This window comes from Physella acuta, unplaced genomic scaffold (assembly GCF_028476545.2).
Source record: "Physella acuta isolate Inbredline_101_S28 unplaced genomic scaffold, ASM2847654v3 ptg001494l, whole genome shotgun sequence".
Taxonomy (NCBI): domain Eukaryota; kingdom Metazoa; phylum Mollusca; class Gastropoda; family Physidae; genus Physella; species Physella acuta.
Window position 1 is genome coordinate 45,318 of NW_026733009.1, and position 67,999 is coordinate 113,316.

The 67,999-nt window shown below is 42.7% G+C and overlaps 1 protein-coding gene across 1 annotated transcript; it reads right to left on the reverse strand.

The window, feature by feature from the left end:
* Positions 1-751: 751 nt before the first annotated feature.
* LOC131928376 (transient-receptor-potential-like protein) lies at positions 752-50,556 on the reverse strand. The gene is made up of 18 exons (XM_059284381.1): positions 50,412-50,556; positions 49,272-49,478; positions 48,793-48,951; positions 46,090-46,219; positions 44,149-44,311; positions 43,831-43,998; positions 33,588-33,799; positions 27,968-28,101; positions 27,613-27,752; positions 27,257-27,391; positions 26,906-27,078; positions 26,417-26,612; positions 25,456-25,662; positions 22,996-23,037; positions 22,815-22,853; positions 10,230-10,310; positions 2,876-2,991; positions 752-2,092 (listed from the first exon to the last, which is right to left on the reverse strand). Exons 1-18 carry the CDS (start codon positions 50,497-50,499, stop codon positions 1,513-1,515), a joined length of 2,970 nt encoding a protein of 989 aa, XP_059140364.1. The 5' UTR covers positions 50,500-50,556; the 3' UTR covers positions 752-1,512.
* Between the last annotated feature and the right edge of the window lie 17,443 nt (positions 50,557-67,999).

The window sequence follows — 67,999 nt, forward strand, 5'->3', positions numbered from 1 at the left end:
TTAAGTTAAAGAAAACGTGGGAAAAATAGGACTTTATAAGACTTAAGCAAACGAGTCGTAGAATCTAGATAACTTCAGACCTTATATAATATAAATCTTTGTTTGTTTAGCTATGTAATTGGCTAATTTAAGATAAAATTTAATTTGAAAGTTACTACTACTAGACTTAGATCTAGATCTATGCGCGTAAATCAAGTTGCATAAGGAGACTCAAAGTATTAAACTATACTATAAAAACATCAATGGTGTCACGAGTTAAATAGCTAAGTTGTTAGTGTAACCGGCTTTATGCTGGTGGCACGGGTTCGAGACACGACAATGGTATGTTTTAGTTTTTCAATTTTCTTTATTTTTGAGATGTAAATGATAAAGTTGCCTATCTGAACTTGGCGGGATACAGGGAAGGTGAAGTAGAGTTCATCTGTTTCTTTGTCCAAAGCATATGAAGGGATAGTGTGGTCAGAGACATGCTCGGCTTGAATCGTTTTTTTAAACGATAAAAACATGTCTGAGACTTGGCGGGACACTGGGCAGGTGAAGTAGAGTAGGTCATCTGAAGGGATAGTCCGAAATCGGTGTTTTTAAAAGATAAAAAACATCTTTTTGAATATGGGTTCTGGTTTTTTTGTGACGATAAGTGACAGACGTGATGTTTTTTTATGGATGACCCCCGAAACCCAGTTATCCAAGGTAAGTACGTTAATAGAAATTAACATGTTTTAAAAAAGTCAAGAACGATATTTTAGTCTCCACATAAAGGTTGGTGCTAGGCCTCATAGATTTATTTGAACGATAAATGGAATACAAATAATGCGACATATAGCAAGTTTCACAAATAAATAATGTAGATGTACTTGAAAATACATATAGAAAGAATAAAAAAAATTATAAAAATCTTGCCAAAGAAGAAATACTTAAAATGGTTAACGAAATGACAGATGTGCTATAGCACGCAAATATGTCAGTACATCTGTTTGACCATATGTCTGGACAGCACGTTGTACTTTTTCGTGCAGCATCTTGTATCGCTTCTCAGCTGAGTAGCTTGCTCCCGCGACACCTTGTCATCTAAACCCCTCTATCTCAAAACCATGAAGAATCTTGAAGAGTATAGCACGCCAAAAAAGCTATAAGAACTTTGTTTTATCGTGGCCATGAATTTTGGTTTCACAGAGAACGCCAGGACGGGTCACGCGTTTGGCGGTGTACGAATTCCTCAGGTGATAGCCGTACCCATTAGAGCCGGATTTAAGAATTTCAAGATGTTCATCCTAGATGTTATTAAACACAATTAAAAGAAAAAGTATTCTCCTATATAAAGATTGTCGGTTTTTAGTTTTAGATGATTAATAATGTAATAATAATATAATGATTAATAATGTAATCAAAATGTCTTTTTAAAGAGGTACACACATCTTTCAAGGAGACAGAACTGTTGGGAGGGGGAGAGGGTCACTCAACTGCTTGAGGTAGGACATCACGTGACAAGATTCAAGAGTTTTGATTGGCTGCTCACAGCTGTGTGTACAGGTGGGTGTGGTACAGGTCACTGCTGGATGACACTGGATTGGCCACGGATGCTATTTGTGGATGGGACGAAGACAACGCTGGATATTTCCGCTCGACTGGCGCCGTATGCTGAAGTAAGTCTTTCAGCTCTTGCCTGACGCCTGCCAAAATCTCCGACTTCAGCCAGTCAAGGTCAACCAAGGTCAGTCCGCCAGGCCTGTCGGGCGCTTCGTATGAGCTATTTATAGAACGTGTTTCTTGCGAGAACTGCGGCATGTAAAGTGTTCTTCCACAGTGTGTGGTCAGGGTGTGGTTGGGTGCGGTCAGGGTGTGGTTGGGTGCGGTCAGGGTGTGGTTGGGTGCGGTCAGGGTGTGGTTGGGTGCGGTCAGGGTGTGGTTGGGTGCGGTCAGGGTGTGGTTGGGTGCGGTCAGGGTGTGGTTGGGTGAGAGCCCGTTAACCAGCGTGGTGGTGGGTGGGATGGGCGAGAGCCGACCCAGCGTGTGGTGAAGGTCACGTCTTAGGCTGTCCATGTGAGAAGTTGTTCGAATCATTTCACGTCTCCGATCCTCGCGAAGCTCAAATCTGGACAAGTGTCAGAGACAGGTTAGACAACTGGTAGCTAGAGACTAACAGAGACAGGTTAGACAACTGATAGCTTGAGACTAACCAGTGGCGTAGCGAGGTCGGGTGTCACCCGGTGCGGCACTTAATGGTGTCACCCCCCCCCCAGAGGCATAGAGACCCTTCCCAGGGACATACTTTCAAATTTTCGATTTGCACCCCCCCCTCAAACTTTCGATTTGCACCCCCCCTCAAGTTTTCGATTTGCACCCCCCCCTCAAACTTTCGATTTGCACCCCCCCCTCGAGTTTTTCTCTATATATTTTGCTATTTTTTGCCTTGGTGTCACCCCCCTAAATGGTGTCACCCGGTGCGGTCCGCACCCCCCGCCCCCCTCCTCGCTACGCCCCTGAGACTAACAGAGACAGGTTAGACAACTGGTAGCTAGAGACTAACAGAGACAGGTTAGACAACTGGTAGCTAGAGACTAACAGAGACAGGTTAGACAACTGGTAGCTAGAGACTAACAGAGACAGGTTAGACAACTGATAGCTAGAGACTAACAGAGACAGGTTAGACAACTGGTAGCTACAGACTAACAGAGACAGGTTAGACAACTGGTAGCTAGAGACTAACAGAGACAGGTTAGACAACTGGTAGCTAGAGACTAACAGAGACAGGTTAGACAACTGGTAGCTAGAGACTAACAGAGACAGGTTAGACAACTGGTAGCTAGAGACTAACAGAGACAGGTTAGACAACTGATAGCTAGAGACTAACAGAGAGCGACAAGACAAGACCAACCTGAGACTAGAAATATCTTGTTTGATCTCCAAAAGATCGTCCTCGCTGACGCCATCTTGTCTCGACATCTTCTTGCTCTGGTGGATGTAGCGACAGATCAACCTCCTCATCACGTCCTGGGGTCAAACACATGGGTCAAACACATGGGTCAAACACATGGGTCGAACATATGGGTCAAACACATGGGTCAAACACATGGGTCAAACACATGGCTCAAACACATGGCTCAAACACATGGCTCAAACACATGGCTCAAACATATGGGTCAAACACATGGCTCAAACACATGGCTCAAACACATGGCTCAAACACATGGCTCAAACACATGGCTCAAACACATGGGTCAAACACATGGGTCAAACTTTCAAAGTCTGGTAGTGCTTGCCCAACACACCTGGTACTGCTGCCCCACACACCTGGTACTGCTGCCCCACACACCTGGTACTGCTGCCCCACACACCTGGTACTGCTGCCCCACACACCTGATACTGCTGCCCCACACACCTGGTACTGCTGCCCCACACACCTGGTACTGCTGCCCCACACACCTGGTACTGCTGCCCCACACACCTGGTACTGCTGCCCCACACACCTGGTACTGCTGCCCCACACACCTGGTACTGCTGCCCCACACACCTGGTACTGCTGCCCCACACACCTGGTACTGCTGCCCCACACACCTGGTACTGCTGCCCCACACACCTCACCTGGTACTGCTGCCCCACACACCTCACCTGGTACTGCTGCCCCACACACCTCACCTGGTACTGCTGCCCCACACACCTCACCTGGTACTGCTGCCCCACACACCTGGTACTGCTGCCCCACACACCTCACCTGGTACTGCTGCCCCACACACCTGGTACTGCTGCCCCACACACCTCACCTGGTACTGCTGCCCCACACACCTCACCTGGTACTGCTGCCCCACACACCTCACCTGGTACTGCTGCCCCACACACCTCACCTGGTACTGCTGCCCCACACACCTCACCTGGTACTGCTGACCCACACACCTCACCTGGTACTGCTGACCCACACACCTCACCTGGTACTGCTGACCCACACACCTCACCTGGTACTGCTGACCCACACACCTCACCTGGTACTGCTGACCCACACACCTCACCTGGTACTGCTGACCCACACACCTCACCTGGTACTGCTGACCCACACACCTCACTTGGTACTGCTGACCCACACACCTCACCTGGTACTGCTGACCCACACACCTCACCTGGTACTGCTGACCCACACACCTCACTTGGTACTGCTGCCCCACACACCTCACTTGGTACTGCTGCCCCACACACCTCACTTGGTACTGCTGCCCCACACACCTGGTACTGCTGCCCCACACACCTGGTACTGCTGCCCCACACACCTGGTACTGCTGCCCCACACACCTGGTACTGCTGCCCCACACACCTGGTACTGCTGCCCCACACACCTGGTACTGCTGCCCCACACACCTGGTACTGCTGCCCCACACACCTGGTACTGCTGCCCCACACACCTGGTACTGCTGCCCCACACACCTGGTACTGCTGACCCACACACCTCACTTGGTACTGCTGCCCCACACACCTGGTACTGCTGCCCCACACACCTGGTACTGCTGCCCCACACACCTGGTACTGCTGCCCCACACACCTGGTACTGCTGCCCCACACACCTGGTACTGCTGCCCCACACACCTGGTACTGCTGCCCCACACACCTGGTACTGCTGCCCCACACACCTGGTACTGCTGCCCCACACACCTGGTACTGCTGCCCCACACACCTGGTACTGCTGCCCCACACACCTGGTACTGCTGACCCACACACCTGGTACTGCTGCCCACACACCTGGTACTGCTGACCCACACACCTGGTACTGCTGACCCACACACCTGGTACTGCTGACCCACACAACTGGTACTGCTGACCCACACACCTGGTACTGCTGACCCACACACCTGGTACTGCTGACCCACACACCTGGTACTGCTGACCCACACACCTGGTACTGCTGACCCACACACCTCATTTGGTACTGCTGACCCACACACCTCATTTGGTACTGCTGACCCACACACCTGGTACTGCTGACCCACACACCTGGTACTGCTGCCCCACACACCTGGTACTGCTGCCCCACACACCTGGTACTGCTGCCCCACACACCTGGTACTGCTGCCCCACACACCTGGTACTGCTGCCCCACACACCTGGTACTGCTGCCCCACACACCTGGTACTGCTGCCCCACACACCTGGTACTGCTGCCCCACACACCTGGTACTGCTGCCCCACACACCTGGTACTGCTGCCCCACACACCTGGTACTGCTGCCCCACACACCTGGTACTGCTGACCCACACACCTGGTACTGCTGCCCACACACCTGGTACTGCTGACCCACACACCTGGTACTGCTGCCCCACACACTTGGTACTGCTGCCCCACACACCTGGTACTGCTGACCCACACACCTGTTACTGCTGACCCACACACCTCACCTGGTACTGCTGCCCACACACCTCACCTGGTACTGCTGCCCCACACACCTCACCTGGTACTGCTGACCCACACAACACACCTGGTACTGCTGCCCCACACACCTCACCTGGTACTGCTGCCCCACACACCTCACCTGGTACTGCTGCCCACACACCTCACCTGGTACTGCTGACCCACACACCTCACCTGGTACTGCTGACCCACACACCTCACCTGGTACTGCTGACCCACACACCTCACCTGGTACTGCTGACCCACACACCTCATTTGGTACTGCTGACCCACACACCTGGTACTGCTGCCCCACACACCTGGTACTGCTGACCCACACACCTCACCTGGTACTGCTGACCCACACACCTCACCTGGTACTGCTGACCCACACACCTGGTACTGCTGACCCACACACCTCACCTGGTACTGCTGACCCACACATCTCACCTGGTACTGCTGACCCACACACCTCACCTGGTACTGCTGACCCACACACCTCACCTGGTACTGTTGACCCACACACCTCACCTGGTACTGCTGACCCACACACCTCACCTGGTACTGCTGACCCACACACCTCACCTGGTACTGCTGACCCACACACCTCACCTGGTACTGCTGACCCACACACCTCACCTGGTACTGCTGACCCACACACCTGGTACTGCTGACCCACACACCTGGTACTGCTGACCCACACAACACACCTGGTACTGCTGACCCACACACCTCACCTGGTACTGCTGACCCATACACCTCACCTGGTACTGCTGACCCACACACCTCACCTGGTACTGCTGACCCACACACCTCACCTGGTACTGCTGACCCACACACCTCACCTGGTACTGCTGACCCACACACCTCACCTGGTACTGCTGACCCACACACCTCACCTGGTACTGCTGACCCACACACCTCACCTGGTACTGCTGACCCACACAACACACCTGGTACTGCTGACCCACACACCTCACCTGGTACTGCTGACCCACACACCTCACCTGGTACTGCTGACCCACACACCTCACCTGGTACTGCTGACCCACACACCTCACCTGGTACTGCTGACCCACACACCTCACCTGGTACTGCTGACCCACACACCTCACCTGGTACTGCTGACCCACACACTTCACCTGGTACTGCTGACCCACACACCTCACCTGGTACTGCTGACCCACACAGCTGGTACTGCTGACCCACACACCTGGTACTGCTGACCCACACACCTCACCTGGTACTGCTGACCCACACACCTCACCTGGTACTGCTGACCCACACATCTCACCTGGTACTGCTGACCCACACACCTGGTACTGCTGACCCACACACCACACCTGGTACTGCTGACCCACACACCTCACCTGGTACTGCTGACCCACACACCTCACCTGGTACTGCTGACCCACACACCTCACCTGGTACTGCTGACCCACACACCTCACCTGGTACTGCTGACCCACACACCTCACCTGGTACTGCTGACCCACACACCTGGTACAGCTGACCCACAAACCTGGTACTGCTGACCCACACACCTGGTACTGCTGCCCCACACACCTGGTACTGCTGCCCCACACACCTGGTACTGCTGACCCACACACCTGGTACTGCTGACCCACACACCTCACCTGGTACTGCTGACCCACACACCTCACCTGGTACTGCTGACCCACACACCTCACCTGGTACTGCTGACCCACACACCTGGTACTGCTGACCCACACACCTGGTACTGCTGACCCACACACCTCACCTGGTACTGCTGACCCACACACCTCACCTGGTACTGCTGACCCACACACCTCACCTGGTACTGCTGACCCACACACCTCACCTGGTACTGCTGACCCACACACCTCACCTGGTACTGCTGACCCACACACCTCACCTGGTACTGCTGACCCACACACCTCACCTGGTACTGCTGACCCACACACCTCACCTGGTACTGCTGACCCACACACCTCACCTGGTACTGCTGACCCACACACCTCACCTGGTACTGCTGACCCACACACCTGGTACTGCTGACCCACACAACACACCTGGTACTGCTGACCCACACACCTGGTACTGCTGACCCACACAACACACCTGGTACTGCTGACCCACACACCTCACCTGGTACTGCTGACCCACACACCTCACCTGGTACTGCTGACCCACACAACTCACCTGGTACTGCTGACCCACACACCTCACCTGGTACTGCTGACCCACACACCTCACCTGGTACTGCTGACCCACACAACACACCTGGTACTGCTGCCCCACACACCTGGTACTGCTGACCCACACACCTGGTACTGCTGACCCACACAACTCACCTGGTACTGCTGACCCACACACCTCACCTGGTACTGCTGACCCACACACCTGGTACTGCTGACCCACACAGCTCACCTGGTACTGCTGACCCACACACCTGGTACTGCTGACCCACACACCTCACCTGGTACTGCTGACCCACACACCTGGTACTGCTGACCCACACACCTGGTACTGCTGACCCACACAGCTCACCTGGTACTGCTGACCCACACACCTGGTACTGCTGACCCACACAACACACCTGGTACTGCTGACCCACACAACACACCTGGTACTGCTGACCGACACAACACACCTGGTACTGCTGCCCCACACACCTCACCTGGTACTGCTGACCCACACGCCTGGCACTGATGCCCCACACACCTCACCTGGTACTGCTGACCCACACACCTGGTACTGCTGACCCACACAACTCACCTGGTACTGCTGACCCACACACCTGGTACTGCTGACCCACACAACTCACCTGGTACTGCTGACCCACACACCTGGTACTGCTGACCCACACAACACACCTGGTACTGCTGACCCACACACCTGGTACTGCTGACCCACACAACTCACCTGGTACTGCTGACCCACACAACACACCTGGTACTGCTGCCCCACACACCTCACCTGGTACTGCTGACCCACACACCTGGTACTGCTGACCCACACACCTGGTACTGCTGACCCACACAACTCACCTGGTACTGCTGCCCCACACACCTCACCTGGTACTGCTGACCCACACACCTGGTACTGCTGACCCACACACCTGGTACTGCTGACCGACACAACACACCTGGTACTGCTGCCCCACACACCTCACCTGGTACTGCTGACCCACACGCCTGGCACTGATGCCCCACACAACTCACCTGGTACTGCTGACCCACACACCTCACCTGGTACTGCTGACCCACACACCTCACCTGGTACTGCTGACCCACACACCTGGTACTGCTGACCCACACACCTCACTTTGTACTGCTGACCCACACACCTCACCTGGTACTGCTGACCCACACACCTGGCACTGATGCCCCACACAACTCACCTGGTACTGCTGACCCACACACCTCACCTGGTACTGCTGACCCACACACCTGGTACTGCTGACCCACACACCTCACTTGGTACTGCTGACCCACACACCTGGTACTGCTGACCCACACAACTCACCTGGTACTGCTGACCCACACACCTCACCTGGTACTGCTGACCCACACACCTGGTACTGCTGACCCACACACCTGGTACTGCTGACCCACACAACTCACTTGGTACTGCTGACTTACACACCTGGTACTGCAGCCCCACACACCTGGTACTGCTGACCCACACAACTCACCTGGTACTGCTGCCCCACACACCTGGTACTGCTGACCCACACACCTGGTACTGCTGACCCACACACCTGGTACTGCTGACTTACACACCTGGTACTGCTGACCCACACACCTCACCTGGTACTGCTGACCCACACACCTCACCTGGTACTGCTGACCCACACACCTCACTTGGTACTGCTGACCCACACACCTCACCTGGTACTGCTGACTTACACACCTGGTACTGCTGACCCACACACCTCACCTGGTACTGCTGACCCACACACCTCACCTGGTACTGCTGACCCACACACCTCACCTGGTACTGCTGACCCACACAACACACCTGGTACTGCTGACCCACACACCTCACCTGGTACTGCTGACCCACACACCTCACCTGGTACTGCTGACCCACACACCTCACTTGGTACTGCTGACCCACACACCTGGTACTGCTGACCCACACACCTCACCTGGTACTGCTGACCCACACACCTGGTACTGCTGACCCACACAACACACCTGGTACTGCTGACCCACACAACTCACCTGGTACTGCTGACCCACACACCTCACCTGGTACTGCTGACCCACACAACTCACCTGGTACTGCTGACCCACACACCTCACCTGGTACTGCTGACCCACACACCTGGTACTGCTGACCCACACACCTGGTACTGCTGACCCACACACCTCACCTGGTACTGCTGACTTACACACCTGGTACTGCAGCCCCACACACCTGGTACTGCTGACCCACACAACTCACCTGGTACTGCTGCCCCACACACCTGGTACTGCTGACCCACACACCTGGTACTGCTGACCCACACACCTGGTACTGCTGACTTACACACCTGGTACTGCAGCCCCACACACCTGGTACTGCTGACCCACACACCTCACCTGGTACTGCTGACCCACACACCTCACCTGGTACTGCTGACCCACACAACTCACCTGGTACTGCTGACCCACACACCTGGTACTGCTGACCCACACACCTCACCTGGTACTGCTGACCCACACACCTGGTACTGCAGCCCCACACACCTGGTACTGCTGACCCACACACCTGGTACTGCTGACCCACACAACTCACCTGGTACTGCTGACCCACACACCTGGTACTGCTGACCCACACACCTGGTACTGATGCCCCACACACCTGGTACTGCTGACCCACACACCTCACCTGGTACTGCTGACCACTGTCTATCTTGGCTGACGCGGGTTCTACTTGCGGAATGTTGACAAGGCCGGCACTGGAAGGTCTCTGGAGATGATATGGAGGTCAAACTACTGTGTGGGACAAAACTACTGTGTGGGACAAAACTACTGTGTGGGATAAAACTAGCTAAACATCAAACATTTGGGTCAAACTACTTTTTGGGATAAAACTTAACTAGCTAAACATCAAACATTTGGGTCAAAATAGTTTAATTCAAATAACAAAAAGTAAAACTGCCCCATCTAGAACTAAACAAAAATTCAAAACGAAATTTTTAATTCAAATACAATCAAAGAGAAATTAGTCATTAAATAATTCAATAATACAATACAGCTCACTCCCCTGAATGATTTCTATCCACGATAAAACCGTGTTTTTAACCAAATGAACCAAATGAAAAAGTGCAGATGAATCCTGGGTAAGGTGGCAAACAGATAACTGCGAAACGAAAAACTGCGCAACCAGAGAAATGCGCTAATACAAACTTCTTATACTAGATCTAATACACTTTATTTTTGTCCTTTTTTTTTGTCATTATTTTTTTGGAAAAGTGTTTTATTATGCACTTTTTGTTTGCGTAGTTTTCCGTTGCGCAGTTTTCCGTGGGGGGGGGGGGGGGGGGGGGATCGCACCGGGTAACAAAATAAATATAAAAAAAAAACCCCGATCATATCAGTTAAATAAATGATTAATTAGAGTTAAAAAGTCTTTTAATTAAGAGAAAAATTGACAAACCCCCACAAGGATTTGGCGAGGGGGGGGGGGGGGGGGAAGGGGGGGATGTCACACCATGGTTTAAACCTGCAAACGATATAGAAAATGTCACACTGCCTCAATGGGGATGCCTATTTATTACCCACTGGAGGTGTTGTGTTTAAAAGGGCTGACCCTGAGATATAGCACACAATGGAACGACGTTGTTGTTTTCAACTACTGGATTTATTGACATTAACATCCAAGCCAACCGGCTATGTAGACAGTAGAAACTTAGAACACAGTAGAAAGATTGTAGAAAACACTGTAGAAAGATTGTAGAAAACACCGTAGAAAGATTGTAGAAAACACTGTAGAAAGATTGTAGAAAACACTGTAGAAAGATTGTAGAAAACACTGTAGAAAGATTGTAGAAAACACTGTAGAAAGATTGTAGAAAACACTGTAGAAAGATTGTAGAAAACACTGTAGAAAGATTGTAGAAAACACAGTAGAAAGATTGTAGAAAACACTGTAGAAAGATTGTAGAAAACACTGTAGAAAGATTGTAGAAAACACTGTAGAAAGATTGTAGAAAACACTGTAGAAAGATTGTAGAAAACACTGTAGAAAGATTGTAGAAACACAGTAGAAAGATTGTAGAAAACACAGTAGAAAGATTGTAGAAAACACTGTAGAAAGATTGTAGAAAACACAGTAGAAAGATTGTAGAAAACACTGTAGAAAGATTGTAGAAAACACAGTAGAAAGATTGTAGAAAACACTGTAGAAAGATTGTAGAAAACACAGTAGAAAGATTGTAGAAAACACTGTAGAAAACACTGTAGAAAACACTGTAGAAAGATTGTAGAAAACACTGTAGAAAGATTGTAGAAAACACTGTAGAAAGATTGTAGAAAACAGTGTAGAAAGATTGTAGAAAACACTGTAGAAAGATTGTAGAAAACACTGTAGAAAGATTGTAGAAAACAGTGTAGAAAGATTGTAGAAAACAGTGTAGAAAGATTGTAGAAAACACTGTAGAAAGATTGTAGAAAACACTGTAGAAAGATTGTAGAAAACACTGTAGAAAGATTGTAGAAAACAGTGTAGAAAGATTGTAGAAAACAGTGTAGAAAGATTGTAGAAAACACTGTAGAAAGATTGTAGAAAACACTGTAGAAAGATTGTAGAAAACAGTGTAGAAAGATTGTAGAAAACAGTGTAGAAAGATTGTAGAAAACAGTAGCCCTAAAACAAATGTAAACAATAGATTACATCACTGAAAATACTACCACGAGCAGGCTACACAAATACACGGGTGTAATACAATAGGTTACAGTACACAATATTGCCAACAAGTACCAATAAGTATTATAATAATAAATACTTAACTAAATACTTAACCTAACTAGTGAGCAACATGCAGCACTAGCAGGAATACACAAATAATTACATTAAGATACTTCATACCTAGTCTGCAACATGCAGCACTAGCAGGAATAGTACAGTAATATAAAACATAATTTACATTACTTTCATTAGGTCTACATGATCTACTTATCATAGACAACGGCACTGTCCGTGTCCACAGCAGCCTTGGGTCTGAATGACACGGACACAGGCACGAACCACCCAGAGTCACATGACACGGACACAGGCACGAACCACCCAGAGTCACATGACACGGACACAGGCACGAACCACCCAGAGTTCCATGACATGGGACACGGGTAAAAATCGCTCACAGAAGAACAATAAAAAAACTAGGCCCTTCATCAACAGTTGCGGTCCCACAGGGGTCGAAACCCAATAAATTATAATTTATAATTTATCCCCCTTGACTGGTAACAATGATATGTGTTACAAAAACAATATTACAGTTTAAAGCTATCACCGGGCGAGTAGAAGGGGGGGGGGGGGGGTTGACACCAACTAAACGTTGCAAAAGAATTTCTTGAGCTAAGTGTTTTCTAATTGTAATAACTGAACCGTCAATCCACGTCTGGGGTGGGTTGAGGGGGGGGGGGGCGTTTTACCAAAGCTAATAATTTACTACAAATATAATGATTTTTCCCACTTTAATTAATTAATAACTGTTAGAGTTAGGTCCCTCTATGCCATTTCTTGGTGGATTAAAATGTTTGCACAGATTAAGGCCTTTCGACAGAAAGTTCGGGGAATGACACCAAATACAACGTCCATCGAAGTGGATTAGGGTGAAACCACATGGGAAATTTACAAATCTACAAATCATTCTTTTTCACGGATTTTTGTCTTTGTCACAAATATTTTTCAATAGGATAAATGGCCCGTTGAGGAAGAAATACTACAGGCACTAGGTTGATAGTGTTGTCTTTTTCTCTAAGGGGGTCATCCATAAATGACGTCACACTCGTAGGGGGGAGGGGGCGTCCGTAATTTTGTGACGATGTGTGATGATGGGGGAGGGGGTTCAGATGTTGCGACGTCACACTTTTGCATTATAAAAAAGCAATGTTAGAAAACGAATTTTGGACGTTATTTCGCGTTTTAGATAACTGTTTTAATAAATTGTAATAGTTTAGACAAGATTTTGGAAAAATATCGATGTTTAAAAAAAATTCAACTGCAATTTTGAGGGGGGTTGTAGGTTGAGGTGTGACGTCATTTTAGGGGGGGGGTCTGGCTTTTTGTGACGACGTGTGACGGAGGGGAGGGGGGAGGTAAAAATCGTCAAAAAAGCGTGACGTCATTTATGGATGACCCCTAAACCCAAACCAATTTTTTATTTTGCTTGGGTTTCCTCTATAGTTAGCGTTCCCAACAGTTAGTGTGACAGAACAGTGAAACTATTATTATAAGTTAGCGTTCCCAACAGAAAGTGTGACAGAACAGTGAAACTATTATTATAGATAAGTAATAAGTTAAATATAAACATGTCGTTTTCAATCTATATACTACTAAAAGTCAAGTTTGTTTACATGTTTGAATATTTATTTTTTTGTTTTTTTGTTTGTTTGTTTGTTTGCCTGATTGACTATCTCGCATGGTTGCACTCATCGTGGAAAGCTGTAAAATAGTATGTAGGTAGAGAAAAATTTTTGTTTTAAGACAGACTGTTAATCACAAATTTATTTAAAGACGTTAATTAATTTATTGATTTATTCATTGTTAAATTAACCGTATTTTTTAAAAAATGTTAATACTTTGAATAAACTTTGTGGGGATAGTGACGTCCCTTGATGTGTTTACTTTTTTGGTACAATAAAAATGGCGGACTCCATCATAGACTTTGTGGCCCATTCAAAAGTTTAACGCGTTACAAAGCTAATTTTCTGCCGGCTATAACTTAAACAATACGTCCGTTTGCTGTATTTATTACGTTCCAACACTTATATCAATTTTCAACTGTCTTTTTCATTTAGTTTTACGATAAAATTCTCTAGATCTAAAGATCAGCTGTCGAAGGAAAGTTATGAAGCTAGCCTAGATCTAGATCTATCTAGATCTAGCCTAGATGTAGGTCACTAGACTCAATGTAAATTCTAGATCTAGACTTAATGTAAATTCTACATCTAGAATCTATTTCAGGCCTTAATCATTTTATATAAATCTTTGTTTGGCTAATTTAAGATAAAATTTAATTTGAAAGTTACTACTACTAGACTTAGATCTAGATCTATGCGCGGAGACTCAAAAGTATAGTATAAAAATTCACTTGTGACGTCACGAGTAAATAGCTAAGTTGGTAGCGTAGTCCGCTCTCATGGGGGTGGCACAGGTTCTAGACCAATATGTCAATGATATTTTTTTTTTCAATTTTTTTTTTTTTTAGATGTGAATGATAAAGTTGCCTATCTGAACTTGGCAGGATACAGGGCAGGTGAAGTAGAGTTCATCTGTTTCTTTGTCCTAAGCATATGAAAGGATAGTGTGGTCAGAGACATGCTCGGCTGGAATCGTTTTTTAAACGATAAAAACATGTTGTCTGAGACTTGGCGGGACACTGGGCAGGTGAAGTAGAGTTGAGTAGGTCACATGTGACGTCAGTATATGAAGGGATACTCCGAAATCGGTGTTTTCGGTATTTTTAAAAGATAAAAAACATATTTTTGAATGTGGGGTCTGTTTTTTGTGACGATAAGTGACACTGCAGTAGCGTAGCGAGGAGGGGGGGCGGGGCGGGAGGGGAGGGGAGGCGGGGGGGGGGAAGGGGAGGCGGGAGGAGGTGGAGGGGGGAAGGGGGGGGGCGGGGGGACATATGTTGGGGCGCCAAAATGGTTTGGAGAAATAAATTGAAAGGTTGAGGGGGGTTCAAATCGAAAGTTTGAGTGGGGGGGGGGGGGGGGGGGGGGGACGCACATCAAAAGTTTGAGGGGGTGGGGGGGGTTGAAAATCGAAATCTTGGGGGGGGGGGGGTTAACATCGAAAAGTTTGTCCCCGGGCGCCGGGAAGGGTCGCTATGCCTCTGAGTGACAGACGTGATGTTTTTTATGGATGACCCCCGAAACCCACAGTTATCCAACGGATGACGGGTATTCTAGTAACTATTTAAAAGTGCGTGTTACAAAAAAAAACCCACACAACTTTTGAAATGTATTAATCCATTGTAAATAAATGAAGTTAAAAAAACTTGAGAGATGAGAATGAATAATGGAAATCATTCTACATACCCACATGAGGGTATATAGAAGAACTTCTAGCGGATTCAAACGTACAAAAGTAGCCTACTTGGTCATTATGTTACTCATTTTCCAATTAGAAAAAAAAAGAGGTCGAAGTTCAGCCGGAAATTCGTAGCTTTAAAAAAATTAAATACATCCAGAAATATCTTTTTCAATACACAGATCTACAAATGTATGTGGCATAAATAAATAAATTATGTATATATATATATATATATATATATATATATATATATATATATATATATATATATATATATATATATGTATATGTATATGTATGTATATATATATATATATATATATATATATATATATATATATATATATATATATATATATATATATATATATATATATATATATGTATATGTATGTATATATATATATATGTATATATATATATATATGTATATGTATATGTATATATATATATGTATATATGTATATATATATATATATATATATATATATATATATATATATATATATATATATATATATATATATATATACACATACATACATACATACATACATACATACATATATATATACATATATATATATATATATATATATACACACATACATACATACATATATATATATATATATATATATATATATATATATATATATATATATATATTGATTTATATATATATATATTGATTTATATATATATATATATATATATATATATATATATATAATTAATATGTATATACATTCATATAAATAAATAAATCAATATAATATATATATATAAATATATATATATATATATATATATATATATATATATATATATATATATATATATATATATATATCTATAATATAAGCGGGCTGTGTCTGTCCTTCCTTCCTTCCGTCCGTCATCGCTATAGATTTTGGGACTATAAAAGTAAACGTTCGCACCATGCTGTGCTTTGCAGTGCACCGCAGTGTCTTATTATAAGTAATAGAGTAGGGTTTATTTATATAGTGGCATAGAGCTATTTTATAATTTCCACTGTTTGTACAATTTTGCATAACGTAAAGAGAATATTAAATACACGCACATTGCTAAAACATATTAAAAGGATCAATGTCAAATATCATTTTAGTTTATATTCCTAGAAAAAATGGATACATTTCCATAAAAGTAGGTCGAAAAAACTAATTAATTCAACTTTTTTTTGTGGTAATTTTTTCAAGGGAGGTAATTTGAAAATATATTTAACTCAACAATAATTTAAGTTAATCTTTTTTTTATTACTACCGCATTGATTAGTATATGTTAAGGTTCATAATTAAAAGAGAAAAATGTTAAGATTATTTATATTATTTTCTAATTAGTCTATGATTTCTCAAAATCACTATTTTTTGTTTTTGTTTTTTGGTGTTAACAGATGGTGAAATTTTATAAGTATAGTATAGAGAATGCTGGAAAGACTTTCTCTGGGCGCGGACGCCTGGGAAAAGCGTGTTTTTCGGTGGTAATTCTAATTACATTGCCAATGTGTTTTCTTAGAACCATAAAAGTAAACACCACTTGCCGTACATTCATTTGCATCGCATTGTTTTATTGTAAGTTATGGAGTAGGATCTATTTATGTGACTTAAATTTTTAATGTTGGAAAGGCTCTCTTTGGGCGCGGACGCCTAAAAAGCGTGTTGTTTGGTGGTGATTCTAATGTTGTGGTTGTGTTTTTTTTGGTTGTGTTGTGGTTGTGTTGTGGTTGTTTTTTGGTTGTGTTGTGGTTGTGTTGTGGTTGTATTGTGGTTGTTTTTTGGTTGTGTTGTGGTTGTGTTGTGGCTGTGCTGTGGTTGTGTTTTTGTTGTGGTTGTGTTGTAGTTGTGGTTGTGGTTGTGTTGTGGTTGTGTTTTGTTTGTGTTTGTGGTTGTGTTGTGGTTGTGTTGTGGTTGTGTTGTGGTTGTGTTGTGGTTGTGTTGTGTTGTGTTGTGTTGTGGTTGTGTTGTGGTTGTGTTGTGTTGTGGTTGTGTTGTGGTTGTGTTGTGGTTGTGTTGTGGTTGTGTTGTGGTTGTGGTTGTGGTTATGTTGTGTTTGTGGTTGTGTTTTTTTTGTGTTTGTGTTTGTGTTGTTTTTGTTTGTTTTGTTCTGTTCCAAAGTTGGTACATTTAAAAAAGATTTACCGTGGCGGAGCACGGGACGCAGCTAGTATAATATAAGCGGGCTGTGTCTGTCCTTCCGTCCGTCATCGCTATAGATTTTGGGACTATAAAAGTAAACTACGCACCAAGCTGTGCTTTTCAGTGCACCGCAGTGTCTTATTATAAGTAATTGAGTAGGGTTTGTTTATATAACGGCATAGAGCTATTTTATAATTTCTACTGTTTGTACAATTTTGCATAACGTAAAGAGAATATTAAATACACGCACATTGCTAAAACATATTAAAAGGATCAATGTCAAATATCGTTTTCGTTAATATTCCCAGAAAGAGTGGATACATATTAATAACATAATAACAGTAGGGTAGAAAAATCTAATTAAACTGCTTAGTAATTTTGCCAATGGAGGTAATTCAAAGATAAATTGAACTCACGCTAAAAATGTGAATGCAAAATCTGCAAGACGGAATAATTGTTGGAATAATATAATTAGCAAAATGTGAATGCAAATTATGCAGACGTGTAAGAGTACATTATTGTTGGAATATTATTATTAGCATTGATTGATAAAAGGCTATCTTTTATTTATTTTATTCACTGAATGTACTGTTTACTAATTATAATTTTTAATCAACTATTCTCCATTACTATATTAAGTCATCACGTTCATTAGGTGCGCAATGGTTTTAGTCATGAAACTTTATTGTAAATTTTAAAAAGTACTGAAAAAAATGCATGAATTTATAAAGTGCAATATGGTCGGTAAAACACGGATATTCTAAATACTGCCTTTAATTTATTTGCGGAAAAGCTAGGGGTTTTATAACAGAGGCGTAGCAAGAGGGGGGGGGGGGGGAGGGTGGAAATCGAAAGTTTGAGGGAGGTGGGAGGGTGTAAATCGAAATTTTCCGCCGGCGCTCGGAAAGGGCGCGATTTGGCGCTACGGGATAGACTGTGAGCAATATGCCTTTATGATTACATTTAAATTGAGTTTATGTTGAGTGTTGTGTTTGTTTTTTCGTTTTTGTTTTTTCTTTGCGTTCGTTTGTGTTGTATTTAGTTTTGTTCTGTTCCCAACTTGGTACATTTAAAAAAGATTTACCGTGTGTTGTGGTTGTGTTGTGGTTGTGTTGTGGTTGTGTTGTGGTTGTTTTGTGGTTGTGTTGTGGTTGTGGTTGTGTTGTGGTTGTGTTGTGATTGTGTTGTGGTTGTAATGTGGTTGTGTTGTGGTTTGTTTGTGTTTGTGTTTGTGTTGTGTTTTTGTTTGTTTTGTTCTGTTCCAAAGTTGGTATATTTTAAAAAGATTTACCGTGGCGGAGCACGGGATGCAGCTAGTATATATATATATATATATATATATATATATATATATATATATATATATATATATATATATATACTAGCCGTCCCGGCCAGGCCCTGCTCTGGCTTCTGTGAAAAACCTTTCTGTTAAAGACCATTACCTGTGTGTTTAGTAATCATCATAAACCCGGCATTGCCCACCCAAACCACAACCAACCAAAACAACAAAACGCAAACATAACGCTAACATAATTACAAATACAAACGAAAACAAAAACCTAACAACAAACCCAACCACAACCACAAACACCAATACAAACACAAAGAAAAAACAAACAAAAAAGCAAACGAAAACAAAAACCTAACAACAAACCCAACCACAAACACCAATACCAACAAAAAAAAACAAAAAAAACAACGAAAAAGCAAACGAAAACAAACCAAATCCAAACGCAAAACCAACCAAAAACACAAATACAAACCCAAACAAAAAAACACAAACAAAAACGAAAAAAGAAAGAACAAAAACGAACCAAATCAAAACGCAACCACTAACGCACGGGTTCCCAACCTGGGGGTCGCAACCCCCCTGGGGGTCGCGAAGGTCTTTCTGGGGGGTCGCCAACTGGTATACTAAACCTTAGTAATTTGAAACAAAACATAAATATTTAGAATAATTTTTGAAATTCGGCTTCATTAGCATCACTGGAAATGTAATAGAGAAGAAGCAAATCGCACTGTACAAAGTTGTTCTCAGTCACGAATCTATGAAATCTTCAAAACTAAAACGTCATTTGAGACGAGTCATTCGGAACACACCAAAAATTATATGGAGTTCTTTCGTCGGTAAGAAGCTAGTTGCAAACGCCAGAGACTTGATCGAACAGGAAGTTTTCACCAGCATTAGTGCAAGCATCAAATGAAGTCGCGATAGAAAATGGCAAGCAAAAAAAAAAAAAAAAAAGGAGAAAATCTCATCAAACGCTGCGTGTACGTAAATGTTAAATAACACATTTTTATTGAAATTAAGCTTTCACCATTGTTTGCTTTTCAAGTTGATAAATCAACAGACGTGAGTTCGTGTTCGCAGTTGTTGGTCTGTGTCTATATTCATGCGGATGATAGCAAAGAAGAGTTACTCTTTTATGAAGATAGCATGGAGAAAATAAATACCTTTTTTTTTAAACTGGATGATTAAAATGGGTTAGAGCGGCTGTGGGGTTTGTACGGATGGTGCGCCATCTTTGTTTAGCTCAAAATCGGGCTTTCAGAAAACAGAAAAGATTTAGCTCCCTAACCACTGCCCTAACCAATCGACATCAAGAGTCCATTGCTAGTACAAGTCGTTAATTATATAAAATCTGGAGCCTTCAAAGAACTGAGTAAAAACATTAATATAGATCACGAGGTTCTGCTCTTCTACACTACAGTACGCTGGCTGTCAAACGAAATGTTGTAAATTGTGTTTTTGAATTGAAATCTGGAATAAAATTGTTCTTGGAAGTGCAAAGGAAACAAGACTATTTGGTATACTTAAAACGACATAGAGTGGTTGGAGAGAGTATCATACCTAGCAGATGTGTTCGAACAGCAAGATAAGCTTAACCTGAAGCATCAGGGAAAATGAACGAATATTATAACTTTCCATGATAATCTCGGGGCATTTTTATCAAAGCTGCAAAATCGGTAAAAAAAATAAATCTTGGAAATATTGTAAATTTCAAGAAACTCTGCGGTGTGGTAGATGAATCTGATTGTGAGTAACTTAAAATTTTGAAAGAAGCAATTTCTGGGCATCTTGAATCTTGAATTACAAGATGAATTCTTTGATTTGCAGAATTATTCCGAGTAAAATGAAAAACTGCAGACACAACTTTGGTGTGGTATTCACCATTCATACCCAAACGTAAAATTGATTGACTTTTCGAGAATATATTTTCAACACTATTCTTCGATTAAAACCAAAATTAAGATGATTATAATGACATAGGTTGGCGTTAACAATTTTTTAAAATTAAAAACTTAACCACGAAGGTTTAGTGAATAGTATGCAATTTCACTCATGCTATTAAAACAGTTATCAAGAGTAGTTCATATTGAAAGTCTACCAGAAAATCTTATTTTAGTGCTTATTAATTTCCATACTAATTTCGGCTTTTTATTTCTATAGGGGTCGTGGGTCACTTACTTTTTATAAAAGGGGGTCGCCACTCAAAAAAGGTTGGGAACCACTGCACTAACGCAAACCCACCTAAACACAAAGAAAACACTAACGCGAACATAAACGCCCGGGACGGAATCACCTGTTTTAGCTTAAGGGGGTAGGCTCCAGAAAAAACCAACTTCTTAAGTAAAACCTTTTATTGATTCATTTGTGTATATCCAACTTAGGGTACTTGAAGGAAAATATTTCCATGCATCAGGGACTTTTTTGAAAATATGGTTGCCATGGCAACGGCGGCCATCTTGAAAAAAACATCATTTTCTGGAGTTCTAAAATTTCATAAACTAACATAAATATCGGCTATATAACCATTGATCCTTCTTGTACTAACGCTAATAGAGTCAGCTGGCTAGTTTTTGTAACAGAAATCACTCTAGAAATATTTTTTTTTAATTTTCAAAGTTTGGTGTGACGAAATTCCAATGAAAATAATGCTAAATTCAATGGAATTTCACTACATATTTTTTTGAAAATTTGAAAAAAATATTTCTAGCTGTTTTTTGGTTACAGAAATTAGCCAGCTGACTCTATTGGTGTTAGTACAATAAAGATCAATGATTATATGGGCGGTTTATATGTTACTTTAGGAAATTTTAGAACTCCACAAAAGGTAGTTTTTCCAAGATGGCCGCCGTTTCCATGGCAACCATATTTTCAGAAGAGTCCCTGGTACATCCAAATATTTTTCCTTAAGTACCCTAACTTATACATACACAAATAAATGAAAAAGGCGTATTACTTAAAAAGTTTTTTTCTCCGTTTTTTTCGGGAGCCTATCCCCTTAATGAACGACTATAGTACCCCAACTTATTCATAGTCTTTTGCACTCACTTAAACGAACGCGCCTGTTTCAATTTAATGAACAATTTTAATACTCCAAGCTTATCCGTAAAATACCTACAACATTTGCACTTGATCAATCCCCGCTAATTATGTAATTATTTTTTTTTTACCAACACCAAAACAAAGTAATTAAAAAGTAAATTCTTTTCCACAAAATGCAATGGTTTTATAAAGGGAAGTAATTGTGTTTTCCTAATTTATCAAAGGGAAGTAAGTGCTATAGGACTAAATAAAGACATAATTAGAATTTTTGTAAAAGATGATATTTTTTAAAAATTTGTGTTTAATGAACATGCCGACAATTATTACTTTAATTTGAAAAATGAAAATTATTTCCCAACACTTTCAATAGTAATTTTTTAACTCATAAATTTAGACAAATGCGCACGATAATTGTCTAACACTTAAATCCATCCAAGACCAACGACAAACATATGCGTTACATACAGAACTGAGCTTTATATATTAGATATATAGGCTTATATATAAAAAAAATTTCCCGGGGGGGGGGTACACCATTAGACGCCGCACTGGGTGACACCCGACCTTGTGACGCCACTGACATACCGTGATCAGAACTTAACTTAAGAAATATTTATTGTGATAAAACTAAAATTAGCTTAAAGAACAACACATGCACAACAAATAAAAACAACACAAAAACAAACGCACAATATGTACGGATCAAAGCTTACTTACAACTTGGGCTTCACTGTACAGCTCGGCGCTCTGTTTAGTCTGGCTCAAAACAAATGAAACAAAAACAAAATTTACAATTGTCTCAAGGCAGAGGTCAATACCATGACTAAAACAATGTAAACAGTGCCACCCAACCCAACTTATGTTGTATAGAGATCCAGTGGGGAAATTTTTAAATTACCTTGAACACCTTCAGTTCAGATGGCGCCACTGTTTGCTTTGACTAGAGGGGGTGGGGGGTGGGGGAGTAGGGGGGGGGGGGAGAAGAGAAATCAATTAAAGTTAGTAACAAGAAATATGTCAACCATTCTTTCACACCACTTCTGTTTATTTTATGGACGGACTTATTTAAGCTTTTAATTCATTCAGAATGTCTGTCTGTTTGTCTGTGGGTTTGTGGTAAATCATAATTAGTAAAAAGTTGATAATAAAACTAATGTAAAAAGCTTTATAAAAACAATCTTTTAAATGTACTAAGAAAAACTGAAAATAAAACACATTTCTTTTCTTCAATAAAAGCATTGGTCAGTTTAACATTTCAAATTGGTTGCCGCTAAAAATGTGGTGACGTAACAAATCAAAGCACGACTGGTCATGACGTGTTTATATGCAGACTGCGAAAATTCATTAACACATTATCCTTATACACTTTAGTACTTATAGTGTTAATAGTTGGACCTCTTCAGGGATAGTAAGTGTCAATTAAAACTGTTAATTTTTGTCTTAATTACTCGAATCTTCATTTAAAAATTCGATATTGAAATCATTATTTATTTTATCTGCTTCAAAGTAAAAATAATTCTCATATAACATTTTTTTTAACGGAAAAGGCTTTTACTACATCCATAAATTTAAAAAGCGGGAGTGATCTCCCCTAAACTTTCTCGAATATCAAGATGCAACACTACGGGGGATGGCAACTCGGGATATACACATGATTTTAATCAATTTTTAATAACTTTAACTTTTAAAAATAGAATAATCTCGTTGAAAAAAAATTGCGCACCAAGTCAACGGCAAACAATATGTGTGTAATAGTGCGAAATATTAGTATTCAATAAATTCATATGCGTTTTTTGCGAATTCAGAAATAGCGCAAGTTACTACGATTATCTGCCCAGTGAAAGCTGCCGTCTGTGACCATATTTTACAGTTGACAGCAAGTTTGTAATATTGTTACCTTCCCTTAGTTTCAAATCGTTAAAATTTTTATTATCTGCCCCTAATAGCCTTTACTAGATTGACCGGGTCTGCGATTGTAAACATTCTCGTGAACCACAGCTAAGCTGACAGTTAGGATGATCGCGCCTAGCTAGTTATCTCCAGAGTTTATTCCAGGCATCCCTTAGGGGGGGGGGGGGCTTTGCCCCTCCCCCCCCCCCCCCGAAATTTTTTTACCACCCCCCCCCCCCCCGAACGAAATGAAATTTATATAGTTTTTATAGAAAATATATACTTTTAACAGTGTCCGTCCCCCCGAAGAAAGTTTACCGCCCCCCCCCCCCGAAAATTTCAAGTGCCCCCCCGGAGAAAAAAGTCTGGAAGAAACACTGGTTATCTCCCCTTTTATTATTGAATATAGCAATCTATCGAGGGATTTAATTTTGTTATCACCCCTTTCTTTCGAAACCATTTAATTAATTTTTAAGGACTAATTAAAATTAAATTAAAAATAGATAGACTCATATTGTCATCAAAAAGGAACTTCTCTGGAAAGTTTGAACGAAATCGCTACATTAAGAAGTAGGTTATAATTGAGTTACAAGATTTGCTGCAAACCAACAAACAATCAAAGAGACGTTGCATACTTAACAAAAGGTTGCAAAAATAAATCTAGTTTGGTGTAGCCTTGGTATATGCTGGTATAACTAAAATAAAAGTCAGGGGCTGATGAAAATTGAACATAGGGTTTATGTTATGTAACGTAAACCTATGAATGGACTCCCCAGTTAAGGGAATATGTTTCCCATAAGTGAGGGCCCAGTCTTGTAGTTTTACCAGCATATAGTTTAGTAAAGTTACACCAAACTAAACTTTTTGTTTACTTTCTAGTACATTCTTTTTAATTATTTTTTTTGTGGTGATTTGTGAATATAATAAAATTATTTTTCCTTAAAGGTTTTTATGTGAGAATTATTTTCCAGTTTTAAAGTTGAGTTATCTTCCCCTACTCAATTCTTGCTCGACACTAGGGCGCGAAATCAATCAGCCGTGACAACAGTTCACCCTCGCCGGTCGTCTGATCAAGGGATGGGTTGTCTTAAAAATGGATCTTGTTGTCTCCCCTTTTATTTTATCTCCCCTTTTATTCTTGCATATATTAATTCAAGTCTTTAAAAACTATTACATTTTCTATTTATTTAGATTAAACATTCAAAATTCTTGCATTGTCGTGCAAGATCTACCACTGTGCCGAATTTGATCTGACAATGGGAAATGGGTTAAATTAAGATTTGCGGACTTACAAACTTAGTCAACTAAATAAAAGGCTTTACAACTTTTTTGGTATTTTGAGTTCTGTTTACATATTTTTTAAAGGTCTCCTTTCGCATAGCCCTGTTGTTCTTACAAAGTTTGAGTTGTGAAATGCATTTCTAATTAGCGCGTGAAAGACAGGCCATTGTAAAACAAAATAAGTTACCCGGATGTTTCCTTCCGACGACTTACGCTGTCTGGAATCACCACGTGACGTATGCCTGCAGATAACGCTCCTCACCCACGTGACTAGGTAGTAGAGGGACTTGGGGCTGACGATCAGGTTAAAGGGCGCAGGGAGGGTGGAGCCCTCGTCAAAGTAGCCCATCCACAGCTTAGAGCGAGCAAACTTCCACTCCATGTCGGCATGGTTCTGTGTGGGATGGGCATTGGGTTAGGTTCTGTGTGGGGAGGTGATTGGGTTAGGTTACGTGAGATTTAGGTTGGTATGTTGGGTTACCTGAGATTTAGGTTGGTATGTTGGGTTAGGTTACCTGAGATTTAGGTTGGTATGTTGGGTTAGGTTACCTGAGATTTAGGTTGGTATGTTGGGTTACCTGAGATTTAGGTTGGTATGTTGGGTTACCTGAGATTTAGGTTGGTATGTTGGGTTAGGTTACCTGAGATTTAGGTTGGTATGTTGGGTTACCTGAGATTTAGGTTGGTATGTTGGGTTACCTGAGATTTAGGTTGGTATGTTGGGTTACCTGAGATTTAGGTTGGTATGTTGGGTTACCTGAGATTTAGGTTGGTATGTTGGGTTACCTGAGATTTAGGTTGGTATGTTGGGTTACCTGAGATTTAGGTTGGTATGTTGGGTTACCTGAGATTTAGGTTGGTATGTTGGGTTACCTGAGATTTAGGTTGGTATGTTGGGTTACCTGAGATTTAGGTTGGTATGTTGGGTTACCTGAGATTTAGGTTGGTATGTTGGGTTACCTGAGATTTAGGTTGGTATGTTGGGTTACCTGGGCTTTAGTATGTTGGGTTACCTGGGCTTTAGTATGTTGGGTTACCTGGGCTTTAGTATGTTGGGTTACCTGGGCTTTAGTATGTTGGGTTACCTGGGCTTTAGTATGTTGGGTTACCTGGGCTTTAGTATGTTGACATTAGCGCCCCAGACTGACCTCAATCTCCTGGAAGGAGCTGGACATCATGGCGATGAGCATGTTGAGGAGGACGATGATGGCCATGGCGTGGTAGGCCATAAACATCAGCTCACCCACTGTCATCGTGAACACCTGGGTGCTCTTCAGCTCCATCTTGCTGGGCGTGGTCAGGCTGAACATGGACCAGAACAACGTCACGTAGCTCGAGAACAACCTGACGGCAGGGGGAGAAACTCTTTATCTGACGGCAGGGGGAGAAACTCTTTATCTGACGGCAGGGGGAGAAACTCTTTATCTGACGGCAGGGGGAGAAACTCTTTATCTGACGGCAGCGGGAGAAACGCTTTATCTGACGGCAGGGGGAGAAACTCTTTATCTGACGGCAGGGGGAGAAACTCTTTATCTGACGGCAGGGGGAGAAACTCTTTATCTGACGGCAGGGGGAGAAACTCTTTATCTGACGGCAGGGGGAGAAACTCTTGTCTCACGTCCCATCGCAGTACTCACGTGAAAAACATGTCCTCCTCAGTGCTGTCTGCTGTACTTTGATAGTACCAGTACAGCTGGTTCAAACCGCAAGCAAACGACGACACGACGAGGAAGAAGATGAATAGAAATTTGGCGATGTCGATTAGCATACAGCCAAGAGAAATTTGTAGAGGTCCCAGGTGTTGGTTGGCCTGGTAAAAATGGACTGAGCGTGAGTTCTATTTGATAGTGGACCGTAATACAGGACATTACACTAAACAGACCATTGGTCTAGTTGATAGTGGACCCTAATACAAGACATTACACTAAACAGACCATTGGTCAGAACTAAACATTGGTTAACTAACGTTATACTTAACCAGAGCTTACCTGAAAAAGGTAGATAATCCTTGCGAAGCTGAAAACATTGGCAACTGCAAACAAGCCTTCAGAGATGAGCGTAGGGTCATTGACCGGCCAGTCTTTGCGCTCCATCAGCCGGTCGCCGTACCTGCCTGACTCGATCTGAGGAGATGACAGGTTTCAGGTGTGGCTACCATCTCAGGTGTGGCTACCAAGTCAGGTGTGGCTACCTTGTACTACACGTGTAGGTGTAGCTACCAGGTGCGGTTACATTGTGCTAAATACTGTAGACATGGCTACCATCTTACAACTGATTCTAGGTAGACAAGAAGCGTACACATGTGACACACAGCACCCCCCTCCCCCCCCCCCCCGAGGCTGACCTGGAAGTAAGCGACGACCCTGAGGGCGAAGGTGGCCAGGTAGAGAGACAGCATGATAAAGTCCAGCCAGTTCCACCACTGGCGGATGTAGGCCTTCAGACCCTCGTCCCACAGCTGTTTGCACTCAGCCCACACAAAACCTGGGGGAAAGAGGTCATAGGTCAGCACGTTTCTCTGGTCACCGCCAGTCTGACAAACACCTTCAACAAACCAAACATCCGCCACAATCATTCTTGTGATACATGACATCCGCCACAATCATTCTTGTGATACATGACATCCGCCACAATCATTCTTGTGATACATGACATCCGCCACAATCATTCTTGTGATACATGAGCTACTGGACGGTCACCTGTGACCCACAAGACAATCATCCACTCCAGCCCCGAGGGTTCGGGCCCCCTTAGCCTGTCCCTCATGGGTACGCTGTTAATGACGTCAGTGGAGGCACACACCAACAGGAAGAGGAAGACTCCAAAACTGGCGCTGTAAGCACATCATCACGTGACATCACATGACATCATCACATGACATCACATGACATCACATGACATCATCACATGACATCACGTGACATCACATGACATCATCACATGACATCACGTGACATCACATGACATCATCACATGACATCACGTGACATCACCACGTGGCATCACGTGATATCACATGACAACACATGACATCACGTGACATCACATGACATCACGTGACATCACATGACATCACCATATGACACCACCACGGGACATCAACACGTGACACCACCACATGACATCACCACGTGACATCACGTGATAACACCACGTGACATCACCACGTGACATTACCATGTGACATCATCACATGACATCACAGGACATCACCACATGACATCACCACATCACATCACATGACATCACATAACATAATATGACATCACAAGACAACATCACATGACAGCATCACATGACAGTATCACATAATTACATCATATCACATAATCACATCACATGATACATCATATCTCACCACAAATCACATGATAAACCATACATCACACATGTTAACAATTGAAACAGAATGAAAAGGCACTCCCATCTCACTCCCATCTTACTTTTATCTCACTCCCATCTTACTCCCTTCTTACTCCCATCTCACTCCCATCTTACTCTTATCTCACTCCCATCTCACTCCCATCTCACTCCCATCTCACTCCCATCTCACTCCCATCTCACTCCCATCTCACTCCCATCTTACTTTTATCTCACTCCCATCTTACTCCCTTCTTACTCCCATCTCACTCCCATCTTACTCCCATCTTTCATCTCACTCCCATCTCACTCCCATCTTTCATCTCACTCCCATCTCACTCCCATCTTACTCCCATCTTTCATCTCACTCCCATCTCACTCCCATCTTTCATCTCACTCCCATCTCACTCCCATCTCACTCCCATCTTACTCCCATCTCACTCCCATCTCACTCCCATCTTACTCCCATCTCACTCCCATTTTACTCCTATCTTCCATCTCACTCCCCTCTTACCCCCATCTCACTCCCATCTCACTCCCATCTCACTCCCATCTTACTCCCATCTCACTCCCATCTTACTTCCATCTCACTCCCATCTCACTCCCATCTTACTCCCATCTCACTCCCATCTCACTCCCATCTTACTCCCATCTCACTCCCATCTCACTCCCATCTCTCTCCCATCTTACTCCCATCTCACTCCCATCTCACTCCCATCTCACTCCCATCTCACTCCCATCTCACTCCCATCTCACTCTCATCTACTCCAATCTTACTCTTATCTCACTCCCATCTCACTCCTATCTCACTCCCATCTCACTCCCATCTCACTCCCATCTCACTCCCATCTTACTCCCATCTCACTCCCATCTTACTCCCATCTCACTCCCATCTCACTCCCATCTCACTCCCATCTCACTCCCATCTCACTCCCATCTCACTCCCATCTTAGTTTTATCTCACTCCCATCTCACTCCCATCTCACTCCCTTCTTACTCCCATCTCACTCCCATCTCACTCCCATCTCACTCCCATCTTACTCCCATCTCACTCCCATCTCACTCCCATCTCACTCCCACCTTACTTCCATCTTACTTTTATCTCACTCCCATTTTACCCCCATCTCACTCCCATCCCACTCCCATCTCACTCCCATCTCACTCCCATCTTACTCCCATCTCTATCCCATCTCACTCCCATCTCACTCCCATCTCACTCCCATCTCACTCTTATCTCACTCCCATCTCAATCTTATCTCACTCCCATCCCACTCCCATCTCACTCCCATCTTACTCCCATCCCACTCCCATCTCACTCCCATCTCACTCCCATTTCACTCCCCTCTTACCCCCATCTCACTCTTATCTCATTCTTATCTCACTCTTATCTCACTCCCATCTCACTCCCATCTCACTCTTATCTCACTCCCATCTCACTCTTATCTCACTCTTATCTCACTCTTATCTCACTCCCATCTTACTCCCATCTCACTCCCATCTTACTCCCATCTCACTCCCATCTTACTCCCATCTCACTCCCATCTCACTCCCATCTTACTCCCATCTCACTCCCATCTTACTCCCATCTCACTCCCATCTCACTCCCATCTCACTCCCATCTCACTCCCATCTTACTCCCATCTTACTTCCATCTTACTCCCATCTTACTCTTATCTCACTCCCATCTCACTCCCATCTTACTCCCATCTTACTCTTATCTCACTCCCATCTCACTCTTATCTCACTCTTATCTCACTCTTATCTCACTCCAATCTCACTCCCATCTCACTCCCATCTCACTCCCATCTTACTCCCATCTCACTCCCATCTTACTCCCATCTCACTCCCATCTTCCATCTCACTCCCATCTCACTCCCATCTTACTTTTCTCACTCCCATCTTACTCCCATCTCACTCCCATCTTAATCCCTTCTTACTCCCCTCTTACCCCCATCTCACTCTTATCTCACTCTTATCTCACTCTTATCTCACTCTTATCTCACTCTTATCTCACTCCCATCTTACTCCCATCTCACTCCCATCTCACTCCCATCTCACTCTTATCTCACTCAAATCTCACTCCCATCTCACTCCCATCTCACTCCCATCTCACTCTTATCTCACTCCCATCTCACTCGTATCTCACTCTTATCTCACTCCAATCTCACTCCCATCTCACTCCCATCTCACTCCCATCTCACTCTTATCTGACTCTTATCTCACTCTTATCTCACTCCCATCTCACTCCCATCTTCTATCTCACTCCCATCTCACTCCCATCTCACTCCCATCTTACTCCCATCTTACTCCCATCTCACTCCCATCTCACTCCCATCTCACTCCCATCTTACTTCCATCTTACTCCCATCTCACTCCCATGTCACTCCCACCTTACTTCCATCTTACTCCCATCTCACTCCCATCTTACTCCCATCTCACTCCCATCTTACTCCCATCTCACTCTTATCTCACTCCCATCTCACTCTTATCTCACTCCCATCTTCTATCTCACTCCCATCTCACTCCCATCTCACTCCCATCTCACTCCCATCTCACTCCCATCTCACTCTCATCTACTCCAATCTTACTCTTATCTCACTCCCATCTCACTCTCATCTCACTCCCATCTCACTCCCATCTCACTCCCATCTTACTCCCATCTCACTCCCATCTTACTCCCATCTCACTCCCATCTCACTCCCATCTCACTCCCATCTCACTCCCATCTCACTCCCATCTTAGTTTTATCTCACTCCCATCTCACTCCCATCTCACTCCCTTCTTACTCCCATCTCACTCCCATCTCACTCCCATCTCACTCCCATCTCACTCCCATCTTACTCCCATCTCACTCCCATCTCACTCCCATCTCACTCCCACCTTACTTCCATCTTACTTTTATCTCACTCCTATTTTACCCCCATCTCACTCCCATCCCACTCCCATCTCACTCCCATCTCACTCCCATCTTACTCCCATCTCACTCCCATTTCACTCCCATCTCACTCCCATCTCACTCTTATCTCACTCCCATCTCACTCTTATCTCACTCCCATCCCACTCCCATCTCACTCCCATCTTACTCCCATCCCACTCCCATCTCACTCCCATCTCACTCCCATTTCACTCCCCTCTTACCCCCATCTCACTCTTATCTCATTCTTACCTCACTCTTATATCACTCCCATCTTACTCCCCTCACTCTTATCTCACTCCCATCTCACTCTTATCTCACTCTTATCTCACTCCCATCTTACTCCCATCTCACTCCCATCTTACTCCCATCTCACTCCCATCTCACTCTTATCTCACTCTTATCTCACTCTTATCTCACTCTTATCTCACTCCCATCTCACTCCCATCTTACTTTTCTCACTCCCATCTTACTCCCATCTCACTCCCATCTCACTCCCATCTTACTCCCATCTCACTCCCATCTTACTCCCATCTCACTCTTATCTCACTCCCATCTCACTCTTATCTCACTCTTATCTCACTCTTATCTCACTCAAATCTCACTCCCATCTCACTCCCATCTCACTCCCATCTCACTCTTATCTCACTCCCATCTCACTCTTATCTCACTCTTATCTCACTCCAATCTCACTCCCATCTCACTCCCATCTCACTCTTATCTGACTCTTATCTGACTCTTATCTCACTCCCATCTCACTCCCATCTTCTATCTCACTCCCATCTCACTCCCATCTCACTCCCATCTCACTCCCATCTTACTCCCATCTCACTCCCATCTTACTCCCATCTCACTCCCATCTTACTCCCATCTCACTCCCATCTTACTCCCATCTCACTCTTATCTCACTCCCATCTCACTCTTATCTCACTCTTATCTCACTCAAATCTCACTCCCATCTCACTCCCATCTCACTCCCATCTCACTCCCATCTCACTCTTATCTCACTCCCATCTCACTCTTATCTCACTCCAATCTCACTCCCATCTCACTCCCATCTCACTCCCATCTCACTCTTATCTGACTCTTATCTCACTCTTATCTCACTCCCATCTTCTATCTCACTCCCATCTCACTCCCATCTCACTCCCATCTTACTCCCATCTCACTCCCATCTTACTCCCATCTCACTCCCATCTTACTCCCATCTCACTCCCATCTCACTCCCATCTCACTCCCATCTTACTCCCATCTCACTCTTATCTCACTCCCATCTCACTCTTATCTCACTCCCATCTTCTATCTCACTCCCATCTCACTCCCATCTCACTCCCATCTTACTCTTATCTCACTCCCATCTCACTCCCATCTCACTCCCATCTCACTCTTATCTCACTCCCATCTTAGTTTTATCTCACTCCCATCTCACTCCCATCTCACTCTTATCTCACTCCCATCTCACTCTTATCTCACTCCCATCTTACTCCCATCTCACTCTTATCTCACTCCCATCTCACTCTTATCTCACTCCCATCTCACTCCCATCTCACTCTTATCTCACTCCCATCTCACTCCCATCTTACTCCCATCTCACTCTTATCTCACTCCCATCTCACTCTTATCTCACTCCCATCTCACTCCCATCTCACTCCCATCTCACTCCCATCTCACTCCCATCTTACTCTTATCTCACTCCCATCTCACTCTTATCTCACTCCCATCTTAGTTTTATCTCAATCCCATCTTACTCCCATCTCACTCTTATCTCACTCCCATCTCACTCTTATCTCACTCCCATCTCACTCCCATCTTACTCTTATCTCACTCCCATCTCACTCCCATCTTACTCCCATCTCACTCCCATCTCACTCCCACCTCACTCTTATCTCACTCCCATCTCACTCCCGTCTCACTCCCATCTTACTCCCATCTCACTCCCATCTCACTCCCATCTCACTCCCATCTCACTCTTATCTCACTCCCATCTCACTCCCATCTCACTCCCATCTCACTCCCACCTCACTCCCATCTCACTCCCATCTTACCTGTGGTAGAGAAATTTCATGAACGGAGAGCGAAGTAGTTGACCTATCTGTGACCTTGGGAAGATGAGGTAGTAGAAAGACATGAGAGGGAGGATGAGTATGAGGCCGATGCAAGTGAGGAACTTCATGACGCCATTCCTCTTTCTCCACCCCGGCAGGCCGGCGTACCAGATAGAGGTCAGCAGTTGTTGGCAGTGTGGGTGGGCCACAAACTGGGGAAATAGTGTGGGTCAGGGAGGTGATAGTGTAGGTGACGGAGGGGAAACAGTGTGGGTGAGAGAGGTGAAATAGTGTGATCAGAATCTTTAGTCTTTTCTTTTTATATTACAATTGTGGGGAAGTGGGGGGGGGGGTTATGGTGTGGTGTAAAGTGAGCAACTTGGGAAGTTTTTAATTTGTAGCAAAAAATCAAAGAGCTGTCATCGTGTAAAATATGTGACACATCATATGACACATCAATGTGACACATCATGTGACACATCTTATGACACATCATGTGACACATCTTATGACACATCATATGACACATCATATGAAACATCATATGACACGTCATGTGACACATCATATGACACATCATGTGACACATCATATGACACATCATATGACAGATCATATGACACATCATGCGACACATCATTTGACACCTTGTGGTGTGAAAGAAATCTCCCAGGGCCTGGATTTGATAGCGTGATAATTGGGCATGGGAGCTAACTTCTTGCGCTCGATCAATAAAAGTTTTGTACGAGAGGTGGCTGGCTGATGATGATCTAATCTTTAGACAGACACACGCCTATATTCAAAGTATAAAATCTTTGGACAGACACACGCCAATTTTCAAAGTACAAAATCTTTGGACAGACAGACACACGCCAATATTCAAAGTACAAAATCTTTACCCAGACACACGCCAATATTCAAAGTACAAAATCTTTACCCAGACACACGCCAATATTCAAAGTACACAATCTTGGGACAGACACACGCCTATACTCAAAGTACAAAATCTTTACACAGACACACACCAATATTCAAAGTACAACATCTTTGGACAGACACACGCCAATATTCAAAGTACAAAATCTTTGGACAGACACACGCCAATATTCAAAGTACAAAATCTTTGGACAGACACACGTCAATATTCAAAGTACAAAATCTTTACACAGACACACGCCAATATTCAAAGTACAAAATCTTTGGACAGACACACGCCAATATTCAAAGTACAAAATCTTTACACAGACACACGCCAATATTCAAAGTATAAAATCTTTGGACAGACACACGCCAATATTCAAAGTACAAGATCTTTGGACAGACACACGCCAATATTCAAAGTACAAGATCTTTGGACAGACACACGCCAATATTCAAAGTACAAAATCTTTACACAGACACACACCAATATTCAAAGTACAAAATCTTTACACAGACAAACGCCAATATTCAAAGTACAAAATCTTTGGACAGACAAACGCCAATATTCAAAGTACAAAATCTTTACACAGACACACACCAATATTCAAAGTACAAAATCTTTGGACAGACACACGCCAATATTCAAAGTACAAAATCTTTACCCAGACACACGCCAATATTCAAAGTACAAAATCTTTGGACAGACACACGCCAATATTCAAAGTACAAAATCTTTACACAGACACACGCCAATATTCAAAGTACAAAATCTTTACACAGACACACGCCAATATTCAAAGTACAAAATCTTTGGACAGACACACGCCAATATTCAAAGTACAAAATCTTTGGACAGACACACGCCAATATTCAAAGTACAAAATCTTTGGACAGACACACGCCAATATTCAAAGTACAAGATCTTTACACAGACACACGCCAATATTCAAAGTACAAAATCTTTGGACAGACACAAATCAATATTCAAAGTACAAAATCTTTGGACAGACACACGCCAATATTCAAAGTACAAAATCTTTACACAGACACACGCCAACATTCAAAATACAAAATCTTTTTATTTTAGTTTCCCACAAATGATACAGAAAACAAAAAGTTTGTAATGCCAAGTAACAGTCAACATTCTTCATTTCGACTATATATAATTAAGTAATGATCTTTTTATATCAGATATCAACTAGAAGTTCATGCTGCAGTCAGATCAAATGTGGGAAAATGTGGGAAAGTGGAAGCGCTGAGGCTAGTGGCTAAAAACTTCCAAATGTGTGTGAGAGAGTAAGTGTAGGTGTGTGTCAACGTATGTGTACATGGGTACGCCGTCAAAATGGCCCGGGACAAAACGGCCCACTCAAAATAGCACCGTCAAAAGGGCACCAACATACTGGCTCCCGTCAAACGGGCTCCCATCATATTGACCCGCGACGCATATGCTCCCGACAAATGGACTCCCGACAAATGGACTCCCGATAAAATGGCTCCCAACAAGTGAATCGTATGACCACTATAGGTATAAAAGTAACCAGTTAGTCCTTCATCCACTGCCACTATAACATATTTTAAAGGCGGGAAAGAATTTTTTTTTTCATGAACCAACAACAATGCACAAAGAAATCGAGCCCGTAACAGCTACATTTCACCAATTTAAAATTTTTGATAATGTTTAATTTACCACAGTAAAGACCTGTTGCTTAAAAGCGAGCATAGAAAAGTAAATGTATGATATACATGATGTAAACGGTATAGAAAGGGGCCCTTTTGTCGGGAGCCAAAATGACAGGAGTTGTAATGACTGGAGCCTATTTGTCGGGAGCCCAAATGATGGGGTCCATTTGTCGCTGGCCCTTTTAACGGGGTCAATTTGACGTGGCTGTTATGTAGGGGCCGTTTTGACACCGCACAGTGTACACGACACCGCGTCACGCCAGACTACTTGACACCACACCACACGACATGACACCACACCACACCACACGACATGACACCACACCACACCACACGACATGACACCACACCACACCACACGACATGACACCACATCACACCACACGACATGACACCACACCACACGACATGACACCACACCACACCACACGACATGACACCACACCACACCACACGACATGACACCACACGACATGACACCACACCACACCACACGACATGACACCACACGACATGACACCACACCACACCACACGACATGACACCACACCACACCACACGACATGACACCACACCACACGACATGACACCACACCACACGACATGACACCACACCACACGACATGACACCACACCACACGACATGACACCACATCACACCACACGACATGACATGACACCACACCACACCACACCACACGACATGACACCACACCACACCACACGACATGACACCACACCACATCACACCACACCACACCACACGACATGACACCACACCACACCACACGACATGACACCACACCACACGACATGACACCACATCACACCACACGACATGACACCACATCACACCACATGACACCACACCACACGACATGACACCACACGACATGACACCACACCACACCACACGACATGACACCACACCACACCACACCACACGACATGACACCACACCACACCACACGACATGACACCAAACCACACCACACGACATGACACCAAACCACACCACACGACATGACACCACACCACACGACATGACACCACACCACACGACATGACACCACACCACACCACACGACATGACACCACACCACACGACATGACACCACACCACACGACATGACACCAAACCACACCACACGACATGACACCACACCACACCACACGACATGACACCACACCACACCACACGACACCACACCACACATGACACCACACGACATGACACCACACCACACATGACACCACACGACATGACACCACACCACACGACATGACACCACACCACACCACACGACATGACACCACACCACACGACATGACACCACACGACATGACACCACACCACACCACACGACATGACACCACACCACACCACACGACATGACACCACACCACACCACACGACATGACACCACACCACACCACACGACATGACACCACACCACACCACACGACATGACACCACACCACACCACACGACATGACACCACACCACACCACACGACATGACACCACATCACACCACACGACATGACACCACACCACACGACATGACACCACACCACACCACACCACACGACATGACACCACACGACATGACACCACACCACACCACACGACATGACACCACACCACACGACATGACACCACACCACACGACATGACACCACACCACACCACATGACACCACACCACACGACATGACACCACACCACACGACATGACACCACACGACATGACACCACACCACACCACACGACATGACACCACACCACACGACATGACACCACACCACACGACATGACACCACACCACACGACATGACACCACACCACACGACACGACATGACACCACACCACACCACACGACATGACACCACACCACACCACACGACATGACACCACACCACACCACACGACATGACACCACACGACACGACATGACACCACACCACACCACACGACATGACACCACACCACATGACATGACACCACACCACACCACACGACATGACACCACACCACACCACACGACATGACACCACACCACACGACTTAACACCGGGTCTACGACAAATTCCCGAATGGACACTTGCCCAAATGCCGTTTTCCCGAAGGCCGATTTCCCGAATGGACACTTGCCCGAATGCCGTTTCCCCGAACGGACACTTGCCAGATTGAGACAACAGCGATTGCTTTAAACTGGGCTCAGATATAACACTAACGATTTTTATCTCTAGTCGGTGTGACCTACTTAGGTCTGTTTGGCTTTATGTATATTTAATCTCCTGAGTTATGTATTTGTCCTTGGGAGAATTGTCAGTTCACTGGTACAACCCGGTCAACTGAACGCTGTCACATCATGTGATGGTAAGTTTAATGCCTGGCAGAACCTCAACCAATGGACTTGCGACCGTGAGGATCCTTGACTGACCCTCAACCAATAGTCGTAAGACTTTTGAGTTATTTCCCCTTACTCTGAGTTGTATTTAATCACGGGATTCTCAAGTCCAGAGGCCGCCAGATTGACTTTTGGACTAGGAGAGGTGTGCCTGTGGTTAGGTACGCCATTTTGCAGTATTGTTATTTTGTGACATGATTTCACCTTTTGTATAAGGAATTATGTGACTAGTTGTAGTTTACTGAATTTGTGGTCTGGTGTATTATTACACCTTTTTGACTATCGGTGATAGTTTAACCTGTATAAGGATTTCTATTGTTGTAGAGGCAAATTGTCTCTCCTTGGTCTTTTGTTGTAATTATTATGAGGCCATTCAGTTGTGTGTAGTAATGATTTATCACAGCTGTGATATTGTGATTTTTCTCAAACTGTAAGTTGGAGTTGAGTTTATTTATATTACACTGAGAATCTGTACATTTTGATCTTACCTAGTGTCATTATCTTGTACATAAATTAAAAAGGTATTCATAGTTTAAGTCGTGTGAGTCTCTTCGATTTGTCGTGTTTTACCCCTAGACTGCATTAACGAGCTCACGGCAAGTTGTTGAGATTCCGTTACAACGTCTTCTATCGGTACCATACCAAACGAACCTGGGGCGTCCGCTTCCTCCGCGGCTGTCGGAGGTCGGACATAACAAGTGAGGGCTCGACCGGTATTTTGATTTGTGTGCAAGTTTGGCACTAGTTTGAGTTTGTGATCTAGAGTTTGGTCAGAAGTGCGAATAAGTTGAACTAGTTCTTGAGTGGTTGTTTTTGTTATCAGTTGAAGGTAAACATTGTTACTTGTTAGCTATGGAGGCTTTGTTGTTAAGTCCTACTGTGGAAGCAGTTGAGAACTTAAGTAGGAAAGAGTTGATAACAGTTGTCAAAAAGTTAAACCTGGACTATATTGTTACTCAGACCTCTAGGGTGTTGAAGGACAAAGTTATTGTTTACTTCATTAATGAAGGCATGCTAGATGAGGGTCTTCTTTCTGAAGTTTTGGCACGGGAAGTGGAAATTGTTGATAGGGAGTTTGAGGCCAGACTAAAGTTAGAAAGAGAAGTTCAGATGAAGCGGTTAGAATATGAGTTTGGTATTATTGACAGTAGTTCGAGGTCAGAAGGTCCTTCTCAGTTGTCTGTGGCCCAAACATTGGCCCAGTTTTGCAAATTAGTCCCTAAGTTTGATGAGTCAGATCTTGTCGTATTTTTTAATACATTTGAGAACATGGCTGAAAGTTGTCAATGGCCTAGTAACGTAGTCACAACGTTACTAAGCACTGCTTTAATTGGTAAGGCTGCCACCACATACCAGGCACTCTCTCGCGAAGTCCAGTCAGATTACAAAAAGGTCAAGGCTGCCATTCTGAAGGCTTACGAAATAACTCCAGAAGCCTACAGAATTAAGTTCAGAAAAATTAGGAAACAACAGAACCAAACCTATGTTGAGTTCCTTTTTGAAAAAGAAAAAGTCTTTTCAAGATGGCTCCATTCTGAGAATGTCGACGACTTTGACAAACTCAGAAGTCTGATACTAAGAGAAGATTTCCTCAACGCAGTACCTGAAGAGATCAGACTACACATCTTGGATAACCGAATAACAGACATCAAAAGGGCAGCAGAATCAGCTGATACCTTCGAGCTGTTGCATAAGAAGTCACAGGGTTCTGGTACCAAATACAATCCGGTACTACCTCTCATCAGCAGCAATCCCCCTGCTGGCCAGTTGCTGAGATCTCGTCAATCAACACAGATACCCAGAGTCACAGCCAGGCGACTGATCTGCCACTATTGTTCCAAGCCTGGGCACATCATCAAGAACTGTTTCCTGCGACAGCGAGATAACAGAGAGTATGTACGAACATCATCTCGTTACGCTCTCCCCCATCAAGCAAGTCCAAAGGTGAACCTCGCCCGTCGTGATGACCCTACACCAGCGTGTCCACAGGGAGGTAACGAAGTGCCCACCACTTGCGTCCAGTCATCTTATGACTATCCTCTTCACCAACCGGTTACATCAGCAGCAACCAATGGTGAAGAATCGAGAACTGTTGGCTTCAAGTCATTCATGACAGATGCTGTCATCAGCAACCCTGGAGACCCAACATCATCGCGGAACATCGTAGTCCTAAGAGACACTGGGGCTTCTCAGTCACTTTTGCTGAGAAACTCATTGAACATCGCTCCAGAAACCAACACCGGTGATGTCACCATCATTCAAGGAGTGGGAGCTGAACCAACAGTAGTTCCACTACATAAGTTCAACCTGAGACATCAGCTCATCCAAGGAGATGTCATCCTTGGGGTGATAGATTCCATACCTGTCCCAGGAGTACACTTGCTCCTAGGTAATGACTTAGCGGGAAGCAAAGTCCACCCCCAGGAAGTTCAGAACCCGTTCTCTACAGACCCCGACGGTGAAAATGAACTGTTCTTTTGGCCGAGAATGCACAACGATGACACCCGTTATTGCAGACATTGTAAGAACTGTCAGTTGGTTGGGAATCCCAGTCAAAATATTTCCCAGGCCGATGAAACAGATTCTTGTGCTAGACGAAGCACTTAACAAGATTACCAAGGACTGCGTCACCTACTTCCCAGACCGGAGAAAGAAACAACTGGTTTATCATGTAAACTCACTAACTCTTTCTCCCCAGCTAAGTTTATGTTACATATAAGTATTTCTAGTAAATTTGATGATGCTACGCTTAAATTGTTAAATTTCCCATTGTTGACCCAGTTAGACCATCTTGAACATTTATCTTCTAATGAGAATCAGACATTCTCACAGGTAGTTAAAACTTTACCCTCCATTCCTTGGGATGGCAGGTTACTATAGGCGGTTTTGTAAAAAAACTTTTCAGCTGTAGCTGAGCCACTTACTGCCTTATTGAAAAAGGGTGTTGAGTTTGAATGGTCAACTAAATGTCATGAAGCCTTTTTTACCATTAAGTCATTTTTATCAAATGCTCCTGTTATGGCTGCACCAGATTTCAGCAAGCCTTTTAAACTTGCCATTGATGCTAGCAATTTAGCCATTGGCTCAGTCTTATTCCAGGAAGACAACCGAGGGATCGATCATCCAATAGCCTTTTTCTCTAGAAAGTTAAATGAGAATCAAAAGAATTACTCCACTATTGAAAAAGAAGCTTTAGCTTTGGTTTTGTCCTTACAACATTTTGAAGTCTATGTCACCTCTTCCATAAATCCAGTCATGGTATTTTCTGACCATGATCCTCTTAAGTTCACTACTAAGTTGGGACAGAATAACAATAGAATTTTAAGATGGTGTCTATTTTTCCAAAATTTTAATCTGGTTATTTCCCATATTAAAGGAACTGACAACATTGTAGCTGACTGTTTGTCAAGAATGTAAAACAACTTTTGAGGTTCACATTGATCTTGTGAAACTTTTTTGGTTAGTTATAACCATTTTGCAAATGTTATGGTTGATTAAACTGTAGCCTAGTGGCTGGAGTTCCAAGCTTTCAATCAGAATGTGAATTGTACGGTTTTTTCCAAAACTGATTACTTGTTGAAAATGCCTGTTATTTTCAAATGAACCTTATTTAAAGGTGGTTTTGTTTAATGTGCATTGAGTTGTTATAAAAATGTATCACATTATGCACTTGATGTTATATTGAGATATTTAAATAAATGAATTAAGTTGTAAGTTTCCCACATGTTATATCCAGATGGATATGTTTTGTTACCTTTGCATAAGGAACCTTGATGTATTCTTATTTTGGGAAGGATTGTTTCCCTTTGGTAAATTGTAAAAAGGTGAATTGTTTCCCTTTAATTTTTAAGGATGTTTTTTATTGACATAGAAATTTTGTTAGTTACTATAATTGGACATTTTTTGTGTCAGATGTGTTCCATATAGTGATTGCCATTTTTGTGTAACAAAAATGCCTCTCTAAAAGGGAGGGGATGTGACCTACTTAGGTCTGTTTGGCTTTATGTATATTTAATCTCCTGAGTTATGTATTTGTCCTTGGGAGAATTGTCAGTTCACTGGTACAACCCGGTCAACTGAACGCTGTCACATCATGTGATGGTAAGTTTAATGCCTGGCAGAACCTCAACCAATGGACTTGCGACCGTGAGGATCCTTGACTGACCCTCAACCAATAGTCGTAAGACTTTTGAGTTATTTCCCCTTACTCTGAGTTGTATTTAATCACGGGATTCTCAAGTCCAGAGGCCGCCAGATTGACTTTTGGACTAGGAGAGGTGTGCCTGTGGTTAGGTACGCCATTTTGCAGTATTGTTATTTTGTGACATGATTTCACCTTTTGTATAAGGAATTATGTGACTAGTTGTAGTTTACTGAATTTGTGGTCTGGTGTATTATTACACCTTTTTGACTATCGGTGATAGTTTAACCTGTATAAGGATTTCTATTGTTGTAGAGGCAAATTGTCTCTCCTTGGTCTTTTGTTGTAATTATTATGAGGCCATTCAGTTGTGTGTAGTAATGATTTATCACAGCTGTGATATTGTGATTTTTCTCAAACTGTAAGTTGGAGTTGAGTTTATTTATATTACACTGAGAATCTGTACATTTTGATCTTACCTAGTGTCATTATCTTGTACATAAATTAAAAAGGTATTCATAGTTTAAGTCGTGTGAGTCTCTTCGATTTGTCGTGTTTTACCCCTAGACTGCATTAACGAGCTCACGGCAAGTTGTTGAGATTCCGTTACAACGTCTTCTATCGGTACCATACCAAACGAACCTGGGGCGTCCGCTTCCTCCGCGGCTGTCGGAGGTCGGACATAACATCGGTTATAAATACAGCTTGATGTAGCATGTTTTCTCTATCATTAGCGGGTTTACGTCATGGTGTCACCCCACCCCCCTTCCACCCTTGTTGGGATTTGTCAAATTTTATCTTAAAAAAATATTTTACACTCTAATTAACCACTTATTTAAGTGGAATTATAATTTTTCTGTATATATTTTGCTATTTTTTGCCTTGATGACACCCCCCCTAAATGGTGTCACCCGGTGCGGTCCGCCCTCCCCACCCCACTACGCCCCTGCCTAAACCTGATGCTTACAATACACCGAACCTTAACAGTAGGGTTATATTAAGGTTAGTTTAGGTTAGTTAGAAGTAAAATTTAAGGCTAACTTTAGACGGAGAGATTTACCCCAGATCGTGACCTTTGACCTCACCTGCTTCTGCTCAAACTTGAGGGCCAGCTTTAACCTTGACAAGGTCAACTTGTCTGTGTCCTGGGGCAGGTCCTCCTCGCTGGTCCTGTTGAGGACAGCAGTGACCTCCTCACTGCTCCGGCACTGATCCAGCAGGTCACAGGCGTACTTCCGGCACTGCTGGCCCAGCTGTGAGGGTCAGAGGTCATGTTTGGCTCATACTTAACTTTCAGTTTGGGAGAGTGCCGTAGCTTTAGTCAGGTTATCTAAACGTAGTCGCAGCAATGTAGTACACATGTCTATCATGTGTTGTCAGCCCACGTCTAGTGCCCATATTACCTGGAGATAGGTGTCTTTAAATTCGTTTTCCCTGAGAGCCAGATGGTCCAGTTCCCAGGAGAGTTGAAATGCCGTTAGGACGGGGTCAGCGCTGGTCAGGGAGATCCAGGCAGGACTGGCCAGGGCCTTGTACGTATTGATCCTCAGCAGGGAGTGGCGGAGACTGCAGACAAAACTGGACATTTATATCCTGCATTGTTTGTCACATTTATATGTTCTGTCACATTTATATCCTACATTATTCTGTCACATTTATATCCTACATTGTTCTGTCACATTTATATCCTACATTGTTCTGTCACATTTATTGACGATATCCTCTATTAAAGGATGTATTTTTTGCCTGTCTTATTTAGCTGTCTTGTTCGCCTCTCTTCTTAACCTGTCTTGTTTACCTGTCTTGTTTGCCTGTCTTGTTTACCTGTCTTGTTTGCCTGTCTTGTTTACCTGTTTTGTTTGCCTGTCTTGTTTACCTGTCTTGTTTAACTGTCTTGTTTACCCGTCTTGTTTAACTGTCTTGTTCGCCTGTCTAGTTTACCTGTCTTGTTTACCTGTCTTGTTTAACTGTCTTGTTTACCTGTCTTGTTCGCCTGTCTAGTTTACCTGTCTTGTTTACCTGTCTTGTTTACCTGTCTTGTTCACCTGCCTAGTTTACCTGTCTTGTTTACCTGTCTTGTTTACCTGCCTAGTTTACCTGTCTTGTTTACCTGTCTTGTTTACCTGTCTTGTTTACCTGTCTTGTTTACCTGCCTAGTTTACCTGTCTAGTTTACCTGTCTTGTTTACCTGTCTAGTTTACCTGTCTTGTTTACCTATCTTGTTTACCTGCCTAGTTTACCTGTCTTGTTTACCTGCCTAGTTTACCTGTCTAGTTTACCTGTCTTGTTTACCTGTCTTTATTACCTGTCTTGTTTACCTGTCTTGTTTTCCTGTCTTGTTTACCTGTCTAGTTTACCTGTCTAGTTTACCTGTTTTGTTTACCTGTCTTGTTTACCTGCCTAGTTTACCTGTCTTGTTTACCTGTCTTGTTTACCTGCCTAGTTTACCTGTCTAGTTTACCTGTCTAGTTTACCTGTCTTGTTTACCTGTCTTGTTTACCTGTCTTGTTTACCTGTCTAGTTTACCTGTCTTGTTTACCTGTCTTGTTTACCTGTCTTGTTTACCTGTCTTGTTTACCTGCCTAGTTTACCTGTCTTGTTTACCTGTCTTGTTTACCTGCCTAGTTTACCTGTCTTGTTTACCTGTCTTGTTTACCTGCCTAGTTTACCTGTCTTGTTTACCTGTCTTGTTTACCTGCCTAGTTTACCTGTCTTGTTTACCTGTCTTGTTTACCTGCCTGGTTTACCTGTCTTGTTTACCTGCCTAGTTTGCCTCTCTAGTTTACCTGTCTTGTTTACCTGTCTTGTTTACCTGTCTTGTTTACCTGTCTTGTTTACCTGTCTTGTTTACCTGCCTGGTTTACCTGTCTTGTTTACCTGCCTAGTTTGCCTCTCTAGTTTACCTGTCTTGTTTACCTGTCTTGTTTACCTGTCTTGTTTACCTGTCTTGTTTACCTGCCTTGTTTACCTGCCTAGTATACCTGTCTTGTTTACCTGTCTTGTTTACCTGTCTTGTTTACCTGTCTTGTTACCTGTCTAGTTTACCTGTTTTGTTTACCTCACTTGTTTACCTGTCTTGTTTACCTGTCTTGTTTACCTGTCTTGTTTACCTGTCTTGTTTACCTGTCTTGTTTACCTGTCTTGTTTACCTGTCTTGTTTACCTGTCTTGTTTACCTGTCTTGTTTACCTGTCTAGTTTACCTGTCTTGTTTACCTGTCTTGTTTACCTGTCTTTATTACCTGTCTTGTTTACCTGTCTTGTTTACCTGTCTTGTTTACCTGTCTAGTTTACCTGTCTTGTTTACCTGTCTTGTTTACCTGTCTAGTTTACCTGTCTAGTTTACCTGTCTTCATGGACCCTGGCCTGACAGCGAGCACATGAACACGACAGCTGGTGCGGACGGTCGATGTTGGCGCCATGGACCAGCAGGAGCTGAAGGATCTCAAACTGGTTGCAGTGGGCCGCCAGCATCACTGGGTCAGACAAGGTCAAAGGTCAGGCAGGGCGAGTCAAGGTCAGACAGGGCGGGACAAGGTCAGACAGGGCGGTACAAGGTCAGGAAGTCTACAGTAGAAACTTTGGCAGGGATCAAAGAAAGTATGTCAACAACAAGAGAGATATAAGTAATAGTGCACCTACCAAATGGAAACCAGACAGATATAAATATAGCAGAAGCACAGAGTGTTACCATTGTGGGAAAACAGGCCACGTAAAGTCTGAGTGTTTCAGCTTACAAAATAGAGATACATATCTCAGCAATAATAACAGAGGAGGTTATGCACCTAATAATAATTATAGAAATCAAAGTAATTATTACAGACAAGGACAGTATAGTGGACAAAGTAGAAATGAATTCCACAATCAAAGTAGACAGCCAAGAATGGGACCAGACAACAAGGGAGAAAATAGAAATAGTAGAAATAACAATCAAGAGACATCAGCAGGGGTAGAAGGGTCAGAGACGGTGGCATCTGTTAGACAAAGCAATACAACACTGAAGATGTTCCCAGCTATAGTAAACAACACCAGAGTAATGTGTCTGAGAGATTCAGGTTGCACATGCATTATTGTTAAGAAAAGTCTTGTAAGACCAAACAGTACATTCCTGGCATAATGAAGATGACATATGCCAACAAGAAATTTAAGGATGAGTGTGAGATAGCAGTAGTTGATATAGATTCTGCTTGGCTGAAAGGTAAATATAAAGTGGCGGTCATGGAAGAACCAATAGCAGATATGATTATTGGGAATGGAAAGGAGGTGAAAGAAAGTAATGAGGAAGATATAGATAGATGGGCAAGTCAAATTGGAGCAGCGGTTGAGACAAGAACACATAGAAACACTAAAAGAACTACTAGAAATACTGAGAAAACATGGGGTTACAATAGCACCAGAAATACTGCATGTGGGAGTAGATACAGTAGAATTCTTAGGATTTAAGGTCGGAAATAAAGAAATTAGACCTACTGAAGGAAATAGGGACAAAATATTAAATATCAAAACTCCTAGTACAAAAAGGGATGTGAAATCATTGTTAGGACTATGCAATTTTTATAATATTTTTGTAGATAAATATGCTGAACTTACTACTCCTTTAAGAGAATTGCTATCCAAAGACAAAGTTAAACTAGCATGGACACAGGAATGTGAAAGTGCTTTAAATAAAATAAAGGCTGAATTCATGAGTAACAAGGTACCGATGTCATCAGATTTTAGTAAGCATTTCACTCTTTTTACTGATGCATCAAATATAGCGTTAGGAGCTTGCTTAATGCAAGAAAAGGGTAATAAACTATACCCAGTACAATACCTTAGCAGGGCATTATCACCAACAGAACAAAGATATGCAGTGATTGAGAGTGCCTAGCAATTGTGTGGGCATTGAATAAATTACAGAAGTATTTATTGGGAAGAAACCTTACTCTTAGAATAGATCATAAGCCATTGATCACAATCAATAAGAAAATGATAATGAATAGCAAAATAAATAGATGGGCACTGATTTTATTAGATTTCAAGTTTGAGATAAAAATAGTAATGGGACAGCACAATACACTAGCTGATTTCTTGTCAAGACAGATTGAAGATGAAAAAACAAACATAGAACTGACTAAAGAAAATAATGACCTGAGACCTCAGCCATTGAAGTAGGGAAATCAAGGATATGATTTGCCCATGGGAGCTATTGCATAGCTATGGTTTTGTTCTACTAAGAGAGAGTTTTCCTTAGTTAGATTTATTTTGAGATACACTAAGAGGTAATATTCCTTAGTGAGGTTTAATGAATTTTTGTTATATTAAGAAGAGATGTTCCTTAGTTAGAGTCATTTGTTATTATTAAACTAAGAAGGTTTACCTTAGTTACAATTTTCCTTAGTGGCGATACTTATAAGATAAGTGAAGCTTTGCATTTTGCCATGTATTTTATGAATATCATTGTTTCAATTTGGTAAGTGTACATATAATATAATTTAGGATGTTCATTAGCAAGTTTCTTTTTCAATATGATTTTCATTTAACTGTTACATGTATAATGAAGATTTTATAGTGAATGTGATGTATATAAGAAAAAATTAATAAATTAATTTTTTAAAGGGGAGAAAGGGCATATGTAACATTCAAATGTAGGGTGAATGCATGTTTCGAGTGGGGTGTAAAAAGGCTATATAAATCTAAAATATATTTTGGGTGGGCGCATGCGCAAAAGAAAGTGGAAGTGGAGAGGAAGCGGGAAGAGAAAATGGCGTTGTTTGGTAATGAAGCTGTTGTATCTTTGAATCAATAAAATTGTGTAAATTACCAGGACAAGAGTTGTTTGGTGTTATCCATCAGGCCTTAATATGCAATAACACAACAGTGATGCGGTTGGTATTTGTCTTGAGTTTGTGCCATGAAGTTGACAGTACAAAAAGGCCGTGACAGTCAGACAATGTCAAATATCAGGCAGGGGGAGTCAAAGGTCTGACAGGGTCTGACAAGGTCAAAGGTCTGACAAGGTCATTACTTGAATACGCGTGAGTCACGTCATCATGTGACGTCATATTACCTGGAGATATATCTGGTGAGTAATCAAAACTTTCATCATCAACGTAGCGGGTTCGAGACCAGTCCGCACCGAGCATTTCCCTGGAGATGGACGGGTGTTCTATCAACATCTCCACGATCCTGTAGACGCCTTCTCTTATGGCATACAGCAGGGCATCGCCTGTGGACAGGCAGGTATTCACAGGCAGGCATTCACATGCAGGTATTCAGTCAGATATTCACAGGCAGGTATTCACAATTCACAGGCAGACATTCACACTTCACGGGCAGACATTCACACTTCACAGGCAGACATTCACACTTCACAGGCAGACATTCACACTTCACAGGCAGGTTAAAGGGCAGCCAGGCGACCCATGTTTACATCTCGTGCCAACCTACCATTTGAACATTTTCTACCTCTGATATAGCAACGTTTCCTTCTAAATCCAGCCAAAAATCCACCCTAATGCACACACCCCCCCCCCTCATAGCACCCACCTATCTTAACACCCTCCTGCCTCAGGAGCAGCTCGACCAGCTCAATGTTCTCATTGTCCACGGCTATCTGTATGGCCGAGCGGCCCAGCATGTCTGTACAGTTGACGCTGACGGCCGGCTGGCTGCTCAGGCAGCGGATGACGCTTGACTTGTCCCCCTTCTCCACCGCGTCTAGGAAGATCCTCTCCTGGGGGTCCATCCTGTGGCCTAATGGGGTCAGTGTGTGGAGGTCAGTCCAGTGGTCAGTGTGGAGGTCAGTCCAGTGGTCAGTGTGGAGGTCAGTCCAGTGGTTAGTGTGGAGGTCAGTCCAGTGGTCAGTGTGGAGGTCAGTGTGGAGGTCAGTCCAGTGGTCAGTGTGGAGGTCAGTGTGGAGGTCAGTCCAGTGGTCAGTGTGGAGGTCAGTGTGGAGGTCAGTCCAGTGGTCAGTGTGGAGGTCAGTCCAGTGGTCAGTGTAGAGGTCAGTCCAGTGGTTAGTGTGGAGGTCAGTCCAGTGGTCAGTGTAGAGGTCAGTCCAATGGTCAGTGTGGTGGTCAGTCCAGTGGTCAGTGTGGAGGTCAGTCCAGTGGTCAGTGTGGAGGTCAGTCCAGTGGTCAGTGTGGAGGTCAGTCCAGTGGTCAGTGTGGTGGAAAAGGATAAGATGTTTTATTGTTTCTTTACACATATCAGCTTCTACTCATACCCTTTACTGTATTGCACATTACTTTTAATACCTTTAACTATTTCCTAACTTATCTCAAAGTCCAACTCAACTATTTCCTAACAATGTCTGTCTCCAACTGCAACACGCTTCAATGACCAACAGTTGATAAACTCTTTCCTCAACTGCTAACTCTGACGCTTCACTGCATCTCACTTCTCATTGGTTCCTTCCTATTCTAGCTAATCTACTTAGCTCGTGTGCTTGACCTCTTGTTATTGTACATTTTCTCCTGTTTGATCTACTTCTACACTTGCGTCATCACAGTCAGTGTAGTGGTCAGTGTAGTGGTCAGTGTAGTGGTCAGTGTAGTGGTCAGTGTAGTGGTCAGTGTAGTGGTCAGTGTAGTGGTCAGTGTAGTGGTCAGTGTAGTGGTCAGTGTAGTGGTCAGTGTAGTGGTCAGTGTAGTGGTCAGTGCTGTGTTCTAAAGACAAAAAACTTACCATGTTTGATTGTCTCTAGAGGTATCTCGACGTACCGGTTGGCGCTCCATTGATGCGGGAGTTTAGATCCGAACGGCCCCTTCACCATCCTGTGGTCAACACCTCAGCCCCGCCACCAAGACTAGATGGAGGCTACAGCCCTGTCATTGACCTCTGCTCAAGCGGTGTTAACCTTAAGAAGTTCAGACGTTAGAGGTTTACTATACAGTTGCCTCTAAACTTACAGAAAGCTGTTAGTCAAACGAACACAATGGACATTCCTCCACCTAAATCTGGCAACATCTCCAGGCTAGTCTTCAGCCGTAATGGCTCTAGCTAACCCTCTCAGCCATGCTTTTGAGAAATAATGGATGAGCCCCACCACACCCCCACCCTCACATAATGTAAAGGGAGAGGCGACACACCCCCACCCTCACATAATGTAATGGGAGAGGCGAAGGCAATAACACACGTAGAGATATCTCACACACGCCACTTGAATGGGATACTCGACTCAGATACTTGACTGAGACAAGACACTTGACTGGGACAAGACAGTTGACTGGGACACTTGACTGGGACAAGACACTTGACTGGGACAAGACAGTTGTCTGGGACAAGACAGTTGTCTGGGACAGTTGACTGGGTCAAGACACTTGACTGGAACAAGACAGTTGACTGAGACAGTTGACTGAGACAGTTGACTGAGACAGTTGACTAAGACAGTTGACTGGGACAAGACACTTGACTGAGACAGTTGACTGGGACAAGACAGCTGACTGAGACAGTTGACTGGGTCAAGACAATTGACTGGGACAAGACAGTTGTCTGGGACAGTTGACTGGGTCAAGACACTTGACTGGAACAAGACAGTTGACTGAGACAGTTGACTGAGACAGTTGACTGAGACAGTTGACTAAGACAGTTGACTGGGACAAGACACTTGACTGAGACAGTTGACTGGGACAAGACAGCTGACTGAGACAGTTGACTGGGTCAAGACAATTGACTGGGACAAGACAGTTGTCTGGGACAGTTGACTGGGTCAAGACACTTGACTGGAACAAGACAGTTGACTGAGACAGTTGACTGAGACAGTTGACTGAGACAGTTGACTGGGACAAGACACTTGACTGGAACAAGACAGTTGACTGGGTCAAGACAATTGACTGGGACAAGAAGTTGAGTGAGAAAGTTGGCATCATCAATCACCAGCCACAAACATCATCAATCACCAGCCACAAACATCATCAATCACCAGCCACATACAAACATCATCAATCACCAGCCACAAACATCATCAATCACCAGCCACATACAAACATCATCAATCACCAGCCACAAACATCATCAATCACCAGCCACATACAAACATCATCAATCACCAGCCACAAACATCATCAATCACCAGCCACAAACATCATCAATCACCAGCCACATACAAACATCATCAATCACCAGCCACATACAAACATCATCAATCACCAGCCACAAACATCATCAATCACCAGCCACAAACATCATCAATCACCAGCCACAAACATCATCAATCACCAGCCACAAACATCATCAATCACCAGCCACATACAAACATCATCAATTTACCAGCCACAAACATCATCAATCACCAGCCACAAACATCATCAATCACCAGCCACAAACATCATCAATCACCAGCCACAGGCAAGCATGATCAATCACCAGCCACAAACATCATCAATCACCAGCCACAAACATCATCAATCACCAGCCACAAAAATCATCAATCACCAGCCACATACAAACATCATCAATCACCAGCCACATACATCATCAATCACCAGCCACAGGCAAACATCATCAATCACCAGCCACAGGCAAACATCATCAATCACCAGCCACATACAAACATCATCAATCACCAGCCACAAACATCATCAATCACCAGCCACATACAAACATCATCAATCACCAGCCACAAACATCATCAATCACCAGCCACAAACATCATCAATCACCAGCCACATACAAACATCATCAATCACCAGCCACAAACATCATCAATCACCAGCCACATACAAACATCATCAATCACCAGCCACAAACATCATCAATCACCAGCCACATACAAACATCATCAATCACCAGCCACAAACATCATCAATCACCAGCCACAAACATCATCAATCACCAGCCACATACAAACATCATCAATCACCAGCCACAAACATCATCAATCACCAGCCACATACAAACATCATCAATCACCAGCCACAAACATCATCAATCACCAGCCACAAACATCATCAATCACCAGCCACATACAAACATCATCAATCACCAGCCACAAACATCATCAATCACCAGCCACATACAAACATCATCAATCACCAGCCACAAACATCATCAATCCCCAGCCACAGGCAAACATCATCAATCACCAGCCACATACAAACATCATCAATCACCAGCCACATACAAACATCATCAATCACCAGCCACAAACATCATCAATCACCAGCCACATACAAACATCATCAATCACCAGCCACAAACATCATCAATCACCAGCCACATACAAACATCATCAATCACCAGCCACAAACATCATCAATCACCAGCCACATACAAACATCATCAATCACCAGCCACAAACATCATCAATCACCAGCCACCTACAAACATCATCAATCACCAGCCACAAACATCATCAATCACCAGCCACAAACATCATCAATCACCAGCCACATACAAACATCATCAATCACCAGCCACAAACATCATCAATCACCAGTCACAAACATAATCAATCACCAGCCACATACAAACATCATCAATTACCAGCCACATACAAACATCATCAATCACCAGCCACAAACATCATCAATCACCAGCCACAAACATCATCAATCACCAGCCACATACAAACATCATCAATTTACCAGCCATAAACATCATCAATCACCAGCCACAAACATCATCAATCACCAGTCACAAACATAATCAATCACCAGCCACATACAAACATCATCAATTACCAGCCACATACAAACATCATCAATCACCAGCCACAAACATCATCAATCACCAGCCACAAACATCATCAATCACCAGCCACATACAAACATCATCAATTTACCAGCCACAAACATCATCAATCACCAGCCACAAACATCATCAATCACCAGCCACATACAAACATCATCAATCACCAGCCACAAACATCATCAATCACCAGTCACAAACATAATCAATCACCAGCCACATACAAACATCATCAATTACCAGCCACATACAAACATCATCAATCACCAGCCACAAACATCATCAATCACCAGCCACAAACATCATCAATCACCAGCCACATACAAACATCATCAATTTACCAGCCACAAACATCATCAATCACCAGCCACAAACATCATCAATCACCAGCCACATACACACATCATCAATCACCAGCCACAAACATCATCAATCACCAGCCACAGGCAAGCATCATCAATCACCAGCCACAAACATCATCAATCCCCAGCCACAGGCAAACATCATCAATCACCAGCCACATACAAACATCATCAATCACCAGCCACATACAAACATCATCAATCACCAGCCACAAACATCATCAATCACCAGCCACATACAAACATCATCAATCACCAGCCACAAACATCATCAATCACCAGCCGCAAAAATCATCAATCACCAGCCACAAACATCATCAATCACCAGCCACAAACATCATCAATCACCAGCCACAAACATCATCAATCACCAGCCACATACAAACATCATCAATCACCAGCCACAAACATCAATCACCAGCCACAGGCAAACATGATCAATCACCAGCCACAAACATCATCAATCACCAGCCACATACAAACATCATCAATCACCAGCCACATACAAACATCATCAATCACCAGCCACAAACATCATCAATCACCAGCCACAAACATCATCAATCACCAGCGACATACAAACATCATCAATCACCAGCCACAAACATCATCAATCACCAGCCACATACAAACATCATCAATCACCAGCCACAAACATCATCAATCACCAGCCACAAACATCATCAATCACCAGCCACAAACATCATCAATCACCAGCCACAAACATCATCAATCACCAGCCACATACAAACATCATCAATCACCAGCCACAAACATCAATCACCAGCCACAGGCAAACATGATCAATCACCAGCCACAAACATCATCAATCACCAGCCACATACAAACATCATCAATCACCAGCCACATACAAACATCATCAATCACCAGCCACAAACATCATCAATCACCAGCCACAAACATCATCAATCACCAGCGACATACAAACATCATCAATCACCAGCCACAAACATCATCAATCACCAGCCACATACAAACATCATCAATCACCAGCCACAAACATCATCAATCACCAGCCACAAACATCATCAATCACCAGCCACAAACATCATCAATCACCAGCCACAAACATCATCAATCACCAGCCACATACAAACATCATCAATCACCAGCCACAAACATCATCAATCACCAGCCACATACAAACATCATCAATCACCAGCCACAAACATCATCAATCACCAGCCACAAACATCATCAATCACCAGTCACATACAAACATCATCAATCACCAGCCACAAACATCATCAATCACCAGCCACAAACATCATCAATCACCAGCCACAAACATCATCAATCACCAGCCACAAACATCATCAATCACCAGCCACAAACATCATCAATCACCAGCCACAAACATCATCAATCACCAGCCACAAACATCATCAATCACCAGTCACATACAAACATCATCAATCACCAGCCACAAACATCATCAATCACCAGCCACAAACATCATCAATCACCAGCCACAAACATCATCAATCACCAGCCACATACAAACATCATCAATCACCAGCCACAAACATCATCAATCACCAGCCGCAAAAATCATCAATCACCAGCCACAAACATCATCAATCACCAGCCACAAACATCATCAATCACCAGCCACAAACATCATCAATCACCAGCCACAAACATCATCAATCACCAGCCACAAACATCATCAATCACCAGCCACAAACATCATCAATCACCAGCCACAAACATCATCAATCACCAGTCACATACAAACATCATCAATCACCAGCCACAAACATCATCAATCACCAGCCACAAACATCATCAATCACCAGCCACAAACATCATCAATCACCAGCCACAAACATCATCAATCACCAGCCACAAACATCATCAATCACCAGCCACAAACATCATCAATCACCAAACACATACATCATCAATCACCAAACACATACATCATCAATCACCAAACACATACATCATCAATCACCAGACGGACAGAACCATACACGAGTTGCCTGAGAAGAAATCAATGGACCCCAAATGTTGGCTGGGAACCAAATGTTGGCTGGGAACCACCTGGTTTCGTTTCCATCATCACGTGATCACCAGACTGACCAGTGCGACACCTCAGGCTACAACCTAGCTCAAGTTACTGACTGGACTGACCGCTGACTGACCTATGACTTGGCTGAACGCTGATTGAAATGACAACTGACTGAAATGACCGCTGACTGGACTGACATTTGACTGGACTGACCGCTGACTGGACTGACTCAACTGACCTATGACTGAAATGACCGCTGACTGGACTGAGAAATCGGAAATAGCATAAATTACTACTTCCGGTCAAACAAAAATTACTCAAAATTTGAAAGAAGGTAGAGAATTAGATCTTTTACTTAAATGTGAAATTTCGTTTATCTATCTGAAACAGTACTCCAGTTATAAGTTTTTGAAAAACGAAAAGTAGAATAAGTTCCACTTTCGGTTATCGGAAATCGCTGAAAAGTTGATACAGAACTACAAACTCGATATAATAATTGTAAATGAAATTTCATCAACCTAGCTTAACGGTATTCAAGTTATCGCGTTCACAGATACACATACACACACACACACAGAGACATACAGACAGTCCAGTTTTTTCCGACTCGATTACTCATAGAACGCCGATATTTCGATAAATCTGCATTTATAATTTTTGCCCGATTAAAATAAGTCCCATATACTCCGTATATGATGAAGAACTGGGGTGTAAAACGATGAAAACTGCCAAAATTTTATGTGATTTTTGTACACGATTACGATTCTTCCTTTACACTGTATATGAGAAAGTGAAAACAACATTTCGACAACGGCCGCAGTAATTCCTCAACACACGGAGAGAGCATAACAAATCCTAGCGTTATATTTTGTCCCCCGCATCATTCTGTAACTCCCCCCATAGATCAGCTGTAGATCTTTATCGAGTGGCTTTTTGAAGGTTAGTAGGGCAAATAAAATCGTGGTTTCAGCACAATTTTTTCTTTAAGTAAGCAGTTGTAAGCTAGCTAAGACGTTGAAAACCTGGTACACCTGCTGTAAACCAGCTATAGAGCAGCTATAGCCCAGCTGTAGACCAGCTATAGAGCAGCTAGTAATAGGCCAGCTATAGTACAGCTAGGATAGCAAACGCATAAGAAATAATCAATGGCATTAAGCCGATTGGTAATCACATGGTTGGGCGGACAATGAGCAGACGTTCAGTGGGGAAACACAGCAGACGATCAGAAGGGGTGTAGGAAGAAAGGCCGACATGGACGAAAGGCCGACATGGACAAAAGGCCGACATGGACAAAAGGCCGACATGGACAAAAGACCCACAGCCAAAAGACAGATAGCAAAAAGGCAGACTCGCCATAATACCCACATACCATTAGGCCAACAAAGCATAAGGCTGACAAACATAAAGATACTAATATCGCAAAATACGTGTTACTGCATAGCTCCTATTTAGAAAACCAGCGAAATAAGGAATGAAATAAGACGGAAAGTTCAAGAGAAGAGACGATGCTAGTTGCTATCCTTATATGGTGAACCATCGGGTCAAGCGAATGGAGATTAAACACAAGGGATCAACACCTAACTATTGTGAAATGCGGTCACTGCTGTATATTCTCATAGCTCCTTCTATGTCAACGAGGTGAGACAAACATCATAGAACCAAGTCAAAAGCCGCCGGCATCATCGCCCACACGCAACAAGGTGGAACGCCAAGAGACAATACTAGTTGCTATCCTTATAAGGTGAACTATGGGGTCCATGCGACTAGGGATGACGGGAGTGTACAAAGGATAAACATATACGTGGCATTATCACCAGATTTAGCAACGGAAAAATGAAAGAAACCGGTCGACAGATCACGTGAGAGGTGAAACACAGCAGACAACAAGATGATGACGAGACTAAGGCGAACATTCTCTCAACTAATGCACACCTTCTCTGAATTAACGAGAAATCATCCAAATAGGCAAATGCTAAAAGACAACACTGCATGTCAGTAACACATGGGCCAGTAACACATGGGCCAGTAACACATGGGCCAGTAACACATGGGCCAGTAACATATGGGCCAGTAAGACATGGGCCAGTAACACATGGGCCAGTAACATATGGGCCAGTAACACATGGGCCAGTAACACATGGGCCAGTCAAACTTGGGCCAGTAACATATGGGCCAGTCAGACTTGGGCCAGTAACACATGGGCCAGTAACATATGGGCCAGTCAGACTTGGGGCAGTAACACATGGGCCAGTAACACATGGGCCGGTAACACATGGGCCGGTAACACATGGGCCGGTAACACATGGGCCAGTAACACATGGGCCAGTAACACATGGGCCAGTAACACATGGGCCAGTAACACATGGGCCAGTAACACATGGGCCAGTAACACATGGGCCAGTAACACATGGGCCAGTAACACATGGGCCAGTAACACATGGGCCAGTAACACATGGGCCAGTAACACATGGGCCAGTAACACATGGGCCAGTAACACATGGGCCAGTAACACATGGGCCAGTAACACATGGGCCAGTAACACATGGGCCAGTAACACATGGGCCAGTAACACATGGGCCAGTAACATATGGGCCAGTAAGACATGGGCCAGTAACACATGGGCCAGTAACACATGGGCCAGTCAGTTCTATTTACCCCACCCCTTCAGTGGATGATGTATTTGTATTCTTGCCACCAATCGCACCTGATCAGCCGAAGATTGGCCAGATTAATTTGCTTTCTGGAGAGCCAATTTTCTTCCTACCAGCCGGTACTTGTGGAAAAAGTAACACATTAAAAAAAGCTACTTTTCTTTTGTCTAGAACTCTTTGATAAATTACCACAGTAGGTAGGGGTATAGATTGTGGTTGTAAGTTGCGGTTGTAGGTTGTGCTTGTACTTCGGGACTGTAAATGGTTTTGTGGGTTGTGGTTGTTGGTTATTGTTGTAGGTTGGTTTTGTGGGTGGTGGTTGTTGGTTATTGTTGCTGGTTGTTTTTTTTTGGGTTGTGGTTGTTGGTTATTGTTGTAGGTTGGTTTTGTGGGTGGTGGTTGTCGGTTATTGTTGTAGGTTATTGTTGTAGGTTGTACTAGTAGGTTAATGTTGTAGGTTGGTGTTGTAGTTTGGTGTTGCAAATTGGAGTTGTGTTATAGGTTGACGTTGGGGATATAGGTTGTGGTTGTAGTTTGGAATTGTAGGAAAAATGAGCGAGAAGTTCAGACAGTTGACCTTATGAGTAAAGCAGCAGGCACGTGATTATCTCCAAATGTCAACTGGATATGGGTCGACACAGAAACAACATTTTCAATTTACGAGCCGACCCGCGGCGTATCATACGCCGCTATTTAGTTGTTTTATTTTCTACTTTTCAGTAATTCATAATTTGTGAATTCGACAGTACCAATGCTGCCACTGAATATATTTGCTTTAAAACACTATCAGTAGCTCGTTAAGGACGATAACCCCCCCCATCTTCCCCCTCCTCCCCCCCCCCCCCCGTGAAAGCAGTTTCCTCTTAGTTACCTCACTTAAGTTTAAAATAGTTTTAAACTAAATTATCTACCCCTAATAGCCGTCATTAAACCCGGCTCTACGATTGTAAACATTTAGCGTGAACCACAGCTAACCAGACCATGTAGGGGTGGGGGTGGTAGGGAGGGCGCTTACAGCTTGGTGTTTTCTAGGGTCTCGAAGAAGAGAATTATATATATAGATTCATTTTGCTATTGCGTACAGAGCTGGGTCAGGAGGCGGTAGATAGACTTGTTCCAGTGAGAGACAGTGTCCTATGATTTCGTCGTGTTTTTAAGCTGGTGATTATTGTTAACTGCTAGTTGTCTTGCGATATTTTGTATTTGTGGTTTTGTGATATTTGTGTTTGTGGTGTTGTGATATTTTGTATGTTGTCTTGCGATATTTTGTAGTTTGTCGTGTGCTATTTTGTGTTTATTGTGTTGAGATATTTTGTATGTTGTGTTGTGATGTTTTGAGTTATATGTGTTGTTGTGATCAAGTATCGTTGTTTTAGGTAACGCCCCTCCCTTGACCCAGGCGTATAGATGTCAACTGAAGAAAACAGTTGGACTGTAGACTACGCCCTTCTGGGATGACAGTGAGGCGATACATTCAACAGAAAACACCTGGGTTGTTACAGTTTTTAACCTCGAACATAATGTCCGAGTCACGTCGTTTGTGCCGCTAAAACATGACACGTGACAGCGATACCAATATCGGATGTAAAAAAACAAGTTTGTCTTACCTTTGATAAATGTTGTTGTAATCATATAAGTAGTCTATCCTGGAGCTGGGAACACAATCACTATTGACTTCCGTTTATGTAAGCCACTGTGCGAGGCCTCTGGTATCCATGGCAACTGTCAGTGGTGACACCGGCTGTATGTGAGTACATCACCACTGACTGTATCGATCAGACGGGGGTTGCAGGCGATAACGTGGCACTGGCTCCTCCTTCTCGTCTTGCTGCAACATGGCAACGGACGTCTTTAGATCTTAGACCAATTTTAAACGTTCATCACTTCTCGCAATACACTTCCACATCCATCCAAACCCACCCACGCACCGTCCGCTGTCTATCATCTATCTATATCGTATATATATATATAGTCTTAGTTCGACTGTTCGACTGAAAGTTGTTTAACTTATCCGCCTACCGCATTGACCGTGCTATGTACAGTCTGAGGTCTTTGGTCCAGAGATACGACACCAGAGTGATTGGTCATTCGTGTCCAGTCCCGTCTAGACACTGACACACGACACTGAGACACGACAGTGACACACGACACTGACACACGACACTGACACACGACAGTGACACACGACAGTGACACACGACACTGACACACGACACTGACACACGACACTGACACACGACACTGACACACGACAGTGACACACGACAGTGACACACGACACTGACACACGACAGTGACACACGACACTGACACACGACAGTGACACACGACACTGACACACGACAGTGACACACTGACATGCAGGGAGACGGTGTTTGTCATCCATGCACAGGTTCTTCATTTAAAAGATTTTATTTAGTTTACAATCTCTGTCTCTCTGTCCTTCTGTCTATTTGTGGGAAATCTTGTAAATCAATTTTGACACACTTCTAATGCAAAGATTTCGTTTCAAGTTTCCGATGCATTCTCTTTTGAAGACAACGCAAGAATATATATTTTTAATGATTATGTATTGTAATCGTGCAAAAAATCGAAATCGAGATTTGTGACTCGACGTTTTACACGACCCTGAGTCGGAAAAACATAATTGTGCAATTCTTTCCGTATGTCTCTGTGTGAGGGTGTGTATGTATGTGTGTATGTATGTATGTATGTATGTGTTTGTATCTGTCAACACGATAACTTGAGTACCGTTACAGCCAAGTTGATCAAATTTCATATATAAGTATTATATCAAATGTGTAGTTCTGTATCAAATTTTCAGCGATTTCCGATAACCGGAAGTGGAACTTATTCTACTTTTGGTTTTTCAAAAGCATATAACTTGAGTACTATTTCAGATTGATAAACGAAATTTCACATATAAGTAAAAGATCTAATTTTCTGTCTTCATTCAAATTTTGATTAATTTCCTTTGACCGGCTGTCATCTGGTGCTAGGGCCTTGACGTGGCTTGGCAGCTTGTGCACCCTGACGACCCCCAGAGCTATATCAGCGGGAGTGTTAACTCCTGGCAGGTTCAACCAAGCTGGGTAGGTCTGCGCGGGTAGGGGTCAGACGAAATCTAGCACCCTGGTCCTCCAGGTTGGGGGTTGGGCATAAGGTCAGCAACCTTATATCGTAAAACAAATTACTCGTTACAAAAACACAGACAGCCCGGAACTGTGAAAGAATGGATCTCTCGATGGAGAAGTTATGAAGGCGGTTGGTAAAAGACAATGTGTATTGGAAACTACCTGGTCGACCACCATTATTTACACCAGGTCCACTATCAATATTGGAGCATGGAATGTCCGCACAATGTATGAAGCCGGAAAAGCAACCCAAGTGGCCGCAGAAATGAGACGCTATAGGATAGCTATCCTTGGTATCAGTGAGTCAAGGTGGACTGACTCAGGACAAAAAAGACTAATAACATGAGAGCTACTGCTGTTCTCAGGCCATGAGGATGAAAATGCACCACATACTCAAGGAGTCGATTTCATGCTGTCAAACCAAGCACAGAGGGCTCTCATTGGATGGGTAGCACACTGCCCGCGGATCATAACAGCCACCTTTAAAACTAAAATAAGACGAATAAACATGGACATAATACAGGCCTACGCCCCAACAAATGACAGCAAAGAAGAGGACAAAGATTAATTCTACAACAGGCTAATGACCATTATCCAGAACCGCCCAAGAAGAAACATCCTTATACTCATGGGCGACTTCAATGCTGAGATTGGAAGCGACAACAGAGGATATGAAGAATGTATGGGACAGCATGGTTTAGGTGAGATGAACAAAAACGGAGAAAGATTTGCTGACTTGTGTGCCACAAGTAATTTAGTAATTTGAGGGAGTCTCTTTCATCACAAAATGATACATAAAGCTACTTGGGTATCTCCCGACCTATCTACAGAAAACCAGATAAACCATAATATGTACCGTACAAAAGTTCAGGAGATCACTTCAAGATGTACGTGTCAAGAGAGGAGCTGATGTTGCTTCAGACCATCACCAACTTGTTGCTAAAGTAAAACTCAAACTGAAGTAAAACAAGTTGGAAAACAAAAGGAAATACAGATATAACACTGGCCTACTTAAGGACCCCTCTAAACTAAATGAATTTAAGCTCCATATTTCCAATAAGTTTCAGGTCCTACAAGAGCTAATAGAGGACGATTGAGGAAAAATGGGGAAAAAAAACTGAAGACCTATTTACATCAACATGTGAAGAAGTGCTAGGCCCTGTCAAAAGACAAATTAAAGAATGGATTTCAGCAGATACTATGACAATTATTGAAGAGAGAAAAAGGAAGAAGGCAAAATTAAACAACAGCCGCACACGGGCTGCTAAATTAAAAGCACTGGAAGAATACACCGACCGAAACAAACAGAAGTGTCAAAAAATGCATAAGGAAAGACAAACGGTGTTATTTAGAACTGCTGACAAGTGAAGCAACACTGTACCATGGTAATATTAGGGACGTGTACAATATAATTAATTAAGAAGATATCTGGAAAGTACAGTAAGCCAGAGAGGACAGTGAAGACCAAAGACGGAAAGATAATACCTGATGCGGAAAGACAGAGAAAGAGATGGGCAGAACATTTTGAAGAACTACTGAATAGACCAACACGGAGTGCACGCAAGATATACCACCAGCTGAAAGTGATCTCCCTACAGACTGTAACCCACCTTCAAAAGAAGAGATACATAAAGCTATAAATTGGAAGGCACCAGGAATAGATGGTATACCGGCAGAAGAACTGACAGCAGATATAGAAACTAGCACCAAACTACTAAACACACTCTTCAAGAAAATCTGGGAAGATAAACACATACCAGAGGAGTGGAAGGAGGGACTACTCTTAAAACTTCCAAAGGAAGGCGATATTAGTGCATGCTTTAACTATAGAGGGATAACAATTTTGTCCATCCCAGGCAAAGACTTTAACATAATATTATTAAACAGAATAAAGGAAGCGATAGACCCACAGCTTCGAGATCAACAGGCGTAGACTAAATTGCTACCATGCGCATCATCATTGAACAGACCCAAGAGTGGAACTCCTCTCTCTATATTAATTACATAGATCACGAGAAGGCCTTTGATAACCTGGATAGACAGTCAATGTGGAAATTGTTGATACACTATGGGGTGCCACAGAAAATAGTCAACATTATTATGTCTTCATATGAAGGTCTGAGATGTAGAGTAATGCATGGCCAACAGACTTCGGAGGCCTTCCCAGTACGGACCGGAGTAAGGCAAGGTTGCCTACTTTCACCATTCCTGTTCCTGCTGGCCATAGACTGAATTATGAAGATGTCAACAGAGAAAACGCGAAACGGTGTACAGTGGACACTGTGGAGCCAGCTGGATGACCTGGACTTTGCTGACGACCTGGCCCTTCTTTCTCACTCACAACAACAAATGCAGGATAAAACCAACAGTGTTGCTAATTTTTCTACGTGGCTGGGCCTGAACATCCACAGAGGGAAAAGTAAAGTTCTCAAAGTCAATGCATCAAGCAGCACCCCTATAACATTGGCAGAAGAAGCTTTAGAAGAAGTGGATATATTCACCTACCTTGGAAGTATTGTTGATAAGCAGGGCGGGACAGAAGCAGACATAAAAAATTAGGACGGGCAAGCCAAGAGCATTCTTCAACCAACTAAAAAATGTTTGGGGTTCTGGAGATTTAATCCTTGGAATAAAAATGCGGTCTTTCAACACCCTAGTGAAACCTGTTTTACTCTATGGAGCGGAGACATGGAGAATAACTGCCACAAATACCCCCCCCCCCCAAGAGATGTCTGAAAGAAACTCTGAATGAGTAGTTATCAGGGCCGGCCAACCCATTCTATGACCAGAATAAATGAAATCCAACAGACTGTGGAAGATGACATAGGATGGAGATCCTTTAGGCCTAAACTTTCTGAAGCCGCGACCAGCAACAAGCAAGTGGACGTGCCAACAGAGATTTCAATCCGTAGTGTTGCCCCTGGGTGTTCAGTAGTGGTGACTGTAACGGTAGCAAGGAACAATATGATGTTTTTGGTAGACACGGGCGCTGCTGTCACAAATAGAAAAGCACATTGCGTTTAGACCAAATACCTTTTTATGAAATATTTGTCTCAAATATAACATTAAAATATATACGGGTACCATAAAAACACCAGCCACATTAATACACACCCAAAATTTTACAATTTTCAACAATTAAATCAAAATATTACTTTAAATATTTTTGTCACTTTTTTCTGTAACTTTTCTCCGAGAATTTTTTTTCTCAGTGTCCTTTTTTTCTAGCAAAAACGGTGACTTTTTACTTTCTCGTATATACGAGGTATAGAGAAAATCTTGTAATCGTGCATAAAAAAAAAATCGAGATTTTTGCAAATCTCGATGTTTTACACCTCACTGATACGGAAAAACATAATTTTGCAATCTGGTCCGTGTGTGTGTATGTGTGTGTGTGTGTGTGTGTGTGTGTGTGTGTGTGTGTGTGTGTGTGTGCAAACACGATAACTTGAGTACTGTTACAGCTAGGTTGATGAAATATCATATATAAGTATTTTATCAAAATCGTAGATCCGTATCAACTTTTGAGCGATTTCCAATAACCGAAAGTGGTACGTTTTTTACTTTGAATTTTTCAAAAGCCTATAACTTGAGTACTATTTCAGATAGATAAATGAAATTTCACATGTAAGTAAAAGATCTAATTCTCTACCTTCTGTCAAATTTTGAGTAATTTCCGTTGACGGGAAGTACTAATTTACGCTATTTCCGATTTCTCAAAAAACTAATGTAAATTTATAAAGTAGTAATAATATTCCGCACTATTATGCACATTTTATTTGGCGTTTACTGGTGTGCAATTCTTTTTTCTACGAGATTTTTTTTTATTTTAAAAAGTTAAGTTTAAGTATTTAAAATGGATTAAAATTCATGTCTATATCCCGAGTTCCCATCCCCTGTTTTTTTTAATATAAGAATATTCGAGAAAGTTTAGGGGAGATCGCTCCCGGTTTATTCTCTTTATTTTTCCAGTGACTTTTTTCCGTTCACCGATACACGACCACTTCGACCACTCGAATAGTTATAAAAATGTAGAAAAAGTAGAGACGGCTAAAAATAGCGAACTACGAAAAGGCCTAGCTTCTGAGAGCTATCTTTATACTACTAAAACTTAAGTTTGTTTACATGTTTGAATGTTTATTTGTTGTTTTTTTTTGTTTGTCTGATTTACTACTGGAGATAATCTGCGCTATGTGGACAGCTGTAAAAGAGTATGTAGGTAGAGAACAATTTTTGTTTTTTTGAGACAGACTGTTAATTTAAAGAAGTTAATTAATTTATTGATTTATTCATTGGTAGATTAACCACATTAATTTTAAAAGTTTAGAAAAACTACTTTACTTTGAATGAATAGTGACGTCACATGATTTGTTTACTTTTTAGTACAATCAATCGCGGCTCCAATACAATATTTCGTGGCCTATTCAGATCTTTAACGCGTTATAAAGCTAATTTTCTGTCGGCCATAACTTTAACAATACGTCCGTTTGCTGTTTTTATTACGTTCCAACACTTATATTAATTTTCAAAAATGTCTTTTTCATTTAGTTTTACAATAAATTTCTCTAGCTCTACAATCTGTCCAAGAAAGTTATTTATAGATCTAGAATCTAGGTCAAACCAAAGATTAATATGTTAAAAATACAATCCATTTTAAAATCATAATACATTTTTGAGTTTCTTTATAAAACTACTTTTAGTCCTTAATTACTTGATATAAATCTTTGTGATTTATCTATCTAGATCTAGAATAGGTCTAACTAATCTAGATCTAGATCTAGCAAGAGTTACGCAAAAACTAGACTTAAGCATACCAGCCGTAGAATCTAGATAATTCTTTCTAGATCTAGATAATAGTGAGTTTCTATAGTAAACTATTTCAGACCTTCACTATTTTATATAAATCTTTGTTTGTTTAGCTATGGAATTGGCTAATTTAAGATAAAATTTAATTTGAATGTTATTAGACTTAGATCTAGATCTAGATGCGCGTAAATAAAGTTGCATAAAGAGACTCAAAGTATTATTATAGTGTGGTCAGACCTATGCTCAGCCGAAATCGGTGTTTTTAAAAGATAAACAAGGTAATTAAAAAGTCTAGTGACAATTTTAGCGCAATTTCCTTATGTTATCTAAAAATAGCTCTGTTGTAGCGTAAATCAAGAGCAGGGTTAGTAAAACCATTGGTTAGTTATTAAAACGTTTTTTATTAATTTTTTTCAGTATTTTTCATGTTTTATTTACAACTAGCCGTCCCGGCCAGGCCCTGCTCTGGCTTCTGTGAAAAACCTTTCTGTTAAAGACTATTACCTGTGTGTTTAGTAATCATCATAAACCCGGCATTGCCCACCCAAACCACAACCAACCAAAACAACAAAACGCAAGCATAACGCTAACACAATTACAAATACAAACGAAAACAAAAACCTAACAACAAACCCAACCACAACCACCAATACAAACACAAAGAAAAAACAAACAAAAAAGCAAACGAAAACAAAAACCTAACAACAAACCCAACCACAAACACCAATACCAACAAAAAAAAAAAAACAACGAAAAAGCAAACGAAAACAAACCAAATCCAAACGCAAAACCAACCAAAAACACAAATACAAACCCAAACAAAAAAACACAAACAAAAACGAAAAAAGAAAGAACAAAAACGAACCAAATCAAAACGCAACCACTAACGCAAACCCACCTAAACACAAAGAAAACACTAACGCGAACATAAACGCCCGGGGCGGAATCACCTGTTTTAGCTTAATGAACGACTATAGTACCCCAACTTATTCATAGTCTTTTGCACTCACTTAAACGAACGCGCCTGTTTCAATTTGATGAACAATTTTAATACTCCAAGCTTATCCGTAAAATACCTACAACATTTGCACTTGATCAATCCCCGCTAATTATGTAATTATTTTTTTTCCCAACACCAAAACAAAGTAATTAAAAAGTAAATTATTTTCGACTAATGCAATGGTTTCATAAAGGGAAGTAATTTTGTTTTCCTAATTTATCAAAGGGAAGTAAGTGCTATAGGACTAAATAAAGACATAATTAGAATTTTTGTAAAAGATGATATTCTTTTTAAACTTGTGTTTAATGAACATGCCGACAATTATTACTGTAATTTGAAAAATGAAAATGATTTCCCAACACTTTCAACGGTAATTTTTTAGCTCATAAATTTAGACAAATGCGCACGATAATTTTCTAACACTTAAATTCGTACACTTCCAACGACATACAAATGCATTACATACAGAACTGAGCTTTATATATTAGATAGAGTTACATGACTAAAAACCATTGCGCGCCTACTGAACGTGATGGCGCAGACATGGAACGCGATGGCGCAGCTATTGAACGTGATGACGCGTGTGGTGTGGTTGGA

Excerpts from the sequence above, each read along its gene's own strand:
- LOC131928376 (XM_059284381.1), bottom strand. The coding sequence starts at position 50,499 with ATGGTGAAGGGGCCGTTCGGATCTAAACTCCCGCATCAATGGAGCGCC. Across the intron at positions 46,220-48,792 it reads CTCACCAGATATATCTCCAG|TGATGCTGGCGGCCCACTGC; the intron begins GTAATATGACGT and ends TGTCTGACCCAG. Across the intron at positions 2,992-10,229 it reads ACAGTGGTCAGCAGTACCAG|GACGTGATGAGGAGGTTGAT; the intron begins GTGAGGTGTGTG and ends GTTTGACCCCAG.